This window comes from Ursus arctos, unplaced genomic scaffold, assembly GCF_023065955.2.
Source record: "Ursus arctos isolate Adak ecotype North America unplaced genomic scaffold, UrsArc2.0 scaffold_10, whole genome shotgun sequence".
In the NCBI taxonomy this organism is placed as follows: domain Eukaryota; kingdom Metazoa; phylum Chordata; class Mammalia; order Carnivora; family Ursidae; genus Ursus; species Ursus arctos.
This window is the reverse complement of record NW_026622764.1, coordinates 3,099,078-3,170,872: the sequence shown is the minus strand read 5'-3', so window position 1 is coordinate 3,170,872 and position 71,795 is coordinate 3,099,078. Positions and strand designations below refer to the sequence as shown.

The window sequence follows — 71,795 nt, the reverse complement described above, 5'->3', positions numbered from 1 at the left end:
TTCTGGCAGGAACCCCCAGTCACGCCAGCGCACCTCCAGGCTGATTAGAGCAGGGGTAGGGAGGGCTGAGGCAGGGCCCCACCACCCCACCCAGCTGCCCGCTGCCCCTCCCAAGGAAAACAGGGGGGGTCGACCTTGCCTGATGCAACCTCTACAATTCCTGTGGTGCTTAAAATCAGAGGTGGACCCACACAGGGATTACCTGAGGTCGCCTTTGTGCTAACAAAGACATCTCTTCAGTGTGCTGAATCGGGGCGATGGCCCTGGGCCCAGAGCAGGGATCGGAGAAAATCACCAGTGGCAACAGCTAGGCAGTGAGTCCTCGGCGACTGCCAGAACTCTCATGAACATTGGATGGAGAGGGAATTCATACGTCATCCAATTTAGAGCAACAACATCAACATCAACAGCTCGATGTTCCAAGGGCTGCAGGGAACAGCCCCTCCCAGTTCTGGGGCGAGCAGCAGCAGGAGGTCAGCGTTCACAGCTCCAGCCCGCGCCCCCCGGAGCCAGTGCGTGGCTCTCCAGCCGTGTCGCTGCACCTTGTGAGGCGGGCCCCGCGGACGAGGCAGCTTTCCCACCAAGCCTGGGCCTGCTCGTCTGAAATTCAGCATCTTCCTCATAGGCTTTGCAAGGGTTCGATGCCAGCGCATAGTAAGTGCCCAGTAAATAACATTCCCCAGCACCATCCCCCTCCAGGCTGCTGTCTGTGCGAGAGCGGAGTCCGTAGCTGAGAAGCAAAGGGCACGGAACAAGGCAACTCATCCCGCCGTGCACTCCGCTGGGTGCCCCAGTGACCGGAGCGTAGACCCCACGGCGGGCCGCTCTGTGCTGGAGCTCCGCGGAGAGGCCAGCTACCCCAGCAGGGGAGTTCTCACCGCACAGCACCCTTGCACACCCAGGAACACCCAGGCAGGGAGAGGCTTCAGCAAGAAACAAACGGCGAGAGCCGCGCAAAAACGAAGCTAGCAGCAGCCCCAGCCCCTTTGCGCCCCAGCATCTCTGCCCAAAGGGATGCAGACACCCAAGGGGCGCTACCGGGACAAGTGTTTCTCACACTCAGGCCTCCTCTTCCAGTGGAGAAGCTCAGCCTCACACGCATGGCCGGAGGCCGTCCGGTCCCTGCTCGAGGAGCAAGAGATGGGCGAGGACCAATGATAGACGGGCTCCTCATTCGTCCCCGGGCCCTGTTAGCAGGCCTGTGATGAGCCAGCTGCACCGGCAGGGGCCGGAGTTCCGGACAAAGCACACGCCCTTCGCATCTCACCGTCTTTATGTGGTAGGCAGTGCGCTGGTTATTTGAAGCAGGTGGTGTTTCTAGCACCCACAGCGATCCTGACATGCGGGTACCATTGAACCAGTTACCTGGAGAAGAACAATGCGGTTCAGAGAGGTTGAAGGCCTTGCCCAGCTCCATACACAGTGGTACTTAGAACATTCTGTTGGCCCTCCATCCCTTCCCGCAAGGACTCTGAGGGCGGGCGGACGGGCGATGTGGCTATGCACAGAGAGAGCAGCAACTCCTGGGGTTGTTGTCAGGGGAGGCGCTGGGCTGTAGCTCCCACCCCGTGTTAGCTGCACCAGCCCCTCAAGCCCCCCCTCCCCCGCCTCCGCCCAGACACGTAGTCAATATAAGTCAGAACATTGTCCTCTATGAAAGTCAGCTTCAAAACAGGTGCCCTCCCCGGGTCATCACCTCCTTGTAGGTCACGGTGTTCCCTGCGGAAATCAGGGGCTGACCCTGCCCTGGGAGCTTGAGACACGAGGACGCAGGAGACAGAACCTGTGCAGAAGCTCAGAGTCAAGCGAAGGAGACACTCGGTCAGCCGGGACCACACTGAGCTGGGCCGCACGTGCTTAGGGAGGTGAACCAGGGGACTCCCGGTAGATACCAGGATGTAAAGGATTCCATCAAAGGAACAAGGAGTGTTCCCCGGGGGAGTGAGCGTAGCGTGAGCATGCCAGCACATGCATGAGCTAACCTGCAGGAGGAACGCTGGGGCCTTACGAACACAGCCAGTGGGTGTCCTGGCGGGAAGCAAGAGGGCGCAGGTTCCGGAAAACCCGAAGCCCTGGCTTGCCCCGAGGGAGACCCAAACTCCCCGGAGATGTGATGCCGAGCTAGTGTTTGGGCTTTCCTCCTGAGGCCCTGGGGGCGCCCTTGGGAATGCGGAAGGACAACCCACCAGCGTGATGGACGGAAGGAGCGCGCTAGACACTGGGGGGTTAGAGACCATCCAGGCATGAAGCCGGGGTGCGTGGAACTCCAAACGGAGGCAGCAGCAAGGGGCTGATTCTAGACGAGATCTCTTAACCACGCCAGAGGGGACGTGTGCAAAAACCCCTGAAAATGCGTGCAAACCTTGCATATGTGTGCAAACACGCTTTTCCTCCTAGGGTGAAGCTTAGTTCTTAAAGAAGCGTGTGACCCAAGAATGTGTCCTTATCTGATTTTGGAGACGCTTGGGCGTTTCACGGCTAGGCCTGGGCATTTATTGGATGACGCCAAAGGGGTAGGAGGGATACGACATTGCTCCAAGCTTCTGGGTCCCCTACGGGGTGTCTAAGGACCAGAAGCGGATGCTGCTCTAGTTATCTGAGCCTTGGAGAAGGCGGGAGTCAGGAGGTGCCCCGGTGCGCCCCCGTCACAGCTCGGCAAGTCTTTACGCAGCTTTATTTGGGTTAATGGTTCAAGCACTGAGCAAAGCCATTTGAGTCCGATCTAGGGAAGACTCGTCGGCCCTGTTCCTTCACACACCTCCCCTTGGAGGATCCAGGTTTCAGCCAGAGGCCGGTCCTGGCACAGCGAGAATGTGATGCAGTCTTCCCAGGTCAGGGTCGGAGACTTCGGCCCAGGAAATGAGGCACAGTCTCAGCCCCAGGCAGCACCGAGCAGCTTCTGAGCAGCAAGATGGCCTGCTCCCGGCATTCCAGAGGTAGCCTGCAGCGGGGACAAAGGAAGCACAAGAAAGCCAGGCAGCCAGCAACTCCCCTGTCTACACTGCTTTCAGCTGCTCCTAGCTGGCCCCAAACTACTGCCTGCCAGCCACCGGGAGCCCCGGGGTGGTTTCGCAGCACGGAGGGTGCATTGCAAATTGAAAACAACAGCCTGCCAGTCAAAGGCAATGTTTTGAAGCACAGAAAGAGGAATACCACTGTGGGGGGCAGATAAAAGGGCTTTTGAGCACCTTCCGAGCTGCTCCCACACAAAAGCGCCTCTGTGCCTTTAAACACGCGCTCCTGTGAGCGTCCGGGGTTTCATAACCTGAATGCTGCCCGCAGTGATGTGGTTTGGAAATTAACCTAGCTTTTCTTCCCACCGCTGTTTTACATATTAATTAAAGTGTTTTCCTCGGATTCAGGAATGCCTGCAGGCTGGCTGGGTGCTGCGCGGCCCGCGTTCCGCCCCTCCCGACGCGGTTGCACAGTTCAAGGATCAGGGTCTTTGCAAGCCGGCGGCCCCCCTCCCCGCCCCCTCCCTGGCGCTGTTCTAGGGAGCACATGCTTTCCGACGGCCTTTAGAAATCATTGCTTCTGCCCCACAAGGACCGTGCAGAGCTAACTGAGGGAAGCCAACCCGGGGAAGAAACCAGGGACAAGGCATCTGACTGTTTCCTCCACTCCCCTTCCCTCCCTCGGGAACCTGTTTCTGTCTCTCTTTCCTTTTTCCCCTCCGCCCCCGCAGTGCTGAGAAAACGTGCAAACTCACATGCTCTCAAAGAGTTGTTGTCATTCATGTATTTTTGGAGAGAGCTGGTGGCCTCACGCTGAGGACCCCCAAAAGGTCTGGCCCACCGTGGGGAATTGTTCAAGAGCTCAGATGCGGGCGGCCTGGTCCCCCTTCCAACTCTGCATCCTGATTTGCAGCTCTGAATATCGTTTTTAAACACTGAAGCATCCTAGCGGTACGTAGGATATTCTATAATGCCAAGATCAATTTTCTAGCTGAGTACCTGGGGTTAGTCTATCTGAGACCCAAGATAATAACATTAAGTCATAGTTACTTCCGTAGGTTTTGGTCATTTTGGTTCAGCGCACGCTTTTCAATTTTGCATTGTAATTTGGACTGTATCCATGAAGTTCTTGGATTATGCCAAATAAATATATTTCTTCGGGATTTTAGGCAACCTGTTTATTTCCTAGAAATTCAAGTGTGTGGTGATTTAAACTAGAAAATGCAAAACGTAGGGACATTTGCTAATCCATAGTGAAGGCAATTAAGTTGATATACCAAAGGGCAGTTTATTCCAAAACTTATTCAACAGATTTTTTACAGGTGGAGGTAGATACCGGTATAAAGAAGTAAATCCAGCTGATCTGTTGAAAATAAGACCAAGCTACTCTATTTCCCGACTTAGCATTTATCTATAAGATCTAAAACATATCATTGCAAGGGGAGCTTCGCGCGTGCCCGGGGAAGGTGGCCCCCGCACCTTTGATCAGCTGTATCATCAGGAATACCGTCCTTGTCTCCTTGCTCCTTGGAAGTGTGTCTCCGGTCCTCCCCTCCTGAAAGTTGCATGTGTGTCCAGCTAGCATGGCCGGAGTCCTGGGTTGAACTCGCTCAATGACAGGGCACGCGGTGTCCCCTCTGACCGTGAGCCCCAAGGCAGAGCCTGCTTCAGGGCTGGAGGCATCAGGGTCCACTGATGTCTCTGCGCTGAGAAGGAAACGGGACTCATCCTGACCGGGGCTTCTTCCAGCTGCAGGATTCTGGAATGTCAGTCCTGTGTGTAACAGAAATGTCCCAGGGGGTCACGACAAAGGGTTCGCAGTAGATGTTCTGAATGCCCACCGCACACCAGCCACTCTTCCGGGGCCTGAATCCCCAGGAGCGGGCAGAGCGGACATCCCTGGCCCACCTCACGTACATTCTGGGAGCAAAGATGGGCAACACCCTGGATAAATCAGCCAGAGGCATGGCGCTGCAGCGGCGGGCACGTAGGAAAAAGAGACGACATAGGAAAGGCGCGTGTGAACTCTTGAGGCAACGGCTGGAGTTTCTGTGTGAACAGGACAGTAGCCACTGAGCAAGTATGCACCTTACCATCCCCGGGACAGTCCCTGCAGCAAGGACTTGGTCTCAGGTGGGGGATCTGGGAGGCAGCCAGGGGGCAAGATCAGCAGGGAGGGGGGAGGCGAATGCAGAGAAACGCAGGAAGGGTGTGTGGATGGGTGAGGGAGCCTGAGGACCCGGGAGGGGTCAGCGGTGGGGAGCTCAGGCCAGGGCTCCCTGGACCGCACACAGGGAGCCACCCCTGGGGAAGGTTTTCAGGACACAGACATTTGCTCTGAGTGAAGCTGGGACACATCTGACCTCTTCAATTCCAAATAGAGAATCAAGGTAAGGCACAGGGTGGGACCCGGTGAGGAAGGAAGCCAAAATCCAGCAAGGGAAGCGGGCCGGGGGCCCCAGGGGCATCACGCCTGCAAAGAGAGCCTCGGGCTCACTGCTGCAGGCCAGCAGGAGGAGCCACCTCTGCTGTCGCCAGCACCTGAAGGATGGAGCCGCCGTAAAGTGGGCTGGGGCGGTGGCAGGACAGTACGGCAGAGGGAGGGGGCTCAGCTTGGACACGTTAAATTCCCAATGCTTGCCCGCCATACGGAGCGTGTTCCAGGAGGCTGCGGGTAGCGGCGTTGGTGGGTGTAGGCAGAGGGCAAGTATGGCTGAGGCCCAAGGCTTACAGAGTGAGGCTGGAGGTGCTGTCAACGAAGGGACAAGCCAAACAGACTAAGTGCAGTGGGCAGAGCTGAGGCAGAAAGAGCAACGAGTGTGTTCTGGAAACCAAGTGCAGACTTGTGTAAGGAGGAAAGGTCGGTGGTGTCAGAGGAAGCCACCAGGTCAAAGCTACCTGACTGGGACATTGAATGGAGGGAGACACATGGGAGGGAGGGAGATGAGATGGAGAGAGATGGAGAGAGAGATGGGGAGAGATGGAGAGAGATGGAGAGAGATGGAGAGAGAGATGGGGAGAGATGGAGAGAGATGGGGAGAGATGGAGATAGAGATGGAGAGAGAGATGGGGAGATGGGGAGAGATGGAGACAGATGGAGACAGATGGGGAGAGAGATGGAGAGAGATGGGGAGAGATGGAGACAGATATGGAGAGATGGAGAGAGATGGGGAGAGATGGAGAGAGATGGAGAGAGAGATGGGGGAGATGGAGAGAGATGGAGAGAGATGGGGAGAGATGGAGAGAGATGGGGAGAGATGGAGAGAGATGGAGAGAGATGGGGAGAGATGGAGAGAGATGGAGAGAGAGATGGGGGAGATGGAGAGAGATGGAGAGAGATGGGGAGAGATGGAGAGAGAGATGGGGGAGATGGAGACAGATATGGAGAGATGGAGAGAGATGGGGAGAGATGGGAGAAGGGAGAGAAGGGGGCAAAAGGAGAAAAGGAAGTCAAAGGAATCTCCTTTTGGTTCCCTGTTCATGTGTTTGCCTTCACGACACGGAGCGGAAGTTCACATACAGGGTGGGAATGTGGGACATCCCCCTTCTTGGAGAGAGGATATCTTTGTATCTGCTGCTATTGGGGTAGGAAGTGTGGCTTTGGGGGCTCATTTTCTTTTTCCTGAAGTTATCTTGGCCTTGAGGAGGGAAGGCTGGACCTGCATCCCCCAACTTAAACTGTTACCATATTTCTTGTAAAGTCTTCACATGTTCACAATAATGCGTGCACGTCGTATGAAGTTTCACATAATTTTCAGGGAATGAAGGAATGCAGGTGGATAGTTTCTCAAAGTGCCCGTAGCATCCGTTAGTTAGGTCTTCTAAAGACAGACCCAAGGCCCCCCGATGAATAGGTTTATTAAATCCAAGCGGCCAGAAAAAAAGTGACCCACACTTTTGATATATTTGCTGGTGTTACCCGTCATCATATCTTGGAAGAACAGACCTGCCAAAACATACAGAACAGAGTATAGCTAGGTTCCCCAAACTGGCCGCAAAAGTCATTTATCAAAATCCAAACTCAGTTCTCTGCAGTGCGGCTTTTTCATACCAACCCACGATTCCACGAACATATGATTGCAAAGACCCAAACATTCACATTCTTGGAGAAATCCTGAAGCATTGGTACAAACACTTTCATCAGCGAGAGGCCGCCACCCCACCAGATTTAAGCTCCCCGAAAGCTGTTGGCCCCTTAGTAACCACGTGGCATAGCTCCCCTGCTACTCTTTCGGATATTTGCACATTTCTGCAAGGATTATCCCCGAGTTATAAAACCATAGCTACCACCGTGCTCCTAATCATAACATATTATTGTGAGTCCATGTTCTGAATATTTGCAACCCATGAGAGTCAAGGTTCGTGGCAGGGGGGACAGTCACTCCTTCCTGCTCTCAGAGCAGAGGGATAAAACAGGTGCCCCAGTTCAGAGGCAAGTGTGGGCCAAAAAAGTGCCAAGTGTCAGTAATGGGTTCAAGGACACCGGGGAAGTCTTCGTGGAGGAGGTAACAGTGGCGGAGGGTCTGGGAGGACGGGCCAGCTAGCTTTCACCAAGCAGAGCTAGGGGACCGGGGACACGGGAGCCTGCAGACATGGGGTCGGATTGGTGGCCGGCTGCTGTGGCTCAGGGCTGGGCCATCGGGCCATCACGTACCAGGCTGCCATGAAGTCTCTCGGCTGGAAACACTGAAGTGTGGGGTTGGGACTCTATTCAGCAATAGGGGGATCTGAGGTTTTGTATATGAAGCAGTGACGTAATCCAAGCTGAGCAGCGGGAGCTGGCCACGTGGCAGAGGTAACCCCCTCGCCAGAGACTCTGACAGGAAGGCCCGCCTCGTAAGCAATGTGTTACCAGTGGGAATGGTGGGGGCAGGGGGGGGGATGTTGCAGGGACTCCTCCAAGACCCAACTCGATGGCTGTGGGGAGGCCCCGGGGGGCTGCAGGAAAAAGCCGGGCCCTCTAAGTTTTAGCCTCACTGACTCAGGGAAAGTGGTCGGGAGGTGGAATTCGTTTCCAGGGATGACAACATTCCGTTTCTGGACCTGTCAGATCTACGATGCCGCTAGGGACAGCAAATTCACGCATGCCACAGGCAATGGCAAGGGCAGGGTCAGGCTTCTGGGACTGGAGAGGCCGCTGCAGGGGGGCTGAAACAGCAGCCACAGAAGGTGCTCACAGAGCAGGAAGTGGAGGGCCCAGAAGGTCCTTGCTGGAGTCTCGGGGGCCATGAGATTTCAGGAGCAGAGGCAGCAAGGGGTGAAGGATGAGGGTAGCTCAGCCCCCGGAGGCCCAGCAGAGAGGGCGGGGAGCTGTGCTCGCAGGTCAGAAGGGCACAGACTGGGCTATAAGCCCTGCCTCTGCTCTGCCCTGCCCCCCGCAGCCCTGCCCCTGCCCCTCCCAGTTCCCAGCACTCCTACCCCTGCCCCGCCTTGCCCCCTGCACCCCTGCCCCTGCCCCGCCCTGCCGCGCCCCTTCACCCTGGGGCTGGTGTGGCTCTCAGGCAGCATTCCCTCCTGCACTGGCTGCAGGCTGTGTCGCGGGAGGCATGGGATGCCAGGGGTCTGATGCGGGGCCTGACCCGCGCTGGCGTCCGAAACGCTTCTGTGACTTCACCAAGCAGGGATGGACGGGTCCTCCTCCAGAGCGAGCTGCTCAGGGGGCGTGAGCTACTGTCTGGGTGATTCCCAGGCTGTCATCACAGCCACGTCAGGGCCGAAGCCAGATTGCAGAGGGGTAGACAGTGACGGCGAGGAAACGGACAGATGGACGGGGCTGCCTCCCCCACCTGGACAACGCCTTTCTGCGCCTCGCAAGTTGCAGCGGGCAGCGGATGTCTCAGACGGTTTCCTGGGCTCTTCAGGGCAGAGTTCATGGCTGCAGCCTCCAGGGTCTCCTGGCCTTTGTTCTTTATGCGAGGTCCCAGTGACACAATCCAGTCATGGGTTTGCCACAACGCCGCCTGCAGGGTGAGACTGGGGGCCCCTCGGCAGGAAGATGCCCTTGTGCTTGTGCTGAGACCAGGGTGCAGACCAGGGCAGAGGAACAGAGCAGGGCTGAGGAGCAGGAGGAGGAGAGGTGTGGCCAGGAGGAGGGGTGGGGAGGGAGCACAGGCCTGCAGAGGTGAGGACCAGCAGCACGGAGCCGGGTTAGGACCACGAGACAAACGTGCTGGGGTGTCAACAAAAGAGAGGACTAAGAAAGCATCGGTTAAGGTCTAAACTGAGAGTAGAAACTACAGATTTGACGGGGGGGGGGGGTATCTCGGGTGGGGGAACAGGGTCATCTGGGTCACCTGTCCCAGCTTTGGTGGCTGTGCCCATTTGCCTCAGGATAACTGTGGATAGAAGACAGGTGAAGCCCTGGACGGAGAGCAGAGGGCAGGTCCCACTGGCTGGGGTACAAGTTCAAAGGTGTGCCCGCGGCCACAGGAGGGGGCAGGCCGACAGCTCCAGCATCGAGGGGCAGACACCCATAAATCTTTGCCTTTGCTCTGAAGGGTTTGCTTTGAGTCCGTGAGTCAGCTGGGTGACTGCTAACCTGGACGGGCTCTCTTACAGTTTGAGAGGACCGGACTGGCTGGTGTCAGCTCCGCGTGGCCCAAACACGCACCTGGGCTTCCTCCCCGTGGGGGCGGGGTGCTGGGAGACCAAGGCTCCTTGGCGACGAGGTCTGGGACATCCCTGTCACTCCTTCCTCATTCCACTTGCCACAGCAAGTCACAGCCCGGACACACGCAGGGCAGGAGCCTCACCGCACGGACTGGGGGCTGGTTGCGGGGCAGGGCCGGAGGCTGGGCACAGGGAAGAATGGGGGGTGGCCAGGCAGGGGGCTTCCGAGTTTGGAACCTTGGCAATGGGTCACCTCCGTCTCCTGATGAGGCCTAAGGAGCGGATCTTGAAGTTGCCAGTTAATACAGAATGTCACTGAGTGAACGGCATACAGGATCTCCAGGGCTTCGCATGCAATTTAATGCTTGTCACTTCTGATCAAATGGATGAATTTTATGAAAGACCGGTGGCCCGATACAAGGTGATTAGTATGGATATTTGCTGAATGAACCTAATTCCATTATTTAGGAGACAATTCACACATGAGGAAAGCGAGGCCCAGAGAGGCCAGCTAATCTGCTCAACGTCACACAGGACGAGAATCTTCTTCTTGAATCCTGGTCTGTCCTTCCTCCTTTTTATTCTTCGTTTATTACTTTTTTTTTTAATAAGTGATGGAGAAAGAAGACTGATTGAAGACACAGTAACTTTAAGTCACATAATAATTTTTACTTAACTTACCTTCCCCCTGAAGTATTGTGGCTCCGAGTCAACCTCTACTGCATGAAACGGAGTAGCCCGTAAGATCAGGAACCAGATTCTACGCCACTTACTTAACTCAGTGGTTTGGGAAATCAAACCAAGAAAGCTGTGCATTTATTTTATAACAAATCATACGCAATTTATTTCAGCCTCAGAATGTCCCGTAACAGCCAAGTCTGTGTTTCCTTCAGATCTTCTCTCTAGTTCCAGTCGTCAAGAAAGACTTCAGTAAAAGAGGATCCTGCGGTTTGACTCTTAACCTGCTTATCGGTATTTTCTTTCGTCAGGAAACAAGTGGGGATCCCTTCCCCAAACTGCACGATGGCCCTTGGCTAAGAACAACCCCAGGCCACAGACGAAGGGGGTTGCAGGAGGCAGCCAGGACAGACGCAGGGGCTCCAAGAGCAGCTTCCTGCATATGAGCAGAAGCCACAGGTGATCTGATGAGAAGACACCTGTCACAGCCAGCAGGAGTGACAGCAAGGGACAACTGGAACTGGATTTACAGGTATCACATTATAAAGGAAAATGTGGGTCCTGTCCACCTTCTAAAGGATCCCATTCTCATTGGTTATATAAATTCACAAGTTGATTGTATTTAAAACTTTCATGTCTGTGTGAACGTTGAGATATGTACGTACACATTTTAATTCAAATAAACGGGTAAACATTAATTATCTAATAAGTAATTATTTTTTCCTTTCCCATTTTCAATTGCTTCCGTGACTCCAAAACATTTAAAGGGAAATTAACGTATTGATATATTGACCTGTATTGGTGTGGATGGGCATGGCGGAGGGTCAGCCACTTGTCAGCCGTGGGAAGGCACGTGGATGCTGCCTCAGCCACTGTGAGTGGTCCGGCCTGGTTTACCTTGTGTGCCTCTCACTCAGGTGTCCAGAGAAGGGGGTGGGAGGGGGGAAGAGCTCGAGGGGAGACACGTGAACTACGGGGGGAGGTGGTGAGGAGGCGTCGGATTAGGGGCAGGTGAAAACACCAGGATTTGCTGAAGGATGTACTGTGGGTGCGGATGGAGGTGGTTCCCAGGTTCTTGGCCTGTGTGTTTGGTGGGCAGGGTGCCCCGTGGTGCGGCAGGGAAGATGGGTGGGCAGGACGGGCTCTGCTAAATAAAGAGGTCTTTTCTGATCATGTTGCCTCCCAGGCCTGTGCAAGACAACCAGGTGGAGATGTTCATGAGATCTGTCCTCGGCGTATAGATGGAATTTGGGGCCCCATGACCTTGTGAGATGGCCATCCCAGATTTCATGCTGCGGAGGTGGGGGCAGTGAGGAGGCTGGAGAGAATGTTGGGCGAGAACAGCTGAATGGAGGGTGCCGGGGGAATTGCCGGTCCAGGCACGAATACGATTGGCTCTTCCGATCCATGGAGCATGCGGTGTCTGTGGTGCGCTCAGCACCTCAGTGTGAGCTCACCAGTCACGGTTCCCTCACTACCGTGTCACGGGTTATCTTGTCATTCGGGTTCATTAGCCCTATTCCTAGGGAAGGAGGGTTTGAGGAAGAACGGAGAAGGGAGGAGACCCTGACGTGAAGAGTTAGCTCCTCGTCCTACACGCTATGCTTTGTATCCTGTGCCCCTTGCTGCCCCAAGGATGGGCCCTACAGCATCAGAACCCCCCCCCCCACCGGGGGCTGTTAGACATGCGGGGACCAGGCCAAGCTCAGACCCGTCCAGTCAGATTCTGCATTTTAACACGTTCCCGAGGGAGTCTGTGCACACTAACAGTTGAAAACCAGTATCATGCATTATTAAAACACATTCACGTGGGTCTTTCCAAAGAGAAGCTTTCAAAGGAGCTGACCAGCGCCTCACCTTTCAGGGAAAGGCTCACTGACCTAGTTCAGGTGTGCACCGAGCCCCGAAGGGAACACGTGCACACAGCCCCTTAGTGGCTGATGCGGCTTTGCTCACCCTTCAAAGAGCACCTGCAGGCCCGTTCACGGGGCTCTGGGCACCGCAGGGACCCTCAGAGCTCTTCCCTCCACCTGCTGCTCAGGAAGGGGGTCATGCCCCTCACCGCCGCCGGCAGCCCACCGCCATGCACGATGCGGACCGAGGCTTTGGGTTGGCACCCTGCACTCCGGGATAGTCCCCTGCAACCTCCGCGTGTCAGAGACCGCGTGTCTCCGTGTCCTGGCTGTGACCGCCACGTGGATGCTTGTGGCTCAGCACCTCACGCACTCGTCATGGGGACACTTTACAAACGTGGCCGTCTGCTCCGATGGCCACAAACTGAGCAGCCTCAGGACCGCAGAACTCTGCCGCCCACAGCTCTGGAGGCCGGCATCCCGACATCGGGGTGCTGGCCCCACTGGGCTGTGCTAGGGCCCCCTCTGGGTCACAGACCACGTCTGTCCTCATGCAGGGGGACTGGCAAGGGAGCCCTCCAAGCCCGTTTGACAAGGAACTAGTCCCACTCGGGACCTCATAACCTCATAACCTGTTGAGGTCTCAACAAATTAATCTGGGGGTACACACATGTTCAGTCTACAGCAGCAAATACAGATTAGAAGTTGTTTGATAGGAAATAACACAAGAACTATTTCAATAGATATTTTAAATTTACTTACATGGGCACTTTGGTGCCGATCAATAATTACAAGTCATGCCTTGCCTACCTGACCTTGAATGCAAGGGAAACATAGTGAAAATTTTTCTTTGCTTCCCCAAGAGAGTAGTTTAGAGAGCCGGGTAATGGAGTGTGGGCCTACAGACGGGGTGAGGGCAGGAGATCCCCTTTCCGGAGAACTGCTCTTAAGCCATCACATGAAAGTGCACCTTGCATCCATCTGGCCTCTGCATCCCGGCTGAGTCACCAGGTACACAGCGGTGGGTGGCCGCGAGCCTCCACGCCACGCATGGGCCTCCTCGCGCAGCCATGCGCGGCCCTTAGTGTAGACACTTACTCCCGGGGCTGAGCGTAGTTGCAGCCACACCTGGATGCCTCCAGGTAATCAGGAGAAAACTTTTAGTGGAAGGGAAACAACATACCTTTGAAGAATCGGAATGTGTGTGCAGAAGGAGGCGATCACCCTCTTTGGAATGAATCAGCTTTGCTTCCTGTTGGGAAAGTGTGCAGGGGAAGGGAAAAGTCTCTCGTGACGGCTTCCTGCTGTATTCAATTAGCTTTCTCGAGGACGCCGAAAAGAAGGCTCCATGAGCGGAGCCAGGATTTAGGAGATCCTGGAGGAAAAGCCCCGGGGGAAGTGCCACCCTGCAAACGTGGTGGAACCCGAAGTAGGGTATGACATGATCACCTGAACTACATGCGGGGGTCCTATTTTAATTTTATGTCGCCGGGGCCAGAGTTAGAACACCGCCCTTCATGTGCAGTCTTTGAAAGTGCACTAACTTTGAGTAACTCCTAGGGGATTGTGATGAGAAAAGGGAGTGCACGGCTCTCTGAAGGCTGAGCCTCCGGGGCCTCTGTGCCCTCGGTGGGGTGGGGACGGTGGTATTGGCCACACGGGGCTGGCTCAGGCGGCCCACCGGACCAGCACGTGAAAGCAGGAAACGGTGACTTAGAGCCAAGAGCTTTGTGTTTTCAGAATATGGACCGGACGGCAGGGAGGAGTACGAGTTGCTCTGAGAGCAGAAAACAAAGTCTGGGCTGCCTGCCAGGGAGGAGCGGACATCTCCAGCGGGTCCTCGAAAGCTCCGGCGGCTGGTGGGAGCGGGCTTCGCATAGCCCATCCCTTCTCGTGCCCCGCGGGGAGGAAGGGCCGAGGGTGGGTTCCGTGCTGGGGTAAACCGGACGCGGCGGGGCAACCCTAATGGAGAACCGCAGGACGGAGGAGCGAGCCAGGCGGCACCGTCCAGGGCTCTTGCCAGCAGATGCCCTGGCGGCCAGGAGCTCCTTCTTGTCCGGGTTCCCTCACCGCTCATGCTCATTAGGGAGGGCCTGGCTCACTCTCAGCCTGAGGCTTCCCTCCTCCTTTGCAAGGAGTCTGACAGGTGCGTGATAGAGCTTTGCAGAGAGGGACCCCGTGTATGTCGTCTATGCCATTGCAAGTTCACTGGCCTCTGTTGCTTTTTAGGGGAAACCTGCCCACCCACACCCAGCTCGACATGGCTAAAAACCAAACCTCTCACCTTACAAAGTTGCTGTGGGACTGACTGTTTCTGGACTTCCTCTGGCATTGCTGGGTGGTGGAGTGAGATGCCCTACAAAAAAAATACACAGCCAGAGAGAAGACACTTTCCTAAAATCTTATCTTTGCTTGTTTTAGCAGGACACGCCCACCTGCGTTCCTCACATGGCAGTGACTCTTCCTCATCCTGCGAGAACGGGTGAGATCGTGACAATGTTTTATGCTTTGCTTTCTTGGGACAGCATGGATGTTTGTAACAGATGTCACTAACGATGATAACACACAAGACCCCAACAATGTGAACCAGTAACTGCATCCGTGGAGAAAGAAACTATGCAGCCTGGTAGTTTTTGATTATGCTGACTCATGAAATTAACCCTCTGAGACATGCGGTGATGGACACAGAAGATCAGGACCCCGCTGGCATGGGGCCTGCCTCATTTCAGCTCTGGACCTCACTGGAAGCCCTCTGGGTGACTGGCCAGTGATGACATGGCTGCAGGTGCTGTCCTGCAGCGGAAACCAGCGCAGCCGCTGCGGACGCAGACAGCGGCTCATAGCACATGCCCACGTGCAGTGACCGTGCTCGTCAGCCCCGACAGCCTCGGCTCCCACACGCTACCTCTGGCCATGTCGGTGAGAAGGGGGTCACTGCACCAGCAGCTCTGCTTCCCGCGGAAGCTCAGGGGCCCAGGGAAACCGAGGGCTTTGTTGAGATGGCAGAACCGAGGGGCTTCCCCAGCAGGAACCCAGTGGCGAGGACGTCACTGCTGCCTGAGGCCTCGCTCCCAGCCCTTCTGGTGCTTCTGCGGGCATAGCCCCCACAAGGAGACGTAGTGTTTCTGCTCATGTCCAGCCTGCCTCTGTCCTTCCTGTTCTCCTGGAATATATACTCACCCCAAATGCATAGCCCTTCGAAGCTGAGGGAGGTTTCTGTTATCTGCTTAATGCTGTTCATTCTCCTATTCTGCCCATTCTCTGCGTGAGGCAGTAAAGCAAAGCTCTTAACCACCATAATAAACCTTGATAGATTATTTGCATAACTGGTTCTCATCTAAACAAGAGAATTAAATAGTTCACTGAAAACCTGAACAGGTAGAGCAGGGCCCGAGACTTTGGCCTCCTTGTTTCTCCAGTATGCCAAGCATGTTTCAGCCCCAAGGCCTTTGCACATGCTGGTGCCTCAGACTTTGACGCCCTTGCTCTGAATCTCCACACAGAGGGCCTCCTCAGGGCTTTGTTCAAGGGTCACCTTCTAAAAGAGGCCTTTTCTAGCCACCACAGACGATAACGCTCCCGCCATTTCCCCCAAGCTAGCCCTCTCCATATTATTCCCTGTCTTGTCTGTCTCCATGGTTGGTGACATGTTTGTCACCAGAAGCTCTGCGAGCGCTAGCAGCAGGTTTCCTCCCCACACGGCCTCCAGCGCCTAGAAGAGCACCCGACAAGAAGACGCACAACGAACCTTGTTGAAGAAACAGATGGTGGAGAAAGGAAAGGTTCTCAGCGACGTGTTTCAAATACGCAGGCACGTATAGTCACCTGGCTTTTCAGTCACTTGAAGGCAAACCCCTTCACAGCCGGATGGGGATGGTCATGCTTCTCTATGTCTTCTGAGTGGGAAAAACTGGGTGAATTTTCTGGTCTAGTGATTTCTCGTCATGAATTCGTGTCGAACGGATTTTCCCGCAGCTGAGTGAGGGACCAGAGCTGAGGGTGTCCTACCAGAATGGAGGTCCGTGTGTCATCTTAGTCATTTTAAGCGCGTGCATTTTTCCCTGAGAAAGTGGAGGTGTTCTCACGACATGAGATTACACAATTGTTAACAGATGTATCCCTGTGTATATGTCCTTTCCAGCACCGCGTAGGGCACAGCAAACACGTGTTAGTTAAACCGTTACTCTGCTATGGGTGATGATTTTGGCGCTTGTCCACAAGCAGCACGAGCCTTTGGACTAAGCCCTTCGTGCAGTTTAGAGCCATGTGATTTTAAAAATCCTTGATACCTAATAAAAGGTATATATTGTAAAAATCAAACCACATGATCAATACAAAGGAATTAATTAATACAAAGGAAGCAGGTGTTTTTGAAGTCAGATGTACATACATGATGTGTCTCCCCCTCTTTCTCAGACTGAGAGCCCCATTACATTTTGGGGTGCAATGCCCCCAGTTCAAAATCTGTTCCCCAGCTTCTCCGGAAGCTTCTACATACGTCTAAAGTCCAGCCTGTGAGACTCAAGCAGAAGGTTCACTTATAAAGCAGCTGACTTTTTTTTTGCATGTCCCCTTCATCATTCTTGTTGCAAAAGCACTTGTGATGGCTGGAGCTGCAGAAGCCACATTGGACCATGAAGAAAACCTGAAGACAGAAGACATGGGCTAGGGGTGGCAAAGCTTAATGACAGAAGGAGCTGTGATCCTGGGGAAATTCATGAAAACACCATACCAGCCTTGAAATGTCCACATGGGGTCTCATTTTACCTGAGAGAATAAACCCTTCTTTGTTTGAACCATTGGTGTTTTGGCTTTTCTGTTCTAGGGTGCTAAATGTAATTCCTACACATGCTAGGTATTGAGGGAACACTGGGATTGAATATCAGTCACTTACTATAATTCAGAAGATATATTTTAATTCCCTGAGTAATGTTATGCATTCATAAAGCCAATACACAAGGTAAACTTTGAGAAATAATGCAAGTATACAGTATAATCATTCAAAACCCGTGAGCTCGCTTAGACTGGTACTGCTTCAGTAGTGCACAAGACAAAAGTGTTCATTCCAAATATCCAGCAAACACTCGTTGAGCCTACTACGTACCATGCGTTGCATTAGCTTGACCGAAGCACAGTGGAAAAGGCTGGCACTTGGAATGAGTGCCTTGGATTCTGACTCATTGCTTATGAGCTGTGTGACCCTGACAGGTTGTGCAGTCTCTCTGAGGTTCCGTGCTCTGGATCCTACTAAGCCCTTGGGGGTTTGTGAATCCAGAGATGTGAGTAACTAGCTCTGCTTAGGTAAGTTGAAAATAGGTTGTGCTGTCAATAAGACTGCTCACCCAATATTTCTGGATTTCCTCCTTCTGATAACATGGTGGTGCTGCTTCCCATCCCCTTTGAAGATGTGGCCATAGCATGCACTTTGGTCAATGGCAAATGAACAGAAGTGACCTGTCTCACTTCTGACTGCTAATTTTAAAAAGCGGCAGGCAATCTGCATTGTTTCCTCTGTGCGGTGATGCTGGGAGCCAATCCGTGTGCCTCCATCCACCCTGGTCTCCTGTGACTACCGTAAGCTAGACCTCGTTCCTCCCTCCACCCACTCACAGTGGAGATGTTCCTCTGAGAAGTAAGCCTCTGAGATTTGGGGCTTGCTTATCACCACAGCATCACCCAGCTTATCCTGACTGATCCAGGTGATGCTATCTGTCTTGAAGCCTGAGCACCAGTTTCCAGGGAAAGAAGGAGCCCTCAACGCTCTAGGATAAAGGGAACAGAATCTTAAAAGGATCCATGTTGGTAATGAGTTCTGCGTAACTGTTAGCAGAGAAGCAGAAGCTGAGTCTGGTTAGGTGGATGGGGGCGGGCAGAGTGTGTCGTCTAAGGCACCTTTCTCGAGGCCAGGTCCCCAAAAGTGATTCAAACTCAGACACCATTCAGCCAGATGTCTGGATTCAATAAATTAAGAGCTCAAAAATGAATCTGTAAACAAAAGTCAGAATACGATCGAAAGGGGAAGGAAGTCCTAAAGCAACGAAATAGGGCCAAGCAACACGGCTGCAGCACTAATGCGTTAGAGACGTAAGGATCGGGTTAGACACGGCTGAAATAGAGTAACTGACACGGAGCAAACCCTAACTAACCGCAATGAACACAGACCGATTAAAAAGGAGAACAGAATGAAGTCATTTACGGGGACGCTAATGATTGGTTATGAACATGCATCAGAGCTAAAGCCCATCCAATAATCGTTGCCCCTAAAGGAGAAAACTCAATACATTTCAAAATAGGAAGTTTTGAAAGGATAACACAAGAGCGCTTTCAGCATGTTTTCCAGTACGGCCATTCTTTTCAGCGTCACTCTGTCTCCATCGCTGTGTGAGCTGGAGTAGCTCCCGGACCCTGGAGAGGCTCGGGCGCCCACGCGTGGAAGGGGTGGCCCGCGGTGGGGGCCGATGGGCCCATCGAAGGCCTCTGTGTCTACCAGGCTCAGGAAGCTCGACTTCTCCCGTCAGGTAATGGGCTGGGGGAGGGGCAGAGGACCTTTAACCAAGACGGAGAGATGGTCACGGGTGGATTTTGTAAGGATCATTCTGTCACTTTGGCTGCACCGAGTTTTGTCGTCTCTCGACGTAACAGGACTGGAGGTGCTCCGGCAGCGTGATTTGGTAATGTCGGTGATGGTCAGGATTGACCTAAGATCCTGACCTTCCCCTCACGTTTATAGATCTTTACTGCAGATTCTTAAACCCTGCTTGGCTACATACTTGCGCTGCAAAGTAAACTGGGCAGACTCATTCTCTCGTTCCTGCTCAAACCCAGTGCTCGATAGAGTCCTAGTCTTTAGGACCAGAGCAGGAACGGGCTCCGTGGGCTTCCAGGCTATGCTGCCGGCAGGGGCGTCCAGGACAGCCGCCCCGGGCTCCCGGAGCTGGTGGGAAGGGCCGGCCCACCCGCCACTCCCCCTTCCCTTCAAAGAAAGTCCTGTTTCTTCAGGCTTCCGAGAACGTCATCTGAAATTCTTTCGACGTCAATATTGGCATTCAATAATCCTCATTATCACCAAGTTATTCTTTGTGGAAAGTGAACATGTTTTTCCCACTGCCTTTCACCCCTTTCTCTGGTTATATCTTCTTTCAAGAAGGTCGGTGACAAATCTCTTTTCTTATCATAGCCTCTAACGTCACTGATGGGGATAAATCACCAGGCTTTCTCTCTCCCAACCTAAACAGTCCTTGTTTTTAATGCTCCTGCAAAGGTCCAATTTTCTGTCCTCTGTATCTTGATCTTCCATAAAATACCTTCCAATGTTGTGGAGAATCACAAACACAAGCCTATAGAAAGAACACAGTGGCGGAATTATGCTCAGGGTCTGTAAAGCAACAGCTCTCTAAACATAGACTGGCCTCACTATTATGTTTTTGACCAAGCTAAACTTATCACTTGATTCCATTTGCACTTTATTAGGAACCCCCTTTTCGAAGTCCTCTGAGATTGGGAGTATGAGCACCATGAATGGAGAGGGCCCATTTGAGGTCTACTTGCATTTGAAAGGGCTCTGCTCACAGGTGCATTCCTGCTGCAGGAGCAACCGCTGCCAGCCCCGCCCTCCGAGACATCACCCCCTTCTCCGAGCCTGTCACCAGCATCCAACTCCATTCACCGTATAGCAGCCTGGCGGGTCCCCGGATGCTGACTGCTCCCAGGCTCCGGGCGAGCCTCGTTCGGGGCAAACCAACCGCAGGAGACTCCCTCCCCAGGGACCTGGTCCTGGTCCGTGGGAGTGAGGCCCCGCTGGCTGGGGTAGGTGGCTCCAGGACCATTTGCATCGCTTCGCAAAGTACCCAAGGAAGACAGACTGTCTTCACTGGATGTTATTATGGGAGAATATGCCTTATGGGGCCACTGCTACTGTCTTATAAACACAAGGAGACAGGTCTGAGACAGAAAAACCAAGACAATGAGGGTGGCTGAGTAGAAGGTGAGAAGGTCCTGGGGCCCTGATCAGGCTGGGTAGGTGCCTGTAGCTGCCTAATTAACCCAACCCTGGACCCTTGTTATGGGAGATAATCGATCCCTTGACTGTCCAGTGGTTCTCAAAGTGCGGTCCCAGGCCGGCAGCCTCCAGTATCCCCTGACATGTTGCTAGAAACGCAAATCCTTGAGCCCCACCCCTCCAGATGACTGAAAAGAAAGTCTGGGGACCGATCGTCCCGCAATCTGGTCTCACAAGCATTCCAGGTGATTCCCATCAGCCCGCATGCTGGAGAACTGACGTCAGCCGTAGCCCTGGGTTTTCTATTACCTGCGGTAAACTCTAGCCTCGTGAATACCTGTGTGGTATTGTACACCCCTTTCGTGGGAAATGCAATCAATTTGACGTTTTCTGTTTCACGTGGGGGTCACCCAGGCATCTGTGATGTCTCAGACAGGAAGGCAAGAGAGGGGGCTGGGGCTGCTCAGGTGCGGTTGGTTCTTGAGCTGTCAGGAATTTTGTGCAAGTTTAGAGCCTTTAGAGTTCCCGTCCTGGGTGAAAGGAGTGGACTGTGAAAAAGAGGAAAAGAAAACCCAGGAGGCACAGCTCAGGTCAGAAGAGCCCAAAACTCTCTCTACGTGTCGTGGCAAAGGCCATGAGTCACTGGAGGGCTGCGTGGTTCAAGGAAATCGTTCCAGCACGAAACCAAGGACGTGCTAAGGACAAGCAGGCACGAAACTGCCCAACAGCTAAACAGCGTCCTTTGGAGAAGCTGGGAGAGTGAAACCCCAGGCAGATCCTGGAGGGATGGTCCCGTTGCCCAGCTGTCAAGTGCGCGGCCACACAGCCCTGTCTCACGGATCACTGCCGAAGCGAGAATCGGAAACTTCACATTCCACCGACGTGTATCCATCAAAGACACGCGGGAGAGCGGCGCAGGGGGGCAGCGATGGAAAACACACACCGCACATTTCAGAGGAGCGATTACCATCTGCTCCGTCCTGCAGGCGGGGCATCAAGTGTCGCTACGGTCAGTCAGTCATGCTGGCTTCACTCAAACGCTAGCACCACCTGTCTCTGCAGACCTCCAGGCACCAGCGAATGAACCTGCTCCGTGATGTCTGAGCTGCGGCCCGGAGTCCTGCAGCTCAGCTCAGATACCGGACTCTGGCAGAGGAGGCCGGGAGACCATGAGCAAGGCGCCTCTTCCGAGCTCACGACTGTGACCATCCACGGGTCAGACTCAAACTCTTCCCCGAATCAATAGAGTGGGAGCTCTATCTTTCACATCATTCTGTCCTATGAGACTCAGCCCGCTCCTCAAAGTGTCTAGATCGGTTTTGAGAGAACGTTTCTGACGTTTGCGGATCTCAGCAACGACTCCCCACTTCACTTGTGATCAGCTCTCTTGTGTAAATACATTTGCCGACTCCTACTTTATACGACTCTCCTAGAATGGCAGCCATGACCTCTCTTTCATTAAAATACAGATTTCAGAGGCATCAAACCTGGCAGGCCATCTTCCCCCTCTGTGTCTAACGGGGGCCTCCCTCGTAATCCATCCAGCCACCAACGGGCTGCCCTGCCACCTCCAAGTCCCCAAACCCCCACCCAGTGTTGGCCAGTCTCGGGACTTAAAAGCCAACATTTAAAATTGTCTTCCAAACCGCTCTGGTTCTATTTGCTTGAAAGAGGTGACACCCATGTTATTGCACTCCTGTAATTTTAGGGTAAAGTGGAGGGGCAGAAAAATTATTTAAAACAAGGAGGTAAAGCTGTTCTCGATAAAAATCAATAGTCATCATTTTTATATTCTCTGCCTCCCAAATTGCGCCTCCCGGCCGTGGTGACTCTGCCTGGAAGCATCCAGGGTTCATCCCTCCCACACGAGCCTCCCCAGGAGGAGGCAGGGCCAGGAGCAACGCACGCAGATGGGCTTTGACTCGGCTCCTGGGCTCAGAGCTCCATGCCCCCCGCCACGGGACATGTCGCCTCCCGTGCTCCAGCCGCGTCATCTGTAAAACGGGGCTGGTGACTCCTACCACCTCGGTTGTTATGGGCTATAAAACAGTTAGTGTTGGTGCGGGACCTCGAGCAGCATCCAGCCAGCACACTGTAAGAGTCTGTGTGTTTGCAAAGGAAAGAACATCTTTGTTTTCTTAATACACTTCCTTTCATAAATTCTGTCATTTGGGGAATATGATCGGGTTTCCGGGATTAAAACATTTAAATTAAGAGGCATCAAAGTAATTTTAAGAGCTTCGTGTTTACTTTTTTACTCTCAAACACCAGGAGGAGTGTGGCTTTTTGTGAAACTCAGAATCCATGCAGAAGAAGATATCCTCAAGGCTTTATTCATTTCATAAATAATGTATTTTATTTTATTGCATATGGCTGTTAAGGAGAGCATCCATGATCAATACAGACTAAATACAATGCACTATTCTAGATCCACTTACTGTCGTCTCCAGCAGCGTCACATTGACCCTTATATACAGCGTGTTGCAGTGGAAGACAGAGCAAGATAAGGTAAGTCTTTTGTCATATCACAATAGCAAGAAATATATTTAACATCTTGATATCCAGAAACAATACGTACCCAAAAAGAAAACACTGTTTAATAACTGTTAAAGTTTATATAGCAAAAAATATTTTAAATTTAAGGTAAGTCAGGCAAAATGTACAAAGACCCAATATACATTGTGAAGTTTTAGCAAACATAACATTTATACATTTTGGTTCCATTCTGTAAACTAAATTAAAAATGTAAATATTGCATATGCCTTTTTTTTTTGAAATGTACAGGATAGAGGAAAATGTAGTACATTACCAACTTTGTATTCTGCTTGTTGCAAGCTGCGGTATGAACAGTGCCAAGACTACTGTGAGTACAGAATGCTACTTACTACGCCAAACGTACACTGTATCCAGCAGGGTCCGCGCTCGGTCCCACTGCACGGGGGCCATGCAGCCAAAACCACCCATCGATTCCGCGTCCCAAAACGAAACCCAAACTTCAGGACATTTTATACATTTTCATAAAGCGTAGGTATCATACACTGAAATTGACCTTCAAACTAACATCATATGGTCTATACACTGTTGCGATGTGTAATTTTAGAAAAGTAAAACTTTGAAAGTGTTCAGGGGGATCACTTTACATTCAACTTTGTCTTGCAGTACAATCCTGTGTTTCTCAAAGTTCAGCACGGAAGCAGGAAGACTTCTGCATTGCCATTAAATATATTTTTAAGACATTGAATATTTTGGTCTTCCTCTAAAAAGCCTCATTTTATTAATGCATTATTCTATAGTGATATATATCTATATATTTATATATATTTTTCTCCAAAAAAAAAAAAAAAAGCTCCCATCTCCAATGAATGAGTGTAACCTCTACAGGACTATCTGAGCAGACAGGCACTGCGGACGTGCCCGCGGGAGGGGGTCTGCAGCCCTCCGCCACATGTCAAGGGGGCAGCAAGGTGACATGACATTCTGCTGGTCAAGGTCAGCAGTTTTGGGTGACACCTGTGTAATCGCCACAACACTGATATCTTCAGAACACTGGAAACAGAAAATGAGGGTAGTCTCGTCAGGAACTTTCTCGACAAGTCAGATGTACTGTGAGGTTTTTGTTTTGTTTTTTTTTGTCTCCTTCTTCTTCCCTTAACAACGCAGGGGCCGGAATAGCTCTTATACCAAGTTCTTTGCTTCCCTTGTCTCTTTTTGAGCTTTTGTGTTTTTTTATTGTTGCTCAGGGCAGCCTCATTGGCCAACATGATAGCATCGAGTAAAGATAACACATTTTTTTTTTAATCTGCCAAAGCTGTGACCACCCTTGGATCGCTAGCATGCCTACATGAATTTTTGGTTAAAGAAATGCAAGCTCAAGGTTAAGGATAGCAGAGACGTTTGAGCTTGTAAATAGGATCAAAGGCTTTTGCAATTTGAAGTACCTACATAAACATCTACATAGAGAAGATTAAACAAGTCTGTTAAAGGTAAAAAGAGATATTCACCCCCTGCCCCAATCCCCCCTCCCACCCCCACTACCCAATATAGTTGATGATTTTTCAAAAGTAGGTTGCTTCAGTTACACATAATTATTATTATTTATTAATCCATCTTCGAAGTCCAATCCCAAATTGCATTTCCGTTGAGAAATGTCAGTCCCACACTGGGCTCTGTCTGAGTAAACACGCAGGTACCTGGATTGGAGTCCACGGAGCAGCTGCGTCCTGGGACCAGTTAATAAGGCTGCGAGGCCGCACTCGAGGCGCGCTCAGCAGAGATGCGCGTCCTGCCAGCCCCCGGCCACACAAATCCGGCTTTGCCTGGAACTGAGGTAGGACTGTGGTCGTTCTGAGTGCATGCCAGTAAATGCCAGATTTTACCACTTTCGTGGGTATTGGTAGAATCTTCTAGCATGCTGAGGGATAAATTTGCTTTGCCAAAATGAAAGTAAGAAGAAATTAAGACACTGGCCACGATTTAAAAGGCCAATGGGAACATCCAATTTTCTTGAGAATAACTTCTTCGGTGAATTTTGTCAAAAAACAAACAAAACACAGCACAAACAGCAGAATGATGAATGCCCCCCACCGAGGGAACCAGGAGAGGGACAGGTGTCCTTGCCTTGTCGGTTCGGAGTCTAATACGGTCGCAGATGTTCCAAATCCTAGTCATTGCTCAGATCCAAAAGAAAATTGTAAGCAGCTTCGGATTAAAAAAAAAAAAAAAAAAAAAAAAAACCCACGCTGAGCGTCTTCTTTTAACGTCATTCTCTGATGTGTGACGTCATGGTGATAAAGCCAGACAGATCCTCACTCTGGAAAAGAAAGGAAAGAAGTCAGTGGTGACGGTCTCAGGAACAGAGCAATCTCGAGTGAGAGAACAAGTCCCTTCACGACCTGTGTCACTTCCAAGCGTGATGCACTTTGGGAAGCAATCACTTACTCATTCTGTTTTCCAGAAACAACGAGGATGGGTAACCCCCACTCCGCGTCCCTGGGAGTAGCGCTGCGGGGTTACAGTGAGTGGTGAGGGTCGTGCGTGCGCCCTGGTGAGGCCGGGGTTGGACTGGACGCAGAGGCAGGATGCCGCCCTTGCCCTCGGGGACAGAAGCCATGGAGCCAGCGGCCGGCCTGCTGCCCGGGGCCTGGCTCCTAGTGGGGACGGTGGGGGAAGCTCACGAGGGGACGGACACCAGGGCAGGGGAGTGAGTCCTGGAAACTGTGGCACCGGGGGTTGGTGGGAACATGGGACAGGCAGTGAGTCTGCACTCTGCCTCGGAAAATCCTGTATCCCATTCCCAAAACGACCAGGACCACACACGCTCCTGCAGCGACACACCTGCTGTCCCACACCGTCCTCATCTGCCCGCTGCCCCCGGCCAGGTTAGGTCACTTACTCCCACGAGCCTGGTGGTAACAGGGCCTTAGGACCCAACCCGCTCTACTGGCTTCCTGCCTTCCAGGCCCAAGGATCAAACTTCTTTAACCTGCTCCCAATTTCCATTGTTTGCAGCATGTTTTTACTTCACATGTTCTTTCTTCAACGGACAGACCGAGTTGGAAGAATGTGACATTTCATAGCAAACTGCCTTTCTTTTTAAGCTTCTTGGCTTTTTTTTTTTTTAAGATTTTATTTATTTTTGCGAGCGAGACAGAGAGAGCACATGATAACGAGCACGAGCGGCGGTGGGGGGACAGAGGGAGCCTGATGCGGCACTCGAGCCCAGAACCCTGGGATCATGACCTGAGCCGAAGGCAGATGCTTCACCGACTGAGCCCCCCAGGCGCCCAAAGCTTCTTGGCTTTTTACTCAAAACCCCCAGTGGTTTGTTTACATTCCCCCCCTTCCCGTAGGGGTTCTTCCGGGCCCGGGTATTGACACCCCCCGCACTACCGAATACTGCTCTCAGATCGTTATTTGATTCCTACTTGACTCTCCCCACAGTTGTGAAGCTAACTCTCTCCTGTCCACCTTGAGCTCAGGGGCCCACTCCCAGCGCGAGAGAATTTCCGGAGCACCCTGCAGCCAAGAATGAGCGGCCGGATGCCCTGGCGCCCTGCACGCCGGGGGGCGAGGGGTGGCCTGCTACCAACTACCAGTGCTGTGTCCCATGTGCGGCCGGACAGAGAAGCTGTTCTCAATGGCCAGCGTGCAACGTAAACATCATACCTTTTCATGACTGGTTTTTTTATAAGTTCCCCACGATGTGGTTTTTTGGGGCAGTGCTACCATATTTTATTATTTTTAAAAAGCCTCATGTCCTTTAAAAACTTCATTGGTGGGGCGCCTGGGTGGCACAGCGGTTGGGCGTCTGTCTTCGGCTCAGGGCGTGATCCCGGCGTTGTGGGATCGAGCCCCACATCAGGCTCCTCCACTATGAGCCTGCTTCTTCCTCTCCCACTCCCCCTGCTTGTGTTCCCTCTCTCGCTGGCTGTCTCTCTCTCTGTCAAGTAAATAAATAAAATCTTAAAAAAAAAAAACAAAAAAAAAAAAACTTCATTGGTAAACAGTTCCCCAAAGCAGAAACAGGGGCCAAATTTTGTGCTGGGGACAGATGGGTCCCCTGCTCTTACAGTGTTATCCCCGTGAGAGCCTGCATGAGAGCCCCAACCCAAACGTTTACGTCCCTTAAATAGCAGGTGTTTGCTAAAATCCACCTCGGACTTTCACGTCTCCCCAAAATAAGAGTTTGCATTTTGTCACTGAGGCCCTGAGTGGGAGACGAATTCCCGGCGACCCCCGAGCTGGTGGTCGAGATGCACTGGATCCACTGACACGAAGATCTGGGGTCACAGTTTATTTTATCTTTACTCTAATATTAGCCAGATGTGGGGGAATTGTCTCCTGTTAACCCTAAATCCGTTATCTGGAAAACAGCTAAGCAAGTAAACTCCGCAGCCCCCGAGCTAAAGCACAGTCGCAGAAACGCGGGTTAGCCGTTTCCGAGACACGCACTCCCCACTCACACTGGCCGACTCTGGGGCGCGGCGGCCGAGCGCACCCTGCGTGGGGGGCTGCTCCACGGCTACGACCCAACTCCCACAATTAGACCTTCGGGAGCGCTCATCAGGGCGAACACGGAATTTTATCTTTTCGACGTAGGACGAGTATCACCCTTCATTTCTGTGCTGCGGCGCCATGGGACGACCGCGGAGAGAGGCGGGTCCCCTTTCATTCACGCATTTGTACACGCGGGGGTTTCCAGGCCAGGGCCTCCCTGAGGCCGCAGGGTGCTGATGGGTGAGGGGGAACCCCCAGGCAGGGAGGGGAAGCAGCCTTCCGAGCTCGGCTCCCACACACGCTAGCCACGGCCCTGAACCGCGGTCCCAGGAGGGGAGCGGCCCAAGGAAAGGGCCGGGGCTCAGAGGATCCAGGGGCAGCGGGCTCCCAACCAGGGAACCCCAGATGCGCAGGCCGCCTGGAACCCCCCTCACGCCACCCTGCTCTGCCCCACTCCCCCATCCCCGGAGCTGGCAGATCCTGGAGTGGGAGCCGGAGCCTGGGAACGCCAGCACACTTGCCCTTTCCTTTGTTTACTGACTTTCAGAGTAAGTGAAATGATTTCTCCTCCTGAAAATTAATCTGCTTCATCCAGACTAGGAAAAAAAAGTCTTCTAACACTACTCACCTGACATCCTTGCCTTTAAATATTTATGGTAATGGTGATTCCAGCAAAATGTTACGTGCTTTATTATCTACGCTAATTCTAGTAGAAGCAAAGTACAAATTATTAATTTGATGGTCACTCCACACCGGAAATTCATCGGGGTGGGGGAGGCCCCTTGCAATATTAGGTGCAGCGGCAAAACAAAAAAGAAACATCAGGAATCACACGTTGTTCGTGAATGCGACCATCGGGGTATCCGGATTCCGTCCTGCAGGTAATGATCTCAAAATAATTTAAACTTACTGACGTTCATTGAATTTGTCGTATCATCACACACAGTACTGGTCGGTAGCTTAGACACTCTTTGTAAAGAAACCCATTCACAGAAGCACTGACCTAAAGTAGTTGATTAAAGAGCAAACCTTGCATTAACAAGATTGAGGTTGCACGTGTCACACTGGCAGCTACTCCCCATCTTGCTCTGTCACATGTGACAAATGACGGCCACAGGAAGGATGTGTTTCCACCTGCCGGGTATCCTCATTCCTGGGGAGGAGGGATAATTCCATGCCTTTTCTGTTCCATTTAAAAGAGTAATCAGAATGCAAATAAGCAAGGGCACTGTCACTAAAGACCCCCTTCAATCTGCTCTACTTTACAAAAAAAAAAAAGGAAGAATCAGAAAGAAATAAAAAACAAGTTATGAAAACCTCGTCATGAAAACAAGTGGGAAGGCTCCTTTGTCGTGGACAGCAAAACGTCGAAACACGGACATGCCGTTCGCCAGTGCGCTGGCCTCCATGATTCCAAATACGTTCGTAGAAACTACAGTGGGCATTGGGCCTAGAATGTTCTCGAGATAAATCAGGGAAATCTGCACTGGCCAATAAATTCAAGCATCATTTTCAATACACATTCTGAGTCATGATGTTTTCGCTTTGATTTCTCATGAGTACGTGGGTTTGGATGTGTCTGGCTTCACGGCCAGTATTTCCGTGTCCAGAATTCAGTACACTAGCTTGAGTGGTAGAAGTCTGCCCAGGAAGGCCCTGGTTCTCTCTGCAGGGAGCCTCGTGGGTCCCACCCCGTGTTCCACGTGGAGCCCCGGGGAGGGCTGGCTGGAGATGTGCGTGGAACCCGGAGTGTCTCCTGCAGGGCTCCGTGCAGGCCCCCGGTGGGGCCCTAGGCAGACAGCCCCACACCAGACTCCACGGTCGGGGGGCTCCCAGCACAGCAGCAGAGAGGGAGCAGGGCCTCCCAGGCCTTGGGTGAGCAGCACGGACGGACCGGACCCAGAGAGAACAGCTGCACTTAGTAAGTGAAAATGATTTAACCCTTGCCGCAGATAGTAACTTCGTGACAAACGAAACAACATACTTCTCAAAATTAAACCCTCTATTTCCAGCGGCAACTATGATTAGGAAGAAAGAAACCTACAATGAGCCCAGACATGTCCTTTGGCCCATTTAAACCTTTGATGTTAAACACAGACTTACAAGAGAAAATAAACTTTTCAGTTACATGAGAAATTCCTAGAAAAATAAACCTGATAATACAGTATCTCTTTACTTGACTAAAAGCAAAACACTCTTGAATATACCAGAAGGAAAAAAAAAAAGTAAGGTGAAGTGTGATAACAAAGAAGCCAGAGATTCTAAGAAAAACGGTTACTCGAACTTTTCATTTAAATAGGAGAAAAAAATAACTTAAAAGGAAACTAGGGAATAGTGGCTCCCCAGGACAAGTAGGGGCAGTAAATGACTTTACCAACCCTACTTGTGAAAGACTTCAAACCGTCTTCTGTATGAGATCACCGCTTCCACCCACAAGTAAAATCATTTCATCCCGAGCGCCTGCTGTTGAGGAACTGTCCCAGCACCAAGTTGTAACTTGATGGAAATGACACATCGCGGACCAGGATGAGAAGGTCCAGCCCTGGGAGAAAGCTGGGGATCAGAACAGGTGGCTTCGCCTCCTCTTTCAGCTCCTGTTTAATCCCCCCCCCCCAAGACCTTGTGTTAATCACCACACACTAGGGCCCTCAGGGGTCCCAGCCTGGAGGTCCCAGCACCGCACCTCCCCCCACCTCCCGAGCCACAGCCCCGCACAGGGGCCACACTCACGGCTTAGTGCAAGGTCTCAGAAGACACGCATCTCAAGTGTTTGTTTCTTTCCTGTGCCTGTGGTTAAAAAGTCTGAGCGTACATCCTTCACTACCCTTCTATGGCAAGAGCGTCCCACCATGCGTGGGCCAGCAGTATCCAGCAGCGTAGGAGAAATAGGAAGGATTATTCTTCAGCACAGATGCCCATGGAGCAACATACCCCCTGAACTGCTGGGGGACCCTGCTCTTAAATCATGAAATGACAGACCTTTCTAGGTACAAACCAGATGAGGGAGCAGCAGTGAAGAACGGACCTTAACTCCCCCTAGGGCTCCCCTCACCACTCCACTGGGGCCATCACTGTCTGTTTCTACAAATAAGGAGAGCGGGGTGGGGCTGGAGGAGGGGAGGTCTGCAACTGTCACTTGGGTCCCGAGTTTACACTTTTACACAGGACCGGTAGCTCATTACAAAAGTCTCCCCAGTGACACAGAATACTGCCCAGGCCGTGCGCTGCTGCCACATGTACCTGTTTCCCCTGTGAATGGAGGACCCTGCCTGTCCCCAGCATCTGGCCCTACGCTTGGTAGGCCCACTTCGAAGAATCACGTTGAGATAAAGACGCACGTACTTTATACCATTTCTCACAGGCAGTAAAGCTTTAAAAAAATCTTCTAAACGAGAATGAGATTTTAGAACTATCTGAGGCCCAAGAGAAAAGAAAACCCTCTTCACCTCACAAGAGAGAAAGAAAGAGAGAGAGGCATTCTAAGGCAGAGGTCAACAAAGTACAGCCAGAACTGACCTGTTGCCTGTTTCTGTAAATAAAGTTTTATTGGAACACAGCCATGCTGATTCATTTGTATATGGCGGCTTCTGAACTTTAACAGCAGGGGTGAGTGGTCCTGCAGAGAATGTCTGACCCTCCCCCCCCATGAGGAAGGCACCGAGAAAGGGTGAAGTAGTTAAAATAACACCATGTATTTCCATCTTTGTGTTACACCTGGAGACTAGTTGAGTCCCCCTCTGGGTATTATCTGCAAGCTTCCGTCCTTTAGAAATGCAATACCATCCACTAAAAACCATGCTATCTTGTTACAGGCCCTACTGAAAATGAGGAAGCAAGTCATACAATCATTTATGAAGCCAGGACACTTTTGGGATTAATTTCCCTTGTCTATGGCTCTTCTATTTGGTTTTCCATACACAACACGGAAGTACTGAGTACACAGAATAATTATGAAATACGTCCTACGGTATTACTATTTCAACTTTAGCAGAGGTGAAGTTATAATGTCAGTCCAAATCTTTTCTCCTTCTTGGGTCTTTTAGGAAAAGCGTTATGTTTCTTCCCTATGAAACAGTGAGAATACTTGAGCCAAACGTACAATGTGCACTAAAATTGCAAATATCCTATGAACGGTATAATTCTTTCCTTAGATTTAACGCATTCTCATGCTTATGAGTTTACGCTGATATAAAGAATGTGTATTTTACATAGACTACAAAAATGCTTATATTGTTTATATCTGAAGTTCTCAAACCTAAATATCGTTTTTCCTTCGAAATTAAGGAATGTACAGTAACAATTTATTCAAAATATATGCACCCCAAATATCCTGTTGTTATATATCGTTTCAAACGCACCTTTTTTTCCTTCAAATATTTAAATATTTAAGAGTTGCTATGGGGGTTATTTTAGTTTTATGATTTCATTTCTTTTTTGTTTTTATTATTGAAATCGAAATAAGCATTTTCTGGAAGTCTGAAATTATACCAAATACAACTCAAACCCGCTCTATAATATCACTGGATAAGAAACAGACTTAGGAGCATAGTTAAAAAAGAATGGCCTCAGGATTCTAAAATATACTCTGGTTTTCACATTTAACAATAATACTGTAATTTGGAAACATATTAAAAATAGAGCGCTCATCTTTCATTACAGGAAAAAAGAAAGAAACATTTAATGGAAACAGGGAGATTCTGGAATCCACCATCACCATGCCCCCCCCCACCTCCCACCCCCGCCCAGCCATCTCCCTTCTACGTAGGAGCTTCCATGGCGCACAAACGCGCCCAGCGGCCTGAGCGTCCCCCACTTCTAACCTACAGGCAACTCTCTCCCTGTCCGTAACACATCCGTATACTACAGGAGGTCAGCGCTGTCTCCTGGGGGCTCAGAACAGATCTCATTTAAAGGCTCTTGTGTGAGTGGGCAGCCAGCCTTCAGGTGCAGGACCCACCGGCAAAGTCAAGGGTGAGGGTCCATCCCTGCTGTGCCCTGGCTCATTCCCACCATCACTCATCTCGAAAGCATCCTGGGAGCTTAGGAATGACTCAGGTTAAGCCATCCCCACCCCTTAGAACCGAATGCCATTCCAATGGCTCAATGGGACGTGGGTGTGGACCGCCACCGGTCCCACCGGAGTCAGGGTCCTGGGGCCCAGGATCCAGCATTGACCAATCTGCTCCTTCTTCTGAAAATGGGGACCTTATTCTCCTGCCCTGAGTTCCTCCCTGGGCCACGGCCGAAACTACCAAGTGAGATTTTATGTACGCAAGTTCTAAATACACAAGTCAACACGATGGAGAGACACGCGACTCTCCGTGTGCAGAGGAGCGTATGCCACTAGGGTTACTTGCACCTTGCAGCTGGTCCCTATGCTTTCCTGAAGCTCCTTTAAACGATGCATACGAGTAACCACATGTTGCCGTGAACTACAAAGACTTCTTAATAAGACCCGGCAGCCCTTGGCTGCCCAAGAAAGCCTGACTCCACCCACCCCGCTCTCGGGGCTCATCTGCGTGGCCACAGTCGTGGTCTCTCTGAGCACGTTCGCCATCACAGCATCTTCCTTCATTCAAAACTCTACCCATGAATGACATCACAAACAACTGGAGCTTCAAGCAGCAAACAAACAACCAATGAAGGCACAAAACAATGGCACACAGCTCCCGGAATGAAATGAATAAACTTGTTCTAATTGGATAGAAGCAGAACAGAAGTAGAATTGTTTTTCTGGGGGTAACTCCAGGCCATTTAAAGCTAATCGTTCTCCAGCGCTGCACAGAACGCCCTGCCCGGCTGCTGGCTCCCCGCCCCATGCACAGGACCAAACGTGCAGACAGGGGTCGCCCGCGCCCCGGTATGGCAGCTGCACCATACAGAGGGTGCACGAGTGCCTCTCCACGTGCAATGTGCCCCCGCAGCTAGCTGGGCTCTGGCTGGTGTGGCCCCGGGCACGAGTCTCTGTCTCTCTGGTTTACGTCCAAACGTGCAGCAAACTGTAGATCAACACGCAGCCTCTGTGGCACACGAGAAAGATTTACAGCCAGAGGAAGTACTATTACTAAAATTGCAATAACAAAAAATGTAAAGGGCTAAGTTACAAACCACCTTTATCAAGTTCATTTATGGAAAAATAAAATCAAGTAAGACAGCAGCTGCTGATGGCCAGGCCCTCCCAGGGCGGTGGGGGCAGGGAAGCAGTGGTTCCTCCTACCCAGACCCACCCTCAGCCTCCATGCCCCACCCCCCACTTCACAGCCAAGCAGCACCTACGGCAGGTTAGGGTGCTGCACGGGTTCTTTCGGCCAGAATGCCAAACAGTCTCGATGTCGCTCACAACCGGAGTCTCCGCAGAGTAAAGCCGCAGGAGACTCACTTCTCCAGCCTTGGCAGAACTTAGTGGCCACAGCTGGTGCGCACTTTATATGGTCATCTGCTGGGAGGGACCTCCCAGAGGAGGAGCTCTGGACCCAGGGACGCCTGGGTCCGGGCCTGGCCTGGGATTTCTCAAGGCCTCTTGGGAGATTCGAGAGAGCAGGCAGGTTGGACACTTTGGCCCCTGACCCCTTTGGAGGCCAGGGCCACAACTGTTATGCCCAGAGCCAGGGAGAGCACCTGCTGGGCCTCCAGCATGGGAGGTATTCACGCGCAGGGATGGAGGCGCCCCAGCTCTGGAAGACCGCGGCACACGGGCGACATGACCACACATATCTCTCTCCCTTCCCTCTTCTCTGGCAAGAAGAAAGCCCAGTGAAGGAACAAAACAGCCAACCACAGAAAGACACGGCTTCCCAAAGGGCTCAAGGCTTGGGGAGGGGGAGACAGTCCATTCAGTATGAAGACATCACTCCTTCCATGGCAAGAAGGCTGGACAGTGGGCGCTGACCGACCCGGTCACATTCCCAGTCCCTCCAAGCTGGGCACAGCCCTCTGGGACTTTTAAGAATGGATTTAAGAGACAGGTGCCTTCCTCACCACGTTTTTAGGAACCAAAATGACAAAAGAGCATTTAACACGGCAGTTACCTCCTGCACATCACACACAGAGCGCTCTCCCTTTCAGAGCGCAGCCGCCAGCCGCGATATTCCACCCACGGAAATCATTTCCGCCACTTCGCAGCTACCTGGGGTAGGATTTTGTGACACGCAGTCTATAGGACTTAATAGAAAAATAATTGTTATTTTCTTGATTTTCCTTAGAGAGCAACAGGTCATTTTATAATGTCTACCTGTGGCACTGAACTGAACACAAACCGGCTTCGAAGGGGCCGAGACCAAGAGGAAGGGGAAGAAAAGGAGTGAGCTCGCCCTCACTCTCAGCCACGTGCAGGGCGACAGCAAGGCCCCCCGGGGGTCGGGGTGTGGGCCTGTGCGCCAACCCTCCGCCGCGGGGCGCACCTGCCCCCGCCACTGGCCGCCGTGGGGCCTCGCGCATCGGTTCTGCAGAGTCCAGGCAGCAGAGACCTCCAGGAGACGCACGAGCAGAGACGTGTTGTCGAACACGCGCCCTTGGGCGCGAAGATGGACATTCCATGTTTCCGGCCTGGCGGGGGCAAGAGCATTCCCGCGCCGCGGAGCAAGTGCTGGTACCGGGAAGCGGGCCGCCAGGAGGAGGCTGGGCTCACCGACGCGGAGCGGGTGACCGTCCACGTGTGCTGCCGCATTCTGCACGCCGCCCACCAAAATGAAGGAAAACCAGCTTCAATCCTATAGACAGGCCTACGCGCCACGTCAGGTCTGAAAGCCACACAAGCGACAACGAACGGCGCAGGAACCCACCTGCAGAACGCCCGCCTCCCTCACACGCAGACTGCGGCCGCGGCGGCCGGCTCACTCCTGACGTCGGCGCGGCCCTGGCGGGGGCTCCAGCCAACAAGCACGCGGGAGACTGCGTTCTCCGCCAGCCGGAGGACCGAATCAATCGGCGGCACAGCCCGGATCTGGCGCTCCTCGGGAAAAGCAGCGCCGGCCCAACTCCCCGGATCGGGGGTCAGCTGTAAGCGGCCCACGAGGCACCAACCCAGCTCCAGACTCACTCACGGCCTGTCTTGTCCGGGGTGACGGTCTCCCCCCCTCCCCCAAAGATGCCACTGCATCACCTGGAAGACCCAGAACCAGGCAGCAGCAAACCTACCAGGGCAGCGCCTCCTTCTAGGCCGGGAGAGTCTGTCCAGCCCCAGGTTTTTCCTTTAAAACCTAAAAATAACAAGAACCTCCCTCCAAGGAGGTCCTGAGGACGCGACAACATTCAGAAATGTTTTATAAATTATAAGGTGCCTTGCAGATGTTTGTGTAATCAAGTATGTGAATCCTTGAGTTGGCAGGTGCTTGGCTGTTTATCTCGTTTATCATCTCCCAGCGCCACCCCCTCCCCCATGGCATCTCGGCGCCTCAACCCACTTCCAGGGCTTCTCCCATTTTTTCTGCTGGTTTGGAGAGGTCAAGTCAAGAGATTCCATCCCTCACCAGGCAAAAAAACACAGATGGCAGAATTAGAGGCCTCCAGCAGAAAGTTTTTAACTGTTCTATGTATTTTCCAAAGACTCTCTTTTTTACACTGTTAGAGATGAACTGACGTCCTTACAATGGCTGACCAGGCTCTACAGGCCACTGTCCCTTGTCACCCCCTTCACTTCACCTAATAAGCTCTGCCTTTCTCCCTCTTTGTCAGTCACATTGATCCACTTCTCATTTGGGAACAGAACAGCAATCGTCTGCCCCAGGGCCTTTGCATGGTTACTCATTCCCTTTGCATATATGGATTCCCCCCTAAATACCTACAAGACCTGCTTCCTCATCACCTTCGAGTTGTGTCACTCTTCCCTCTCTTCCTTCCCCACTTTATTTTCTGGAGCATTTATTACTACCTACAATGCTTCATCATCTGAACACATTTCAAAATTAAATTAATTTCCTAGGTCTCAAATATAGACTTGAAGATTGAGTACCTTTTGTTTTTCTTTTTAGCAGGGGAACCAAACCTATTTCTTTCTAGCCCATGCTTTAATATTTTTCAAATGAGTGACACATTTTAAAAGAAAAACAAATAACAACAGGCATCTTTGTAATGAAAAAATATTTAACAATTTGATTAAATTTGAAAGTTGAAGGGAGACCTAAGCTTTCTGCCCCTGTTTCCACAGCCCTTCTTTCTATCCTCCCAACCAGCCATTAAGTGACGTTCCTATTGGTTTGTTTGCTCCATCCCCACCCCAAACGAGCAGTTAAAAGGTTAAAGGACAGGACATTTGCCTGGAACCAGCTCCCACATCAGCCTGACAGGTTGGTAACACAGAGCTGCCCAGCCGATGGACTCCCGCCTCCGACCACAGTGGCCATCATGGCAGAGGACAGGGGTCCAGCAGCAGCAGGTCTCAGAGTGGGAGGCCCTGCGAGCAGAGGGGGCCGCAGGTAGCCAGCGGGACCCTCCTCTGCATGGGAGGGGGAGGGGCCCTCCTGGCTAGATGGTGATGTCTATAAAAGGACAGGATCTATGCTTTCAAAAAGGGCTTTAGACCCCGCTGCACACCACGAAAGGTGTGTCAAGCACGTGTCTTAAGAAAACACAGCCCTATTTGGAAATTATTAGGACACTGACTAAAATCTACATGTTCACTCTTCACGGAAGGGCACAGTGGTGTGCAAGCAGCAACGGCAAACATTTTACATGTGAGCTTTCTACATGCGCAGCTATGAGCGCTTGGGGGTTGCCGAATAAAGGATGAGTTCACAGAAAGAACTCGCACCACCCGAACTAAAGAGAGGGAAGCCGGGAAGAATCAGAAAGAGCCGGAAAGGGAGGCCAATAACCTAGTGTCAGGAAGTTTCTGGAATATTCCGTCTGACAGCAAAGATTGGGCACAAAGAGAAATCCTGGGACCGTTACAGGGCAGAGGTTAAAGTACGCTACACCCAGCAGCTACGACCCCAGCAAAATCAAACCTATTGTTTCTGAGAAGAAAACCTCTCCAGAATCATCGGAGGTAACCCAAGAGTATGGGGGGAGGGGACTCAGTGCTGGAGTGGCTCCATCAGAACCTTCCAGCAAGGCCACCCCGTTGGGAAGGGTGGACACCTCCCGGAGCGCCCTGAGCAGCTGCGCCCAGGGGCCAGAGGCTGGCTGCACATCACCCCTGCCACGACACTGGCATTGGGGACACACTGAACCTCAATCGAGTGACTGGCTGAACCGTGTTCGACTCCAGGAAATGGCGTAAGACCCAAAGAATTCTGAACATTCCAGCTGAACAGGACAGACTCCAGAGTCGTGGAGACGAATGCTTATCACCAAGAGTTATTCTAGGAACTTAATTAAATGCTCCATGCCAGAGAAACTTGGGTATTTTACTGCTGTGGTTATTTCATTTGGAACGAAGACTACTAATAAACCAGCCCTACTGATAAGCTAAACTGCAAATAATGATAAGAAGTAAAATGGAATTAAGGTGAGTCCGTTCTACTGCATCTTTAAAATTCGGATAGGACCCTAAATACCAAAATGTCATTATATGTGGGAGCTACATAAACTTTTAAACTTGAAAAGAAAATGCTCGTTTAAAAAATTTTCAAAATAAGTAAAAGCTAAAGAATGTTTTAAAATTCATTAATGCTTATAAGTTTGTCAGGCTTTCATAACTAATATTTCCACACCATGCATTATTCAAGTTTTCACTTTTTTACTCAACCACTTGAAGTCAGTTTTCTGATGCTGACTGTAACGTAACTGTACTCTCCTGGATTTGTAATATCTTAAAAAGGAGGAAATACAGATTTTGTAGTGTTGCAACTAATATATTTTGCTAAATCCTACCTAAATATTTTCAGTTGAACTACACATTTATTAGAAGTCTACTCAGAAAACGAATAAAAGTTCTTTGAAGAAGTGTCATCGAACTTACTTGATAAATGTAACTGGAAGAGGGTCTGAGTAGCTAATGGATTTGTTTTCTGTTTCATCTGTATACACAAAGTGCTATTTTAGGTCTCGTTTATGCCAGAAAACAATATTTGAAAACAGTACTATCATATGAGAATAAACCAGAAGCATACATTGCCACCAATCACTTGAGTACTTTATCTTCTAAAAAACGCATCCAAGCTGCAGTGTTAAGAAACTGACCACCGGGCTCTCCCTTTCCAGCAATTTCTGTCTCCTTAGGAGAGCAGGAACTCCAGAATGCTGACAGTGCCCCAGGGTCCTAGTACCTCCATTTCTTATCTTCAAACAAAATCAAGCTGCCCTATATGCACACTAATCCACGTCTTGTTTAATCCTGCTTATTGCTCAGAGTTTCTAAGGCACGATCTGCATAGTTTTTAAACTTAGTAAGAACACCCTGGCCTATTTCCAAAACTTCTCCCCCACCTCTCAGTGCCCCCACCCCCGACGACTCGTCCCCGCACCAGGTGCCTGAGACCCAAGGAGGGGACAGGAAAGGAGGTGCTGGCCTGGCTGCTCTGCAGGGACAATCCCCCCAGTGGGTGTGGGTGTGGCTTCCACAACAGGCCTGGGAATTCTGGGCTTCACAGGTGGCGGGCGGGAGGGGAGGCACGGACTGCAGTCCCTACTTTCGCTGGCTTCCCACCACCGGCTCTGGGCGGGGCAGTCATGCCAGTTCCAGGGGCGCTCGTCGTCGGGGAAAGACTGCTGGGTTTATTTATGAAGATGCCCCACAGAGCGAGCCCATCAGAAGCTTTATCCGCCAGCTTTCCCATTTTTCCTGGTAAGTGCTGCACAGACCCAGAACCGGAGAGACAGGGCTCTCTGAACTCTGCTCGCCCCTCAACCGCATGACGGGGAAGGGACGGGCAGCGCGGTGTGCCCCGGTTTTGCTGAGCCCCTGCGGCAGGCGGCCGGGGACACGGCGCGGCAGGAAGATTGCTGGTGCTCACTGCTACCAGGCAGGCGCGTGGCCCCGGGGCTGCCATGTGCTAGGAAGGAAGTCGCCTCTCCGAGGATGCTGGACACGCTGGCAGTTCATGTCAACAAAACCGACTCACCCCAAGAGCACAAGCCCATGGATCCGCCTTACATTTTTTAAAACTAGGGACAGCTTATGAATTTTGGTTTGTCTTCCCTTATGCCTTTGAAAGTGGGGTGACAGTCACATCATTAGGAAGGTAGGAAAACCACTTCTCTTCTTATAAAAATTCAGTGAAAGGACGTTTTTTTCTCAGAAGAAAAAAAAATCTTGAAAACAAACAGGCACTCATGAAGTAATCCAGTCCCCAGAAGAGTACCACCTAGGAACAACTGATTAGTTAACTTATCGGTCCTTAGGCAAATTCTAAATTGGTTAGTTTTCAAATACACTCATCGTTAAAGAGGTTAATGACTCATTTCTTAGGAAACTGTTAATGGACTTATTCATAATGAGGGGAATATGCTATATTTCACTTATAGGATAAATACATTATAAAGACACCTCAAGCCATGACCAGACCGACCGTCCAGGCTGAATCCGTCACAAAGAACGAAGACGGACGTTTTCCCAGATAATAGAGGCTTTTCCATTTGAATTATGCCAAGAATTTTGTTCTTTCTTTTCTTTCTTTTTTTTTTTAACAAGTAAGCACATGATCTTGAATGTTTGCCAAACCTTCGCTCTTCTGCCTCACCAGTCAGCACGGCCCACATGGTCGCGAGCAGGCCCGTTCCCGGACTCGCAGCGCACTTCCTTACTTCGGCGCCTCTGCTTCCCCACTTCTGGGGACCAGCAGGCCTTTCAGTCTACGCGTGAAGCCAAATGTCCCAAAGTAAAGAAGACAGATAGCACTTCTACAAACGCTGAGTGGTTCTGCAGAGAACAGCACAGCCCTGGGAGAGTTACTCCTCAGAACACAAGGGACCCACAGAGACAGAGCATACTCTATTCTTTCTTGATAATATTTACAAACATTTCTACCAACTAATCAAATGGTGACCTTGGAGAAGACGTCTGACCTCCCTCGACCTCTGTGTTCACAACCTTAAATGAGTTACATTATACCAATGGCTCCCAACTCTGCTCCCCTCAGACGAACTTGCATTCCCTTCTGATTCTCACCACACTGTGTGGAAGGAGTTTTAATGCATTTGGTGGAGGGAGGGCGGGCAGGTATCTTCCCAAGTCTAATACACAGCAGGCTTTGCTGAAACCAAAACAGTTGGAGGAAAAGGAGCTTTCCTCGTCACAGAGCCCTAGAACTCCAGGAAGCCAGCCTGGAAACCCCCCGAACCGATCACCAACCAACAACCTGGGACAAATGAAGCAAGAGACACAATGACGGCTATCAAAGTCCTACCAGACTCTAAGCTCTTCACACTGCCAGGCGTAAAACTGGTGTAAAAAAAATTAGGGGGCTTTCCTTCCTTGTCCTACTTCCTGCTCACCTGCCCACATTTTACTGGGAATGAATAAATACATGGAAGAAAAAAAAGAGAGAGAAATGAAGTAACTAGCACCTAAGCGAAATAAAAAACAACACAGTTACGTTGACTGTTGCCTGAGGCCGGGCTACAGTGAAATCCTTCTGTAACTAACTACTGGCTGTGAGCTCCGGAAGCAGACAACGGGAAAGAATGTAAAGAGCACTGGAGACAATGGGATAGAATGTAGAGCGCTAGGAGGCAGAACCCCAAGACGGCGAGGGTTGACGCTGCTCCACTGGCCCCATTCCTTGGTTCACCCAACAGTACTCCTTCTGGCTGGGGGAACCGGGACAAGTCCGGGGCATCACCCGCAGCGGCCGATTCCTTACTCCCAAGGAGTGGCCCTGCCTATGTCCCCGGGTTTTGGAGTATTACGTGATACCACAGGTAAGGAAATGTCTCACCACTAAGAGGTGAGAAAAAACACTTCCTGGATTTTCAATAATTCTTTTGACCTAAAGGGGACAGGGACACAAAATCCTCTTTCAGTAGTGATCAGGATAATGGTTACAATGTCACCATCTCCAGCGCCAGCTGCCTTCTTTCACTGCCCATCAAGTATTGGGATTGTTACACATAATTTGGAGGTAAAAGATGGACTGACTTAAGTAACTACTTATAAATTTGCATGGAGAAAGCACTATGTCACATTCATAAATACTAAAGATTACGCATTAATACTACGGAAAAGCATAAATCCTTCTTAGGACAAACATATGGATTTTAAGGTAATTATTAAAATCACATCATATAATGAAATCTATCATAATCCCCATTCTTACACATTGAAAAAATTGAAATTTAATCCTAGACTATAATAATTCACGCCATGATTTATACCAATACCATGCGGATAGATTAAAGCACCAGCAAGACTATAATAACACTTGAGGTTATAAAGTTTTAACACCATCAGAGAACATGTCATTATTCAGTATTTGAGTTTCAATTAAAAAAAAATTCACATCAAACCTCTTGGAGCATGACTTGCTGAAACATGGAGCCCCCCTCCCCCATACACACACACACACACAAAACACCGGTTTCTGTAAAATCGGATACTCTTTAAAATCAATACTAAAGGGGCACCTGGGTGACTCAGTCAGTTGAGCATCAGACTCTTGATTTTGACTCCAGTCATGATCTCAGGGTCGTGAGATCGGGCCCTGAGTGGGGTTCTGCACTCAGCGCAGAGTCTGCTTGTCCTTCTCCCTCTGCTCCTGCCCCCCCAATCTCTAAAATAAATAAGTAAAAACCTTAAAAATAAATAAATAAATAAATAAATAAATAAATAAATAAAATACTTAAAAAAACCCCAGTATTTACAAGGTGCTTTGCATACAGTCATTTATTTTTAAAGTATATTATGCACCACAGTATTTGACCAAATATTCCAAATTTCAGTAAAAGCACAGCAGGCAAAGAGTATTTTATAAATATTTTCTGTGGGCATCAATAGCATGTATGGCGTACAGAAAGAGGGCCAAATGTGAAGACATATTTACCTGGTTATGAGTTCTACAATGTCTCTGGACATGTAAAAGCGACTTTATGCAAATTTAATATGTTCCTAGTCCAATCGCCAAGAAATCAGAACCGCCAACTTGACTATTTTATCACTTGTAAACACGCAGCCTTTAAATCTTAACCCCATTCCATTTCAGCGTCCCCATGCAATAAATTCCACGAAGCAGCGAGAGCACAATGCCTAGAAGGATCTTGCATCACTCGCATGCACTGAGCAAGATGGTAGTGTACAACATACAGTCCAACTCCCTTCTCTTCAAACTTCCTTCTGTGCCTTTTATTTTCGTGCCCAGTTAACACAAGTCTACGGCTACCTAGAAAGAAATCGAATCATACTAGCAATGCTCAGCTTAGCATTTCCCCCGTCTTGAAGAATGACTCCACCAGTGCCCCTCAGAAAAAAACCTACCACTGAACCCAGTCTACAATACACATAAAAGTAACAAAGTCTCCCCGTTTCAATCTGGATAGTATGTTTTCACAAAACCCTGATCAGTAACATGCTTATAAGTGATCATTTCGGAGGCTCAGAACATTTCGTTTATTAAAATGCCAACATTGAGACGCCTTGCCCATCTTGTGTAGAAATACACATTCTCCTCGTGTCTGTAGTAGACAAAATCGGCAGCGAAATCCCCTATTATTAGCGAGCTCAGTGGAGAACCGGTTTTGGGCGGGGCTTTACTTCCCTCTGAGCTTTTCCCCACTCTACTTGGCAGTGCAGATAAAAGAGTAAAGTTACATTTTCCCTTAAGTTTCTAAGGTGAAACGGGAACACTTGATTCTGCGCTACCCAAAAAAACAAAACAAAAAGAACCCTCTCCACTTGCCAAATCTGATACCAAAAGTTAACTAGCTCTTGGAACTATGCTTCTACAGAAAACGCATTAGTGGGAATTTTAACAGAAAACCCATTATACCCATGCTGTTCGTTAAACTGCTGTAAGTTCCCCTCTCCAGAAAGACAGAAAGATTCGTTTAATCCATAGAGCTCCAAAGAAAATAAAACATTAATTATCTGTGAAAATTCCTTTTCTGGGGGAGGGGGCCTGTGAAAGGCAAACGACTCAGGCCAACTCTGGAGGTTTCCCTACTGTGCCTGACAACAACACAAATCAGAACTGCAGGAGCCGCCCTAATGAAGTCAACCCAGAAAGCAAACCCCCAGGCCCAACACGATTCTGTGGCTGAAAGTTTAAGGGTTCTGGTTTTCTTTCAATATACCCCACGTTGAGAGCCAACACTATCGGTTAAAAAAACATGTATGTTCTAATTATAAATTTTCATCTTGACAGTATCTCTTCACATATAAACAAATCATAAAAGGTAATCAAAAGGACGGTCTTAATGGAGTTTCAGCATTAGGATGCTGTTTTCCTTGATTGTTGTTTTCCTATGTAATTTAAACCGCTGCTTCATTACAATTGATAATTATCTATGAACAACATCTCAAGTTAAGCAAAGAGGGGTGAAAACATGGTTCTGAGAGACTGGAGTGGGACTAGCAAGGAAGCAAAAAAGACTTAAAAAGGATGTTAGCTCTATTTTCAGATTGTGAGTTGTTGTTGTTCTAAGAACACTCATTGTCAAGTGACTTTCCTGTCAATACCCATGACTTTAAGGGAGTATAATAGAATCGGTGGATTTATGAGCAGGATCCTTTCAAAGAGCGTTTTAACTGTTCTTGATTTTCATGATCTGCTGGACCTCCCAGTGGCCAAGGCCACGGGAGGGACAGGGTTATAATTACCCCATTTTACAGACAGAGAAAGTGAGAAAGTGGGGTTAAAAGGTTTTCCTCTGTCACACAATGACTCATTAAGATCAGCAACTAGAACCTGGTTTCCTGATTCCTGGTTTAATGTTCCACATACTATACTTCCTTCTACGAAGTACTATTTTTGTAAAGGTTTCTCTTTCAATAAAGGAAGTAGAACAAGTCACGTGACTTTCATTCACGAAAGCCTGTGTGTTTTCATTAGCACCTTAGGTGTCTGTTCCTGGGAACAGGGCAGGAGCCGTGTTCCTTATTATCTTATTACAACAAGAGCTGGCCAACCAAAGCAGGAGAGCACGCACAACGGAAAAATAAAGGGCATGTGGTTTGTCAAGCAATCTCACTGGAGTTCTAAAAATATTCAAGTTCTTTACTTTCAGACTTCCAATAGACAATCCTTTTAAACATAAATCCTGATTATGTTGTTACTCTGGAGACATTCCTCTTATCCCCAAATTCTCTGACCATAGGATATGAATAAATAGTCCCTTTATCAAACAGAATTTAAACACAGATGCTTACAATGGTAACTCTTATCTAAGCTGCCTTATACATACAGAAAAACCAAGTTTAGAATAAAAATCCCATTAAAGAGGAACAGAACACTAAGATAGTACCTTGTACGACATATACCAACCTCTAATCATAGCACAAAAATGTATCAGTTAATTTTTAAATGCTGCTTTAAAGCACAGTAAATTCCGTACTCTTATTTCCACTTCTGAAACAGCACCGCTCTGACAGATTGGTTCGATTTTCCTACATACACGCACGCAAAACACACAGTAAGGACCTTCCCTTGCTCCCAAGTAAGATGCATAATTTAGAGTTCAATTTTTATTTGCTCTGGATTAATACAAACTATTGTATTATATATATTATTATTATATTTTAATCCAGAGCATGCACATACACACACACACACACACACACACACACCCATAAAGTGTACTAACTTGTTCCCTGGGTTCCGGTACTGAAATCCCAGCATCCCCAATTCTATTGTAAACAGCTATCAAGCATTGCAGGAACCTTGTGTCTTTGTTACCACTTATGCAAATGCCAAACTCGACCCAAACAACCCTAAATTAATCCACTTCAGCATAATTAATGACGTATCCCCACGTGGAGCCCGAGGAGCTCAGTGTGGACACACATAAGCCACTGTGAACACCAGGCCAGTGCACACAATGGCCCAGGAAGTTCTCCTATTTCATCTTCAAAGAAATGCTTTCCAAGTCTTCCTCCCTATAAATCATTCTCTCAGAGGACGCTCATCTCCTGTGAACTTTTTACTTATAAGCACCACAAACAAATTTCTACACGCACACGTGAGTGAAATAAAAGTGGACGTTCACTTTGAGCTCCCTTCCGGCTCCGCGGACCACAACTCAGGTTCCACATTAATTAAGACGACATCCTTGTCTTTCCTGTTCTACTGTTCTCCGTGTCACATCAGTTTACTAGAAATCCATTTAGCACGCAGTCCTCTTACATAAAACTGTGGTTTTGGCACAATGGGTCAATTGCTGCCCTCTGTTTTGCTTAAAAATAGTCCTTTTCCTTCTTAAAAGGGTGTTTACCATAGTGCCCACAGAGACTCTGGAAAAACAGCCAGCAAATCCAATCTCGTCTTTGTTCTGCCACCGTGGAGCAGCGTATGAGCGGCTGTTTTGGTTTCAGAGTCCTGAGTCCTATAGGTTGAAAGGAATTTTATACTGGTGGGAACACAAACGAAACAAGCTACATCGGGTCTCCTACTAAACTTATCTCTCGCAGTTTCACGTTTTCCCTAGTCTGGAGAGGGCATTCTATCATACATGAATCACATTTCCGCGTGTATCTCCCTTATCAGAAAGGCCTTGAATCCCTTCAGGCCTGGCACTCCGGCCCACTCCTCCTGCTACTGCCGGAGCCCGCTCCCGGGGCCTGGCGCAGTCCAGTCCAGGTTTTTGCTGCCTGCTTCACCCACAGGCGTAAAAGGTGTTCTGTTCCCAGGCTGCTTTTCTGATTAGAATCAGATTTCAGCAAAATGTACTTTCATGTTCACTATGACATATACCCCATACACCCGTTTGGGCATACGGAAAACAATTCTGTGTGCATGCATTTCCCCCCCAACGCAATTCTAGTCATGCTCGTGTGCTTCTATGGTCTGTGTCCTGGACGGCAGCCCATCCTTCAACTCCCTGACACACACGAGCCATTTTTCAGAAGTACCTGTAGTGCTTCACTCAACTCCAAGCCCAGGGACCTGCAGTGGAGAGTCCCCGCTTGTGGGACACAACTGCTGTAACTAGATGCTAAAGTCCCCCCTCCTCCTCATTCTCTAGGACTCTTTTCATCTTCTCCTCTACGGTTTTAATAAAAAAGTAAAGAGCTCTTCCTCTATTATGTTAGAACAACAGGGCATTACCCTATTGCTGTACTTTTAAACCCCCGGGACTCACAGTCCCAAGCATACTCCAAACCCCGTGTTGGACTTGGATGGCATTCAGCGACTCTGTTTATTTTAAGAACAAAAGGCACACGGACCCCACCGCCAACGACAGCATCACCTGGGACCCCTGCACACTGCTGACCTTAGGCCAGCATCCACAGACCACGACTCATTGCTTCGTGCTTTGTGGTGGCCCCGAGCCTCTACCTGACTAGCAACCCCCCAACCAGAAAAATTAGGAATTGAACCCTCCCTCCCTCTCCGCCCCCCCTCCCCCCCTCCCCCCCAGCCATGCAGAGTTGAGGTCCTCGGGATGCAGCACCTGCTGCAAGCAAGCACACCCCTCCCTCCTCAGGGATGTGTGAGGAGGACCTGAGCAACGCTACGGGGCACCCTCCTGTCCAGCTGTTCTGGAAAAGATCCGGCAGGTTGCCTCCCACTTGTTTTCTCGACAGCACAGATCCTAAATCCCGCTGCACGTCCACACCCCCCGGGCCAACACTGAACAACCCCGAGCTCTGCCCGCGGGGCCTTGGCTTCCATGCATCTGCGCGAGGCCCCGTCGGTAAATTCTCAAACCTCCCCAGGGGAGCCTAACATGGGACAGGGTTCCCAAAGGATGCTCCCCGACCAGCAGCATCGACAAAACCTGGGAACTTCTTAGAAAGGCACGTTCCAGGCCACACCCTAGGCCTACTGCACCAAAGTCCCCGGGGCTTTCTACAGCCCGGCCATCCAGGCTTAACTCCGGCCAGCGGACTCCCAGGTAGGCTCGAGTGTGAGGACCACTGCTTTTATGCTGTGTGTAGGCACGGTCCCCATTTCAGAGCCTCAGGAGAAAAACGGTGTCTCTTAGGGAAAAGCCCCGACAGTTTCCGTGTAAAACTGAAATGGTTAACTGCTCCCTGTTGCACCCACCAAAATGGACGCTCATTTTCTAAATGACTTGCAGGCCTGTTTTCATAAACTTCGAGGCTCAGCAAAAATCAGGCGGGACCTGGTTCCAGGAAAACAAAGGGAAAGGCGAGGGAGCTGTCAAACTTCAGGTCAAGAACCCGTAACTGGCACTCTGGGGTGGCTGACCTGGGGAGACGGCTGCCCTGGGAACCGACGGGGAAGAGGGGGCTGTAGGAAAAGGGAAATGGGGCTGGGCCATAACAACAAATCCACGTCTCCTTAGTGGGACGCTTCCCGCTCAACTCAAAGACCACTGGACTGCTCTTGGTTTGGACAAAAGCCAGGGGAGCAAAAGGAAAACAAAGCAAGCAGTCTGGTCCAACATTTCGGCACTCAGGTCAAGGTACCAAAGGAGAGAACGGCAGTGAACCCAGAGTAGCTCACCGGCCTCCCCGCCTGCCCCCCACCCTTCCCCCCACCATCCACAAGGTGCACGGGCCTCACCTTTCACAATGGTGGCCTCCTTCAGGTGATGGGACAAGAAGTCAATGCTGGCATAGGTGTTGGCAGAGGGTAGGGCGCCAGGGCCCGGCCCCCCACATACCCCACCGCTGCCGCTGCCCCCCACAGCGCTGATGAGGCCCCCGAGGCTGCGGGTCCGGCCCCAGGCGCTCTTGTCTCCGGGCTGCGGATGAGGATGCTGCTGTGGGGCCGCTGACAGCCCAGGCTCGTCCCTCACGTCGATGGCGATGTAGTTGAGGCCGTTCTGGAAGCCGGCAGAGGTCTCCCTGCGCATTGGAGACCCACTGCCCCCAGGGCAGCCAACCAAGCCCCCAGGCTGACTTGGTACCCATGGGCGCGCCTGCTGGGGGGGCGGTGGCTGCAACTGGCGGGGGGACGTGGGGCGCTCGTCGCCCCCACCCAGGACGCCACTGCCGCCCCCTTCGCTGCTTTTCCTGAGAGAGACGTTTTCCACAGAGGCCGAGTTGTGGCGCTTAGGGTTATGGGCGAAGGATGGGGACACGGGGGTCACAGTGGTGGTCGAGGAGAAGGTCTCGGAGCTGTGGCGGCGGCGGCCCCCCTGTGGGTCTGCGCGGATGACCTTGGCTCCCCGGTGAGGGTCTGGGGGCTGGCTCGCCTGCAGGAAGGCCTCGACTCCCGACACCTGATCCATGAGACTCAGCCTCTTCAAGCCGGAGGTGGGGCTGGTCACGCGGGCACCTTCCGGCTTCGGGGGGGCCGCGATGGGTTGTGGCGGGGTGGCAGCCACGCCAAAGGCCATCTCGGTGTAGTCACCATTGTCCCCAGTCTCCGAGGACGAAGAGGAGGCAGCGCTGGGGCCCTGGGAAGTTGACGCCTGGGGCAGGCGGTACAGCTCCCCTGGGGGGGGCGGTGGGGGCGGCTGCGGCTGCAGGGAGGAGGTGGGGGCCGCAGGACGGGGGGGCAGCGGTGGGTAGGGGGACGAGGCCTCAGGGGACAGGAGGGCATCCAGGGAGCCCACGGGGTCCCCGCTCTGGGTGCCCGGCTTGGGTGACTTGGGCGAGCTGAAGTCAAGGTTCATGTAGTCGGAGAGTGGGGAGCGCTGCCTGCTGTCGCTGCTCGTGCCCGGGGTGCCCGAGCCCAGGGACGAGGCCGGGCTGCTGGCGGACAGCAGTGAGGACGATGAGGCCGCCGAAGCCAGCAGCGGAGGCGCGGGCGGAGACAGGCGAGTTCCGGCTTCACCAAAGTCAATGTTGATGTACTCGCCCGGGCTCTTGGGCTCAGGCGGCAGAGGGTACTCGTGCATGCTGGGCAGGGTCTGAAGCCCCTCCAGGGACAGGCGTGTGGGCCGCACTAACCGGCAGCGCTGGTTCAGGAAGCCCTCTGGGCGGCCACCGCTGCTGCCACTCGGCCTGCTGGGCGAAGGCACTACTGGGTGAGGAGGTTGGATGTGGCCGCCTCCGGCCGCGAAAGCGCTAGTGGATGGTGCGCCAGGGCCGGCAGGCGGTTCTAGCCTCTCCTCTTCCAGGATGCGCCCCACGGGGGAGCTCATGAGCACATACTGGTCGTTGTCCCCGTTGCACGTGTAGGGAGCCTTGTAGGAGCGAGGCAGGGAGCTATAGCAATAGCCAGGGACTCCCCTGAGCATCTCCCCGCTGCCATGCAAGGCAGCCGAGAAGAAGTCGGGAGGTGTCCCTGAGGTACCCGCGTCGCTGGGGGACATATTGAGGTAGTCCCCGTTGGGTAGCAGCTTGGTGTCAGTGTTCTCCATGGACAGCTTGGAGCCACACCACATACGCATGTACCCACTGTCCTCAGGGGAGCTCTCGGCTGGGGAGCTCGTCTTGTAGCTGCCCCCGTTCGCTGGAAAGGCCCTACTGGCCGTAGGGGTGGGTGCGGGCACTGCGGCTCCTGTGGGGGGCAGGGCTGCGGCCGCGGCCCGAGGCTGCAGGATCTGCTTCGGGGCAGACACGCTAGTGGGGCTCATGGGCATGTAGTCATCACTCTTACAGCTGCCACTGCCACCACCCAGGAGGGCCACGCCAGGGGTCATGGGCATGTAGCCATCGTCGGCACCCAGGTTACTGCTAGAGCTCCTATGGGACCCGATCTCGATGTCGCCATAGTCCTCAGGATAGGGGTGGTAGGCCACTTTGGGAGATGACGCGGGACAGGATGGGCAGAGGCGGCCGGAGCTGCCGGAGAACGTGGCCCGCATCAGGGTGTATTCATCCAGGGATGCAGAGGAGGGCTGGGGCACTGGCCGCTGCCGGGCAGGTGTGGTCAGGGAGTAAGTCCTCTTCCTCAGCCCTCGGTCCAAGTCCTGGGCCCCGTCCCCAGAGACTCTGCGGTAGGGGCGACCACAGTGGCTCAGGGGCCTGTCCATAGTCATGTACCCGTACAGCTCGCCCCCGCTGCCGTCTCTGGCCGGAGGTGTCTCAGCGATGGACTCGGGCGTGTTGCTCCTGTGGCTGCAGAAGGCTCTCAGGTCCCCAGGGCTGGAGCCATACTCATCCAGAGACATGAAGCCAGGGTCGCTGGGGGAGCCGGAGGCCGAGGCGCTGCCGCTGGAGGGCCGCTGGCCCGCGGGGTGGTGCAGGGCGTGCTGCAGGTGCGGATGCGGGCCTGGCGGCGGCGGGTAAGAACCGGAGCCATGCCCGCTGCTGGACGACAGGCTGCTGGGGCTGGTGGCGGCTGGGGGCGAGTGCGCCACCGGCATGGACATGGAGCGGCTGTGTTGCAGGGCGCCCCCTGCCGGCGCCAGCGCCACCTTGCTCGCGCGGGCGCCGCAGCCGCCGCTCAGGGTGTGTGAGCGGCTCAGGGGCGCGCGCACCGGCCCGGGGCTCAGGGGACTCCCGGCTACAGACACAGGCCTGCCGCCCGCCGCCCCCGCCCCCGCCGCCGCGCCGCCGTCTCCCTCGCTGGCCGTGCGCACCCGACAAGAGCTGCACTTGGCGGCCGGCGGGGTGGCGGCCAGGCTGTCGGTGCGCGAGCGGCGCACCAGGCCCGTCTGGCTGGGGGGCAGGTTGACCAGGTGGTGGTGGCGGCGCGCGCCGGGGACGCTGATGGGGTGTGTGGAGGACGAGCCCGACGACTGGCTCTTACTGCGCGGCCGGAACTCGAAGAGCTCCTTGAGTGCCTTCATGGCCTCCAGGATGGTCTCGTGGATGTTCTGCGCCACCACCGAGTCGTCGGCCTGCATCCACAGCTCACCTGGGCCCGTGACAGCCGACCGGCCCACCTCGATGAAGAAGAAGCTGTCCGAGTGGCCGCAGCGGCGGATGTTCATGAGCTGCAGCGTCACCGACGGCTGCTCACAGTTGAGCTTCACGAAGCCGATGGTGCGCGCCGACAGGCACAGGCGGTACACGCCCGTCAGGTTCTTGCTCTGGCCCAGGCCCTTGGGCTTCAGGTTCACCTGCCACACCTCGCGGTAGGCGGCCGTGGCGGGCGCCACCAGCCCGTAGCTGTCATCGGCCGCGGCGGCGCCGGCCGAGCCGCCTAGGGCGCCGGGCAGGGAGGCGCTGCAGGACGCGGCGGTGGCGGCGGCGGGGGGCGCGTCGCCGGCGCGGCCCTCGCTGACCAGGTCGGTGAGCGCGCGGTACCAGCCCTCCTGCTCCTGCTCGTTCTCGGCCGCCACCGCGAAGTACTCGTCCTTGGTGTAGAGCGCGATCAGGTACTTGTGTTTGGCGTCGGCGCGCTTGTTGATGTTTAGGCAGCAGTCGAGCGCGATGACCCGCTTCGGGGCGCCCGCCTTGCTCCGCCACTTCTTCTCGCTCTCATAGTACTCGAGCCGCGGCGGCTGCGGCGCCGGCCCCCCGCCCGCTGTCGCCGTCGCCTCGTCGCCGGGCCCGCGCAGCACGAAGAAACGCTTGTGGCCGTGCTTCTGCTTGCGCAGGTAGCCGCACTTGCGCACGCTGTGGTTGTTGTTGTTGTTGTTGTTGAGGTTGGGGCCGTCGCCGCCCGCCGGCCCGGGGGGCCCATGCAGCGGTGGGCTCGCCATCGCCGGCGTTTCAGGCCGCGCCGCGGGGCCCGGCGTGAAGGAGCTGGGGGAGAGCGGTGGGGGGCGCGGGCGGGGGCGGCACCCTCCCCCCCTGCTCGCCCGCCGGAACCCGCGTCCCTCGGGCCCAGGAGGTGGGGAAGGTTGGGGGAGGCCCGCGGGGGCCGGCACCGCGCGGTGGCGCAGCGCCCTCCGCGCTCCCGGGCCCCGGAGGATGCCCGGCGCGGGCGGTGGCCGCCCCCTGGCCCGGCTGCCCGCGGCCGCTGCCTCCCGGGCTCTCGGGCGGCGCCTGGGGACTCGCTGGCTGGGCCGAGTGTCGGGGTCCCCGAGCCGCGGGGCCGAGCCTAAGACGCGCGCGGCCGCACCGGTCCCGCCGCTGCGCCGCGCTCCGGGGTGCCGGGGTGCGCCCGGGCACTCGGGGTCCGCGCCGCCACCGGGACTGCTGCTGCTGCTGCCAACGGCGACCCGGGCTCGTCGCGGTCCCCGCCGCACAGTGAGTAACACATCGCGCACCGAGTGACTGAACTAAGAAGAGCAAAACAACATGTGACTCGGCGTTACGCAGGCACACACGGCGCGGCCGCCCCGCCCCGCCGCCCGCATTGGCGCCGCGCCCCCCGACGGACGGCCCGCACAGCCAATGGGAGCGGGCCGTGGGGGGACGGGCCGCGCGCCCCCGCCCCGCCCCCCTTTCTCCCCGGGCTGCGTTTCCCGCCGTCCCCTCCCCCTCCCGCGGAGGCTGGGGCCCGGGCGGGGTGGGGGCCGGCCCGAGCCTCATTAATCAGAGGCTCGTTGTGGATGCCGGCGGAGGAGATGCCACCCAGGGCGGGAAAAGGGGCGCGCAGGAGGGGCGGGGGCCGGCCTCCGCGCGGAGGGCCCTTCCCTCCCGCCTTTGACTCAATTAATTGGGCTCCGAGCTTCCGCCGGGGAGGGGACCGGGGGAGGGGACACTGCAGGGGGCGGGGGCCGGCGGAGATCAAGGGCCAAGACCGCCAGCCAGGGCTGGGCGCCGGGGGGCGGGGGGTGGGGGGCCGGCAACACCCTTCCTCGGGCCCCGCATCGCCCTGCTGCCGCCCCACTCGCGGGGGCCAGAAGGGGCAGTGAACTTGGCTGCCCTCTCGTAACCCCCTCCCACCATCAAACACACTTGGGCGAGCGGATCTGTCGCCCAAACTCGGGGTGGGCGCGCGCCCGCACGCCGCGGCGGGTTTGCGCCTGGGTGGTTCCCGGGTGCCCGGCCCGCGCCTTGTTTACGAGCATCACATTAGTCACCGGTGAGCGCTGGATTGATAGCAGCTGGGTGCCCTTTTCCTGGAAGGAGGGGAGGGGCGCGGGCGCGGCTCCCCCGAGCCCGGACCATGCTCGCCTCGGGCGGCTCCCAGGGTCCCACCGGGTCGGGGGCGCCCTTCCCCCGCACCCAGGTCGTGGGCTCTTCCGGGGCGTCATCAGTGCCATTCACTTGTCAGGTTCTCGGGAAGTTGAAATCTTCTGTTTGGGATGTAATAAGAGAAAGAGAAGGAGGACGAGCAGGCGTAGAAAAATGCAGTTTCCATAGCGCCGGAAAGAGGGCGGGCTCCAGCAAGAACGCCGCCAGGAGCCCGGGTCCCCGCGGCGGGGTGCCCCCCTCCCCACCAGACCCTCTCGGCCCCGCGCGCGTAGGCGCGGAGGTGGGCGGCTCCAGACCTGCGCGCCCTTTGCGGGCGGCGACTGCTTCGTCGAAAATGCCCTTGAAGAAGTGCTTCCAGTGTTTACATCTACAGGGCTTTTGTGATGGCTTTTGTGACTTTCGAAGTAGGTTACAACTTAGTGCCCCTGCCGTCGCATCTCCAAAATGTCACCGTGGGGGCCACGGGTGAGGACGGGTGTCCCTGAGTTGAGACCAGAGCAGGCTCCGGGTCTTGCAGAAACTAAGCTAACAAAACAAGCCCTTGTCCATTTTCTTGCTTTAATTTGTGTGTCTTCGTGAAATAATTTGAAACAATAATGTTAGTTATTTTCTATTAAGTCCTGGAAGTTTGCCTTTGAATGTCCTCTATAGTTTATAAAGGTCTTTATTTTAAATATAATGAAATCTTAAGTCTAAGGATAATAACTTAAGATTGTAATTTTTGAAAGGGCAATAAATATTTTCGCAAATTTGTCAGCATGTGACTTAAAGATTCTGCCAGTTGATATTATGTGCGAAAAGAACCCCATTTCCACAAAGATAACAGCTTTTTAGCCCGTATACAGTTATGATTATTGTGCAGTAGCATGAATTTGGGAAGAAGAATCAGTGAGGCGTGTGCCATAGTAGAGTTTGCCTCAAGGAGGTATATTTAAAGTGGATTTTCCATTTGAAGTCATGCTTAAAAAAATCATACCTTTTGGAATGTCGTTTTAAGTGTGTGTGCCTGTATGCGTGTGTGCGTGTGTGTGTGTGTGTGTGTAAGACTGTGTGTGTGTGTCCTGGGCACCTTTATAGACATGCCGCTTATGGTTTTCTATTCTTTTTAGATCTTGTTGTCCTTTCAGTGTTAACAAATGTTGCCTAGCAATATGTCTACTCAGAAAGGAGTGATGAAGGGATTCTTGGAATTTGAAGAAAATGTGGCCCAATTTTGTCGGCTTTGTGATGATTTCCATCTCACTTTGTGAGGGATCTAAATGGGCCTGCCTCTATGCTCAGCAATGCTAACTAGCCAACAGCGATGGGGGGAACCTCCTCTCAGCCTCAGGGGATTATGATCTCCTCTGAAAGTATTCTTTGCAATTGTGTCATTCTTTTCTTTCCTACAAAATTAGATTTTCATATATTCACCGAATCCTTATTTGCCATGCCCCTCAGATGTTGACAAGTGTCATCTTTGGAGCGTTTGTTTTTCTCCTGGGGCTATTCTAGTGTTAAATGCCATATTCAAGTTAAGGTGTTAGAAGCTCTAAGTTGGCACTTGGCACTTTCCCCACGTGCTGCCTCAGTCACCAAGGGAGAAGGGTGAGGAACTCTCACCTACAGCAGTGGCATTCTCCTACCACAAAGATCACAAATCTCCTGGAGCAAAACTGCAAACTAATTGTCATTCTGAAGTCCTAGAACCTCTAAATACAAGTGTGGGAGGTACAATTTCCATTCTCATTAAGAAGTCAGTCCATGAAACCAACAGTAAGGAACTCTGTAATTAGAAGTATCCCTGTCTTCTTCCTCAACGAAGGAGCTCATTGTCTTTCTCTCTTTCTACTGCCAAATAAGCTATTTATTTATTTAAAGCTTGTCCGACACCTTGTGATTTTCCAACTGTTCTCCCATACTTTTTCAGCAAAAGTCAGCTAATAACATCTGCCAGCCTGCTCTCCACACAGGGCTGGGTGCTGCTTTGCATGGCCTGTTGCCAGCCAGCAGCCTGGATGAAATTTTTTCTCATGGTCCAAGATCTTTCGTTTTGGAAGTTCTCTTTGGTTTTATGGATAACTAAATGGCCATATCTTTTAGCAAAGAGTGCTTTTGTTTGTTTGTTTTGTTTCATTTACGTAGAATCATACCCAATGATTCTTTGATTAAAAAAAAGTCCTTTCTGGAATCATTTAATTACCTTTCATAAAGTAGTCAATTTCATAAAAATGTGGACACTATAAATGCATCACAAGTCCATAATAGAACAATAATACCAATAAGAGTAAGCATCATTAATTCTCTTCTCTGTTTCATGGAAGGAAGGCACACACAGGAGGACAAAAGGAGATAACATTTTAGTGCTTCTGAGGTTTTTTTTTTTTTTTTCTTTTTAATTCTTAACCCCTTGGTTGTTTGACAGTGTTTCCTGTCTGGATGAACTGTACCTAAAAACGGACTGAGTGGATAGTGAAGCGGAGCACTATACAACCAGTTAGAATAGCTTCAATTGAAAATGTGCTTCAGGAGGAAAAAAAATAACATAAAATAACAGAACATAAAATAAGATATGCTTTAGGAGAAGGCATAGTTTTGAACCTCAGAGCCTTCTGTCAGAAGACCTAGCTAGTCTTTAAAAAAGGGGACAACATTCCATCACATTTTGCTTTATTAAATAATGTATTTCAGCAGCTCATTTAATACGTTTCTCTTTCTCTGATGAATGAGCCATGCAAAGACAGACTTTTTCCTCATCTAGAATTCAGAAGAGGACTTCCTGGACTTTCATAGCTGCTTTTTTTTTTCAGCAATATATTTGCTAATATGTTTCAACTGAAATTTCACAAGAATTTTGTAACATGCTAATTGTGTGCAACAAAATGATTGACATGAGCGAATGTAACTACTGTTTGGATAGCTTACTATCCATGCGTGGCATTCCAGATGTCTGAGGAATCAGGATTTGTTAATAGATCATATTGGTTCCTTGGAAATTGTAAAAAGCTTTCCACTTTAGCACTTATTTTGCGCATTACAAATACGTATGTGTTTTAAATGGTCCCTTTCTTAAATTTTCATTAGGAAGGAGGGATTTTGTAAAGGAGGGATTTTCTAAAATCAATGACTATTTCATGTGCATATATGGTGGAGCAAAGTACCATAACTTTAAATATGACTTAAAAATAGGAATTCTTCTGAAAAATGTATGCGCTGAATTAATACTCTTTATAAAAATACTCATTTATGTTGTAGGAACAAGTACAGCTCACCCAATACTCAAAACATTTTCATTTTAAGTACAATGATGTTGAGGAAATTTAAACATATAAACAACCCATTACAAAGTGACTATAGTTAGTAACTTAACATTTTTATTAATTCAACTCTGGATTTTATTGTTTGAATTTTGAGAATGTATTTCTAAATTAAAAAAAAAAAAAACCTTTTTCCCCCCAGACTTTCCATGATAGAAATAAAAATTTTACATCAATGACTGTATAACATTACTGAACTGTAAAAAAAAACAAAAGGGTTCCTTCTTAGAATATCCTTCTTGGAATGCTTGGCCCTGTAATGTAATACACTCACGTTTTGCACCACCAGATCGGTGCCCTGGGTAGTGCTGGCTGTCAGTGTCCCAGCTGCTGGATTAAAACGTTGTTCCTTTGTTGTTATTGTGGCTTTCTGTCAGAGCAGAACAACATTGTCTGCTTCTCAATCTGTAGATCATAAGCAGGTGACATGAAAAAGAAGTCTCTAAAATGACACAGCTATATTTTCTCGGAGGGAGGGGGAACGAGCGGTGAGGAGAGCTGCGTGTCCTTGAACGGAGCAAATGTTAGGAAGGAAAGATCAGCCCGCGTTCATTGATCCCACTGTTTGCTCTAGGAGAGAGCTTTCGCCCTGTTTGTAAACTGCTCGGGAGGTAAGTAGGACACAAGCCACCCTACTTTTTGCCAGATGCTCTGGTGTTTTGTGGAAATGGATTATAGTCAGAAACCTTCGACTTTTCTGCAGTTCACGTGCTGTTTCTGGGTTTGCCTTTGAGTCTGTTTTCTAGAGTTGTTTTGAAATCCAACCTAAAGATAACAGCGAAATGTGACCCGCTCTTGTGAATGGTGCCACCAACTGGCAATGCTTCTTCCTAAGGCAGAACAGGCTTTTTTTGCAAGACGTTGCAGCCAGAGTGGTGGCAGAAAGTTGGTTACAACCTAACATACATTTGCTTTACACAAATCTTTAAATAAGCTGATAGAAACAATTTGAGAGAAAACAAAGAAATATCAACAATGAGTGACTCAGGGCATCATCAGATGACAAAGGAGTGGATACATTCAGTTTAAAAACTTACTTTTTTGTGCTTGGGCAATTATCAAGCTAATACATTCACATTTTCATATATATTTTGTATCTCAATTTGCATATTTATTTACCAAGAGCGGTTAGCATATAAAAAAAATGAATATCAATGTTCGTTTAAGAGTTTAGAAAGCTACATAACCAACAAAATTAAAACAAGGATGTAAACTCAGGATTATTTTGGGGTAAACATGAGTTTACAATCAAGATTTGCTTGTCTTACAAGCAAACTTTTTATCATATTTCTTCACTAAATTGACCCACCAGTCTCAATTTTTTTTGAATAAGCCAGTCATCTTCAGAGATATTGAAGAACAAAATTTGACAAAGTATGGATGGGAAAGAAAATATACCTTAAAAGCTAAGAATAACAAAAGCATTTTTAAACTATAAATAATAAATGGCAGTTAATAAAAGTCCAATGTGGCTATTTTTTTATTGAAATAATTTGAACTTATACACTCATGACTTATTTATCAACTCTAAATGTATAAATTGCATCTTCTTTTTAATTGTTTTAGTCTGTCCTCAGGCAATGCAAATTATAGAGATTACTAACTCAAGTTAGTAACAGCACTTAGAGGTAAGTTATCTAAATAGAGTGAAGAGATCAGAAGACTTGATTTCTTTGTACCAAGCATGTCCTTCAGGTACCTTCACCTGTGGATGAAAAAAAATGCTGATATAGAAAAAAGCAATAATAATATCTGGTAAGGGTAGTTTATCAGTATATGCATATATGTTATGGCATTTGATTCTTACCAGCCTATGGGCAAGTAAAATATACATAATTCTCCCATAATGCTGATACCGTAAATACATGATTCCCATGCAAGTGGGACTAGAACCTCCATCTTTCAATCCCACTCACTCATGCTGTGCGCCCACATAATGTTTAAGAAGAACGATTAACTACTCACAAATTTACTATGCTTTTTGCCTTGTCTAGGACATTTCTAGCAAATGATATTGACTAAACTGGCTTGAGGAAATACGAGTTAGTGAGGTTTGCAAGAAAATAATAAAGATGCTCTCAGTGCCATTTCCTGCTGGCCGTTGAGTGTTGAGTGGAGATGTCAGTTCAGATAAGCTCGTTCTAAGAATGCCCACTTCGACTGTAAACACCGGGCAGTATTTCACCTTTGCTAGTTCTTTATCAAGATGTCGGCCTCTCATCTTGCTAAAAGAGGGGAAAAATAAGAATTCTATATAAATTCTAGAATTACATTTTATACTGCAAGAATGCCTTTTTAGGTGATAAATAGTAAGAATTAAAAAGCCGTATTTACCACTGCTACTGAAAAGCAAACAGAAAACGAAGTATATTGCTATTTTGAGAGTTGATGTTTTTCTGTTTTTATTTTGGCAAACTTGTACCTGATTTTAAAATTTCTGCACACAAAGAGTATATTACAGTTTCAACATGGCACCCATATCCCTTATAGTATGAATCAAAGGGAAATCAATAGGCATGTAGCCATTTGGTTCCATTGGTTAAAGTCGTATTATTTTTTGTTACAGAATAATTAAAAGAAGAGGAATATCCTTTACTTCTCAGGTGAATTCCTATCTTCCTCAATCCAACATATAAAAATCACTAAACATATATTCAGTATTTGTTAAGCATCAAACATATTTTAGGAATTTTCTAGAATGTAAGTCTTTGCCTTTTTGGTTTTCTATCTAAATAATAAGGCACTGTTTCCTTAAATGGTTAATGTTTAAGCGGTTTCTTTTTTTCTTGTACCTTTTATTCAATATTGTCTCATAATTTGGAAACAAAAATTATTATATGTTATTATGACCATCATCTGGCATGGTCTTAATTTTCTTAACAGTTGATATTAACTCCTAATGCTGCTATTTTAGCCTCTTCTTGCCAGTAAAATATGGCAGGGAAAGTGATTTTTCATCTCTGAGCGCGAAAGTTTTACAAACCATCTCCCATCACATCAAATTACGTGTTCAGAAAAATTGCAGGACAAGGTGGTATGAAAATAATAATAAAAAAAAAAAAGACCCGAACTTCACCTTGCTAAGTAGAACTACCGTCCGATTATAATTTTGTTTGCGCTTACAAGAACAAGTACGAGGTACACTAAGGCAACTTTAAAAGTAATCTTTTTTAAGGTGTCTTTTGATTTGAGGTGATTGGTGTTAAGTGTTGAGCAGTTAACATGGAAATTGCTTTGTGTGTGACCCTGAGAGCTTTGGTCAGGACCAGGGTTCTGGGAGGCCTCTGACGCATGCACCTGTCGGGCAGGGGGCCCCCTCACTCCCACAGAAGCGTCTCTGCGGTTCCCCCATTCTGATTCCGCGCTCAGGTAGAGAGCCAGAGCTCCATAGTCACTCGGGATGCGGAAGTCCCCATCATGCATTTCGAACCGCTCCTTAGATACAATGAAACGATGTGCTATTGCGTCTCGCCGCTGTTCCCATTGGTTCTTCTCTTCCCTTTCCATTCTTAATCCCGTTCCCTTTTCTGCCTTCCGAATGGTGTTCGCGATCTGTAGCTAATTCCATAGGAGGGCAAACCCTTTTGTGTCTCCCAGCTTTGTTTACCAGATGGTGTTCCTAGTCATGACTGGATTACAATTTCGAACACGGAAGTGCATAATTAAAACATTTTAGTGATAATAACCAAGTGCCCATTTTATAAATAAGGCATATCCATCTAAAATAGATTAAGGGCACTTAAACCCAGGGCTCGCTTTCCAAGTTATCGGCTCAACATCTCCCAGGGAATGAAACTAGTAAATACAGTCTCCAAATTTTGTTTCATGGAAATTAGTTTTAATTAGGCAAACATTACTAATTCTATTTAGTCCGGAGTTAGGTTAATCTTTAAAAAGCCAAAGTTCTGCTCGCGCCCCAGCCTATAGGCTAAGGAGCTATTTGCACAGCGTAGAATAATACGGAATACCTGCTTTCTGGTTATGTTATCCGGTGATAAATTCATACTAACCCAATGAAATATTGGATTCTAGCAAATTTATCAATATATTTCAGGCATTCACTTTGTGCGAGAACCATGTGTGGTCCTGTGGGCACAAAAATGCAAACCTACCGCAAGCACCCAGTGGTGCCTGGTGGGAGGGACAGTCTTCCCAGGCTCTCTCCGGCTCCCACACCTCTTGCTGGGAAGTGGATGACGCACAGTGGCCACCCTTCATGTAAGCCTTTCTAGGGATGGGTTTGCAGACAACCGCCCTAGTAGAGAAAGCAGTGGCTCCTTCCAGGATGAAAGGCAGGCTTGCTTATTCCCTGCTACAGAAGAGGTGGATTCTCCCAGCCCCAGCGAGTCAGCTGTGACAACCCCCTGCCAAGGCAGCACGCACGGGGCTTCTCCGAGCTGTCCCCATGGTGCTGGGGCTGGAGCAGAAGCAGGCATGCTGTTTTCTGTGCCCCGAGTCCCTGACCCAAGAAGTTCACATCCTCACCTAGCATGCATGTCACAAGGCAGGCTAACCAATTACCTTGTGAGGAAGACGGACCGAAATTTCCGACCCTGACAGCACCCTCAGGAAGCTCACAGTCTAGTGGGAAGACGAGAACTTATATGCAAATAGCTAAAGGCCAGCTGTGCTGAGTACAGAGATAGACCGACCACACGGGGGGAAAGAGCACATTACCAAGTGGGCAGTTCCCTCACTGCGGGGGAAGACAGGTTACCGATACGGTAAATGGGGTTGGTGTACTGGGAAAATAGATCTGAAGACATGTTAAATTTGAATGCCTGTCTGCTTTCGCTGAAATGTCAGCTGAATCAAAGATTTAAATATTAAAACATGAAACCATAAATTTTAGGAGAAAATGAAAGAAATATGGATGAATTTGACTTTCTAAAACAGAATTCTGTGGGGGGACGTAATCACAGCCAGTATCTCAGATAATGTGCTAATTCTGTCTTTATTTAATACCTTAGGGGCCCCTGTGAGACAATAATACAGATCCAAAAACGGGTGAAGGATCTGAGCACAAATGTCACAATAATATAAATAGTGCCAGAAAGGCAAACGTATCCAAGTGTGCTTAACCTTTCCCATAATAAGATACATGCAAATTAACCCCACAAAGTGGTGTGATCATCACCTATCAGATTGGCTCAGATTAAGAAGTTTGATAACACAGCGTGTTTGCCAGAATGTCGGGGACGGTTCCCACACAGGGCTGCGGGGGGACCAACCGGTGCACGTACGCGGAGCCGTTTGACTCTGTCTATCAGGATGGCAAACGCCCACGGTCCTTGACCCACAATCTAACTTCTAGGAATTACTCGTGCATATATGAAGGGATTTCTTTACAAGGGTATTTATCGCATTAATGATTGTACTAGAAACAAATACACCTATGTGAAATCATGTGTATTGAAGTGTCTTCGTTTCAGGCTTGCCTAGGAGAGCAAAAATTTGGAAGCAAGTTGAATGCCAACAGTTTGGGACTGATCAAACTTTGTCTACTCATCTATCTATCTATCTATCTATCTATATTAGCTTATAAGGAAATATACAAACAGTGTTCCTAATCAAGACTGGATTACAATTTCAAACATAATCATCATTGAAACATTTTAATGTTAATAACCAAGTGCCCATTACATAAACAGGGCACATCCATGTAAAGCCTAGCAGGGGTAAGGGTAGTATAAATGCATACCAGGATGCTATGCGATAGGAACAGGCCAACTCCATCTACACTGACCCACAATCAACGTCTGAGGATACACTGTCAGGTGGGAAGACAAGTCACAGAACAGTGTGTTTAATAGAACGCTGCTGTTTTTATAAAAAGGAAATGTGTGTATATACGCACAGACATTCTAGAAGCTTTCTCACAAAGCTGGCAACAGTGCAGACCTGGGTTGGAGGGGATGGGAAATGGGGAGAGGACTCCCATTTTACCAAGTTATTTTTTGGGTTTTCTGAATTTTGTAACACAAGAATCTATTACATAGTCAAAAGTGTGAAAATAATTAATTTTAGCTTTAACTAATGGCTCAGTCGACCTTCGTGGTGGTTCGGGTGTGTGGAAAGAGGGGAAGAGTCAGAAAGTCTTGCACAGTGAGAGGTCGGGGAGGGAGAATGGAGCGAGTGATTCTAGACGCCAGGGGTGTGACAGAGCTGTCGGCAGCCCCAGGGAAGATGTCAGCAGACTGTCAGACGGGTTTGGACAGGAGATCATTTTGGGGGGCCGGGACACAGAGCGGCATTTAACTGGGAGGACTCGCTGGAAGTGTGCCGGGAAGGTGAGCGAGAGGAGGGCACGGCTGCCCAGACCACGCTGGCACTCAGGAGCGTCAGAGAGGAGCCCCCAGAGGGCCCTGAGAAGGAGCAGTCTTTGAAGGGGAGGAAACCAGCCGGGTGAGAGGTCACGGGAGTGAGCAGAGGGCAGTGTGGCAGCAGGCACGGCCATGGACAATGGTGAGGTGGGACTTGATCTCCACGGCGGGAGCACTTTGCTCCTGGGCATCTGTGGAGACGAGGAGGCTGGACTGCAGCCCAGAGACACATGGAAGACGGGCCAGGGTCCCTGAGGAGGAAATGCCATGGGTGGAGCGCGTCCCTTCCCTGTGCTGGCAAAGCCCTGAGGGTCAACAGGGACACCAGAGAGCAGAGATGGGGATCACGCCGGTCCTGGGGGCAAAGCGCAGCAGCGTCCTCAGGATGGAACTGGCGTTCCCACAGGACAGACTCCGGTTTACAGTGGGATGACACGTAGAAGAATGTACTAGAAGTGTTTGGGAAGCAAAGGAGGGAAACGGGGCTGGTTGAAAGACACGGGCCACTTCGCACAACCGTGTGGGAGCAGCTGGATGGCAGGAGGGCTTTGCTGTGGGCGGGAGCCTGAGGCGTGCGGCGGGTCGGGTTTTAACAGCGTCGTGAAGGGGCTCACTGAGCTGTGGCCAGCCCTCATAAATGCCAGGGCACTGGAGACCCCTTCTCTCAGTTTTGCTTGTGTTGGCATCCATGGTGGGTGATCAGAGAGGCTCCAGCCAGGGGGTCCCTAGTGTGGGACAGGGATGAGGAGAGATCTCCGTGTGCCCCTGATTGTTCTGGGTGAGTCCCTGGCACAGAGCTGCTGGGGGCCTCCTGACATATCTGGACAGTGGGTCTCCATCGTTCCTCTCAATCTCATGGTTCTGCTGTGTTGTAAATCGTAGAACCCCCACTACCAATTTCCCCCCAAGGCAAGTATCATCTTGCTATCTCTCTTCAGCTTTCGCATTTTTGGAACATGGGTCAGAATCCCTTTCCTTGACTCTCAAGCTGACAGCTTGTTAGAACTTGTTCACGTCATACCTGGAGTGGATGCAGCGTATTTTCACCAGCAGCTCCCTGTGAAAGCTCAGGTCAAGAATTTCCAGACATCGTGCCATTAGACGACTGTCAGGTGCCACCAACCACGCGGGACGAGTGTTGACGTCACTCTGGAACAGACATAGACACCGTGCCCGACCTTTCCTCCTGGCCCAGTGCTGCAGGCTGGCAGGCTTTCCTCACGGCACATCTCGAAGAGCTCCCGTCGTGGCCCCTCGAACCTGCCCTGGGCGTTTGTGCACCGCTTTATTCCTGACCCGCTTTCTTAGTGGGTGCTCAATCCGTTCTTTTCGGGATTGTTCTTCTACTGTTGTAGATTATACTTGTATACTCTGTCCTCTACTTGGACATTTTTGTAATTATAGAAAAACTCAAAGTGATATATTAAGCCCTTTAAATGATAAAGGGCTGACACATTATAAATAGTCAATAAATGTTTGTTATTACTTTGTGCTCTGCACCATACCATCTGTGGGCCACAAACATGGAGACCTTATGGACCTTCTGTTCAGGGGGTGGAGGGCTGATGCCTGAGGATATAGAGGCTTGTTTCTTGAGGTCGAAATACGGGAATTCCAGAGGGTACAACAAATGACCCGGAAGGAAGGGAAACAGTGGGTGTTGGGGGCAGGGAGGGGGGTGTGTGGAGGGGAAAGAGGTGACCCAGGAAACCGACATTGTGAATGTGACCATGAGTTACGGAGCTCTGAGCCATAGAGGAATTCACTGGCCTCAAGGTTTCTAGAAGAATCCATCCTAGTGCCTCCTGGTGAAGGGACTAGGTGAGGTAGGGAAATTGGGAGTCCTCTGTTGGGGGGGGGGGGGTCAGACAAGGTTTACACCTAAAAAAATGACTAGGTCTTGTGCCATATTGCGTATTCTGGAAGAATATATATGAACTGGATATATAGTATAAATTAGTAGATATTTAATAGATATTTCTATATTTAGTTCTAGAAAAGTGATGGGAAAAAATGAGTAAAGCCAATCAGAAAAAACTGAAGTTTTCTAGGGAAAAAAGGAAAGAGGATTAATATATAAAATCTTAGTCTATTTCTCATGTGCTGTTACGGTGATCTAGGATTTGTTTATTCTAATTTTTAATCCCAGAAACCTATCACGATGACGCATGTATGTATTTTTTAAGTTTTTATTTACATTCCAGTTAGTGAACGTGTGTATATTTTTTAGTGCTCGGGAGAAATCTGTGATCTGGGGGTGAGTTGGAAGAGAGAGGCTCGCTCGCCCTACCTGCCACTCTACCGTAGACTGACCCCCGTGTCTCTGTAGCAGGTAGCCCTTATTTCAGTGCAAACATAGCTTTCATATTTTGAAATCTTCTTTCCAAGATGCACCCGTGGTAAAAATTGTACCATCCTGGTGAGTGACAGTAACAGTCGGGGAGGCTGCGCGTGCAGACGTCCCAGTGAGGGGTGGGGGGTGGGGCAGAACGCCACCCCTTCCTCTCAGCGTTGCTGTGACCTTAAACTGCTCTAAAACCATAAAGCCTCAAAATGTTTTCCAAAGAAATCTACCATGAGATAGTCTATGAAACGTCACCAAGTTGCATGTTTTAACATGGCTATTTTGTATTATGTGAATTTTATTTGATAAAATCTGCCATGATTGAAGCATTTCAGCTCTGCAGAGAGGCCTCAAGTAGCCCCACGGTTCCCCTATGGTAGTAGACACCCCAACATGTAATATTTATTCCGGAAGATGCTCTTGTTTCCAAAAGCAGAAAAGTAGGAGAGCAGAAGAGAAGGATAGAGAACATGATGGAAAAAGGGCAAGGCAAGGAGGAGCATGCCAAACTCTGACATTCCAGAATGAAGGAGGAGAGGAAGCCCGCCTAGGGCCTGTAATCCCACCTGGTGAAAAGAAATTGTCTCTGAGAACTCGACCTGCCTTCGGTCTGGAGATGGTGCCGTGCTAAGCACTCCCTCGGCGTCGCCCTGGGACGCACTCGAGAAGAGGGTGTTAGGATCGTGCGGTACAAGTGTCTGAGTGAAAGCTGGAATCTGATGCCCAGAGAGATTTCTAACCCCCCCGGCACATAATTATTTCATCACAAACATACATTTCTCTTCCCCGTGGGTCTCCCGTGCAGCTTCGCAGCGCGTCTCACGTCACCTGTCTTAACAGACGCTCGAAGAGACTGAAAACGACTGCAGTTACGATGTTAATGCCACATGTGTGTTCTGATTATGGAAGTCACCATCACTTATTGTAGAAAATTTTTTGACTCCAGGAAAGTGAGTAAAAGAAAATTTACATGAGTTCTAATTGTACCAGCCAGGGACCACTATTGCTAGCACTGTTGGAGGTTTAAGTGCATCTATATAAAGATACACCTATTGTATACATACATAGAACTACACAAATTATATATATATATTATTGTGCAGAGTGGAAACTATAGTGCCTGTGCAGACATTAATCTGCTTTTAAAATTTGAAATGTCATCCGTTTTTGAACCATGAATTTTTATGCATGCCATTCCTCTGTGCAAATGCACCATGATTCATTCAACTACTGTCTTACACTTGCCCGTTTTTGTTGTTTCTAATCTCTTACTGTTAAACATTGAGCTGCGGTGACTAAACACAATTTTGTGGTGTTCTTTATCTTGGCAAGTGGGTCAGGACACATCCAGTTACGCAGGCTGGAGACCTACGAGCACTTCCTCCCATGCTCGCTCCCAGCCCCAGTCCAGGACCAGGGCCTGTCGGCTTGCACCCAAAATACCCTGCAGACCTGTCACTCTTTTCCGCCCCCCCCACCCCCGTGTGGATACCTTGCTCTTGATTTTTTGCGTTCCTTATGGGGAGTCATACGCCAGGGACTTGTTATCTCTTACTTGTTGCACTTACTCTAGGAGGTAAATCCTGTTTCTCCTCTTCCAACTGTTCTCACATGTTTTCAATGGGGTTTTGTTTTGTTTACCTTAAGAAACGTTTTTTTTTTTCACATTATGCAACCTAACACTCACGTACATGTAACATATATGCCAATTATAAATAATTTGACATCAGTATACTCGACTCCAAACTTAATTAAGAGAACATTATCAATATTTTGAAGTCCAGCAACTGGCCTTACCACCATCCTAAACTGTGTTCTGTTATTCTTCCATTGTCATTATGATTTCACCACATACATATGTAAGCCTACGTAATAAATTTCTGCATTATGCTTATATTTAAGCATTATAGAAACATCATCACACTATTTGTATTCTTCTGAGACTTACTTTTTTTTACACAATATTCTATATCTTGAGATATAATTCATATTCCATAAAAATGTACAATTCAATGGTTTTTAGTATAATCATGAAGTTGGGAAACCATTACCACGATCTAAACCTGGAACATTTTCATGACATTGAAGAGAAACCGTGCACCCACAGAGAATCAGCCCGACCCGCCCTCTCCATCCCCAGCCCACCACGAAGCCTTCCGTCTCTAGTCAACAAGATGTCCTTGACGGTGGTCTAGTTTGAGCAGCATGGCTGCCAAATAATAGAATAATGTATTACGTGTATATACTGTAACACATGTATAATGTTTCACTTCTGCCAGTGGAAATCTCGACTATTTGTACTTGAAAAAAAATTATTTTAAAATTACTTGCTTTAAAAAATGTACGTTTAACAACGAAGTGATTCTTAGCAATTAAACACTGCATAGAAATCACTTGCACATGCGTGCATAGTCTCGTGCACACTGATCTGGACACAGGAATGGAATTTCTATTCTTAATTCTGACCCTTCTTAGTTGTAATACTTAGTTAAAAATTATTTGCCCAAGTAAGTATACGGATTAAAAATTCCACTAGCAAGGTATCGTTGATTCTAAAACTTTCCTTGCATGCAGGGGCGCAAAACAGCATCTCGTGACTTTACCTTGTATTTCCTGTGACTGCTGCCGAGGGGAGCGGCTCTTAGGAGGGAGGGTCACCGGCCATCCGCAATTCTTCCTCTGTAAAGTGCGAATCAAGTTCGTGCTCATTTCAGCCCCCGGGTCATTGGTCCTTCCTCCCTAGTTTGTAGGAGTCGTTTACCTACTCTGTTCACTGACCCTTTATAAAAATGAATTTTCCTGATTTGTTGTCGTCTCCTCATTTTCCTTATGTTGTCTTTTGAGTGAGCAGAGATTCTAAATTTTAATGGAGTCAAATGTATCAAACTTCCTTTTGAGTTTTGTGCTGTTCTTTTTTTTTTTTTTAATTCCCTACCCTAAAAGTCACAAGCATTTATTCCTTCCTTCTTTCTTTTCCTTTTTTCATTTTGACATTTATTCACCTGCTTATGTATGGCACGTGATAGGGGCTCAGTTCCATTTTTTCTTATTCTTTTGGAAGCATGTTTTGGATATTTGGCTTTTCTCTACTGCTTGAATGAGCAGATCTCCTTGTTTGCGTGGATACACGTGCTCTCCTCTCTTGCGCTGTTCTATTTACCACGTCAACGTCACACCATTGCGGTACTCTAGTCTATTAATACATCTCACTGTCTGGTGAAACATTTACTTCACCTTCTTCTGCAAGAACATGTGAATACCCGTAACCCTATTCCTTACGCGTTTTAGAATCAGCTTGACGAGCTTAATAAACCACGTTGTTAAAATTTAGGTAAGTTTGGAAAGATTGGACATCTTTAACATATTGAGTTCTTCCATCCGTGAATGTGGCATATCTCCCAATCTATTCAGGGGAATTTGAAGATGTCTTTTAATAAAGTTCTGGTATTTTCCCTATAGAGACCTTACACATGTTTGGTGACATTTATCCCTAGTACCTTGTATATTTTGTTGCTATTGTAAATAACACCTGTACATAAAAATTCCGTTTTTCTCTTCACTGCTTGGGTATAGAAATCAAATTGATCTTATTGTTATCTTGTATCCAGCAATTGTGTTCAAACTTGTTATTAATCTGAATAACTCGGAGAGGTTTAGAGGGAGATTTTTTGCAGATAGTGTGCAAGTCGTGGGATTTTTGTGTTTTCCTTTCAAATTCTCATTCCCTCTTTTTTCTCCTCTCCCTGAACTCTCTAGAACCAATAGTACATAATGTCAGGACAACCTTGTCTTAATGATTTTTGAAAGGAAACATTTTAAATTCTACCATTTGGTATCATGCTTTCTCGAAGAATTCAGTAGATCCCGTTTTCCCAGTTCAAAGTTCTCTTGAACCCTAGTGTGCTCATGGTTTTAAGGGGATGGGATATGAACGTTCACCAAATATTTTCAGCACCTACTGCCATGATCTTTGGAGTTTCTGGTTTAATTTACTCATATGGCGAACAACACTAGTTGATTTTCAAATGTTAGACCAAATCTGTGTTTCTGGAATAAATTTAATTTTGTCACTCTTTTACTTTGGGCCCCCTAGACACAGACTTTGACAGACACATACTGTGTCTCATAGTCCTAGCATCTGATTTTGTGTCTGTGCGTGTCCGAATCATCGCCTGTTTGTTTGCCGTCAGTCTCCGTGTCTGGATGTTCCAGTGACCTTCTGTCCCTTTGAAGGACAGGTAGTTTCTTGCATTCATCCTCTTGCTGAGAGTGGCTCTTGGAGTTTCTGGCTGCAGGAGAAGTTCCAGCCAGACTCTAGCCTTCCAAGAGCCCTAGCTATTTTCTTCTGCTTCTTTGTGGATCTTAGAACCAGAGCACAAGGATTGGGGGCACAGGCATTTGCCTCCAGTGAGTCATTCGTAGCTGGATCACCACTAGAGTCCTGCACCATTGTGTTTTATCCCTTGAGGATTTCTCTTAACTTTCTTACAAATTTGTTATGAACTTAAAAAGATGTGGTTTTTACTTGATAACTTATGGGTACTCTACAGCAGAAAATTTTCAAGATATCAAATCTCTAAGTTTGCCCAAAAGGGAAAACCAGAGGCTTCCAAATGTTTTAATTCAATCTAGAGAATTTCTTGTGGTTTATCTTTTTGTTTTTATACTTTAAAGAACTTCTAACTATTTTTATACATATTCTTTCAGCGGCACTTGGTTTGACTACTGTATCACACCAATAGATAGCAATACTAAATAAAATATATTTGGACAAATTCGCTTAACATTTTAAAGATACTGAACCCTAAGAGGATGACTTATTTCTTGAGTACATTGTATATGAATGGAAACTTACTTGCAACATAAATTATGTTTTGAAATAGGGGAAGACAAAGGGTAGAACAGAAATCTTTCTTCCCTTACAGATTTAAGAAGGTGATACCCCTGGAACGAGCTGACCCATAACCTAGTTTTGAGCACCTCCTTTTACCAGTTATTCTGGTTGGTGGGGGCTGTCGCAGAGAGCCACCCGCAACTTCAGGGCCATTGCACATTCTGAACAGTGATCCCTGGAATTGGGCAGAGTGGTGGCTCGTCTTGTGGTGGATGACATTTCCGAACATTAGTTACTCGCCGATGAAATGAGAATCATGGTAGGGGTCGCGCACTGGATAAAGAGGGTGACCCACCTGAAATGACTACGAATGGTGTTCCTACCTTGGCTCACATCTTTGAAGAGCCTACAAAACTGCTACGAGGTCTGCCAGATTTTTGTCTCCAACTCAACTCTGCAAAGAACTTCGAGGGACATACTCAAGTCGTGCCAGCAGCCTGGTTCAAGCCAGGGGCACCCACAGGGACGCAGGGTAGCCCCGGTTTCCTGCTGTTCCCTTTCAATCTCACTGAGAGTTACTAAGCACTGTTCTTTCCACGCTCTCTCTCCTGGGTACCAAGAACATTTTCTATCTCAGTGCAATATGAAGTTAAAGAGAGAATTGGAAGCACAGAACCTACCCAATACTTTGCTTCCAATTCTCCTACCTGCCAAAGAATAATGTCCAGCCCTTCGCTGTGTTTGGTCCGACACTTTTGTTTCTTTGTTTGTCTTGTAAGGACTTTATCTGTTGATATTGACCGTGTCTTTGTCCAGCTCTTCCTGCCCCAGCAGGTGTGACCCACAAGCACTACACACCTACCTCAAGTCGATGAACCCACAGCAAGTTTCACTGCCTGGGAAACAGCAAGAGGCTTCCCCGTGTCAAGTGCAGGCGGCACGACCGCCGCCCACTGGTTCCTAGGCCACCCCAGGATCGTCATGGTTCTGAAGACACCACAGCGCTGCTTCTCCAGTTCTGTGGTTTAAAGGTGCGTGCGGGCCAGACCGCTGCTCCTGCTCGGGAGTGTGATGGACGGACGGTGCGGCCCCGCGGAGCACCTGCTGTCCCCAGTCTGTCCTGCCCAGTGAGGCCGCTCACACCGGTCCCGAGGGTGCAGTGGATGTGCCCTTGCTCTGCACAACAGCGTCACTGAACGCCTTATCCTCCCTGAGGTCACCGTAAGATCACACGGTCCTTTATCTTTTTCTGATTGACAAGTATCACTTTTCCCCTTATATTTTTGTAATGCCAAATAATCTTTTGATGAATGTGTTAGACACACATTTTTGTTTCTATTTTGCATTATTCCCAAGGGATGGATTCCTGAACATAGAAATACAAGTTCAAAGGGACTAAATGTTAAAGTGTTGTACAAATCTTGTGAGTTGCTTCCCGGAGAAGCCATCCCCAGAAGCTCAGCGGAAGGGCGCTCTCTGCTTTCTCTCCAGCCTCAGTGTTAAGACGGCTAAATATTTGTGCCTTGTGATGTGTGAAAAGTGATGCCCCCATGTTTTCATTTGCTCTTTTTTGATTACCGGTAAAGTTGGAATGTTTTCATGTTCAGTAAACACATGTATTTTATTTTTTATAAATCCATTCCTACAGTTTCGTGAACTCTTTTCTTGGGTCGCTAATGTTTTTCTCACCAAATTTTATGTGAACTCTACTTACAGGAACATTATTAACCCTTTATGATGTACTTGTTATAAATATTATTCTGAAATATTATGTGAGTTGTAATTTAGTTTATGTTGTGTCTGGATCTTCAGAGGTTTAAAATCCCCATGTGCCCAAACATTTTCTTTATTTTCCATTGTGGTTTATTTAATAAATGTTCACTTTTAGGAATTCTTTCCTTGCCCAGACATAAGTATTGCTTATGTTTTCTTATACTCTATTATGGTTTTATTTATTTATTTGATGCTTTCATTTTGGTAAATGGTGT

At 49.8% G+C, this 71,795-nt stretch overlaps 1 protein-coding gene across 1 annotated transcript; it reads right to left on the bottom strand.

Annotated features, from left to right (window-relative positions):
* Positions 1 to 24,814: 24,814 nt before the first annotated feature.
* Positions 24,815 to 52,152, bottom strand: IRS2 (insulin receptor substrate 2). The gene is made up of 2 exons (XM_026493592.4): positions 47,648 to 52,152; positions 24,815 to 24,903 (listed from the first exon to the last, which is right to left on the bottom strand). Exons 1-2 carry the CDS (start codon positions 51,624 to 51,626, stop codon positions 24,899 to 24,901), a joined length of 3,984 nt encoding a protein of 1,327 aa, XP_026349377.2. The 5' UTR covers positions 51,627 to 52,152; the 3' UTR covers positions 24,815 to 24,898.
* Between the last annotated feature and the right edge of the window lie 19,643 nt (positions 52,153 to 71,795).

Coding starts and splice junctions, on each gene's coding strand:
- IRS2 (XM_026493592.4), bottom strand. CDS start 51,626: ATGGCGAGCCCACCGCTGCATGGGCCCCCCGGGCCGGCGGGCGGCGAC.